This window comes from Hylobates moloch, unplaced genomic scaffold, assembly GCF_009828535.3.
Source record: "Hylobates moloch isolate HMO894 unplaced genomic scaffold, HMol_V3 SCAFFOLD_3, whole genome shotgun sequence".
In the NCBI taxonomy this organism is placed as follows: domain Eukaryota; kingdom Metazoa; phylum Chordata; class Mammalia; order Primates; family Hylobatidae; genus Hylobates; species Hylobates moloch.
Genome location: NW_026652278.1, coordinates 40,146,841 through 40,218,929, shown reverse-complemented (window position 1 = coordinate 40,218,929; position 72,089 = coordinate 40,146,841). Strand labels below are relative to the sequence as shown.

At 42.6% G+C, this 72,089-nt stretch overlaps 2 protein-coding genes across 3 annotated transcripts in view; one reads left to right on the top strand and one right to left on the bottom strand.

Annotated features, from left to right (window-relative positions):
- Window positions 1-13,273, bottom strand: part of MYOF (myoferlin) — a 173,677-nt gene extending 160,404 nt beyond the window's left edge. Inside the window, exon 1 of the mRNA XM_058437011.1 lies at window positions 13,104-13,273. Coding sequence (XP_058292994.1) covers window positions 13,104-13,191 — 88 coding nt within the window. The 5' untranslated portion in view covers window positions 13,192-13,273. The remainder of the gene's footprint in view (window positions 1-13,103) is intronic.
- Window positions 13,274-31,588: 18,315 nt separating this feature from the next.
- On the top strand, window positions 31,589-64,907 carry CEP55 (centrosomal protein 55). Of its 2 annotated transcripts, none has more exons than XM_032136620.2 (9): window positions 31,589-31,758; window positions 35,311-35,505; window positions 38,401-38,670; window positions 42,291-42,359; window positions 51,222-51,372; window positions 52,742-53,055; window positions 54,675-54,746; window positions 55,477-55,602; window positions 63,765-64,907. In XM_032136620.2, the coding sequence occupies exons 2-9, from the start codon at window positions 35,323-35,325 to the stop codon at window positions 63,966-63,968; spliced, it is 1,389 nt and encodes a 462-aa protein (XP_031992511.1). In that variant the 5' UTR covers window positions 31,589-31,758; window positions 35,311-35,322; the 3' UTR covers window positions 63,969-64,907. The 2 variants fall into 2 exon arrangements, with proteins under 2 accessions (XP_031992511.1, XP_031992507.1); XM_032136616.2 differs by having other exon boundaries at window positions 31,589-31,900.
- The last annotated feature ends 7,182 nt before the right edge of the window (window positions 64,908-72,089 follow it).

Sequence of the window (72,089 nt, the reverse complement as noted above, 5' to 3'; positions counted from 1 at the left end):
GCCATATATGAAGCAGTGGGAAAAGGCAAAGGACCAAGCATCCCAAGACCCAGCTTCTAGGCCTTCCCTGCCTCTTTCTGGCTACACAGCTTTAGCCTCCCTTGATATCTGAGTCTAAATATCTTCATCTGCACAATTGGTATGAATATCTGCCTTTGGCACCTCCTTGTGTTGTTGTGGAGAACAAATAAGATTATACCTATGAGCCAGGTATGGTGGCTCATGCCCGTAATCCCAGCATTTTGGGAGGCTGAGGCGGGTGGATCGCTAGAAGTCAGGAGTTCGAGGCCAGCCTGGCCAACTTGGTGAAACCCTGTCTCTATTAACAACACAAAAAATTAGGTGGGCATGGTGGTGCACTCCTGTAGTCCCATCTACTCGGGAGGCTGAGGCAGGAGAATCACTTGAGCCTGGGAGGCAGAGGTTGCAGTGAGCCAAGATCATGCCACTGAACTCCAGCCTGGGCGACAGAGCTAGACTGCATCTCTGAAGAAAAAAAAAAGATTACACCCCTGAAAAAGCTTTCTACACTGTCAGTACCCTGCAAGGCAGTTTCACACATGGAAGCCATCATAATGTGTCCAACACCCTAGGGCAAACAAGAGGGAATTTGGGGCCCCAGACAAGGCCTCTGAGACCAGAGATGTCCAGCTCAAAGGCACCAATGCCCCAGGCCCCAGCATGGTGTGACCAGATGCCCTCAGGGCTGGCTTTGTCCAGGGAGGTTACTGCCAAGGGTAAGCAGCAGAGCCCAGATTGCCAGCAATGTGGGCTGAGTTCATGTGCCTGACCACAGGATGGGCCAAATTTGGATGCGACCAAGACCAAGCACTCAGGGCTGCATAAGGGACAGCACAGGTGGTACAGCCTCGGCGGTGGGCGTTAGTGTTCCAGCTCCACCTAGACCCTGCTGTGAGACCCTGAGCGAGGCATTTCACCCACTCTACCCGAGACTCAGTTTGAAACTTTCAGCTTTTAAGTGAGGACTTCTTTCTTATTTTTATTTTTACTTTTTTGGTGAGAAAATAAAGGAGTAGGCCGGGCGCAGTGGCTCACGCCTGTAATCCCAGCACTTTGGGAGGCTGAGGCGGGCAGATCACATAAGGTCAGGAGTTCGAGACCAGCCTGGCCAACATGGTGAAACCCCGTCTCTACTGAAAAAACAAAAATTAGCTGAGCATGGTGGTGCGTACCTGAAATCCCAGCTACCCGGGAGGCTGAGGTAGGAGAATCGCTTGATCCCAGGAGGTGGAGGTTGCAGCGAGCTGAGATCACGCGACTATACTCCAGCCTGGGCAACAAAGCGAGACTCTGTCTCAAAAAAAAAAAAAAAAAAAAAAGAAAGAAAATAAAGGAGTACGTTAAAATTAAACAACTAAGTACATGTGAAGCATCTAGCACAGTGCTTAACAGCCAGTAAACCATCACCATCAATATAATCACCAATAATGATAATGTCTCCTTTCCAGAAGTTTTTTTTTTTTTTTTTGAGACAGAGTCACTCTGTCACCCAGGCTGGAGTGCAGTGGCACAATCTCATCTCACTGCAACCTCTGTCTCCCAGGTTCAAGCCATTCTCCTGCCTCAGCCTCCCGAGTAGCTGGGACTACAGGTGCCCGCCACCATGCCTGACTAATTTTTGTATTTTTAGCAGAGACAGGGTTTCATCATGTTGGCCAGGCTGGTCTCGAACTCCTGACCTCAAATGATCCGCCCGCCTCAGCCTCTCAAAGTGCTGGGATTACAGGTGTGAGCCATCACACCCAGCCTACACTCTTAATTCACTGAACACTGGCCCTATTTACAACCTAGACTATAAGCTGCATGTCTTATAACAAAACAAACAAACTTGCTTTGTTCCCCACCCTATACACAGAGCTAAGCACACTGCCTGGGAGGGTACCCTCTCAATCAATACTTGGATCAATACTTGTTGAATGGATTCATGCTTGGAATGAGGAAGGAGCTGCTAAACATAGAAGGGACAGAGACAGGGAGTGTCCTAGCAATGAATTCAGTCCGTTAGGAGGGGTAAGCAAAAACATAACGTTTTATTTATTGAAAGAAAGAGAGAGAAGGGCAAGGATTTTTTTTTTCAATTTATAAGCTGCACTATTGAGATGAAAAAGATGATGGTTATAAACTAACAAATGGAGGTGAAATGAAGTGGACCTCGCCCTGCCAGTCAAATACTAGATTTTTAATGCTTTACATTACAAGAAGTTACAATTCTAGTCTCCACTAATAAAATGGCTCAAACTTGACTATCAGCGGAACTGATTCACTGCTAAGCTATGTCACCTCCGAGCTTCTGAGTCACAGCATGTAATAAGGGCTTTCATTGCTGTGTTGCAAACTCACCCCAGGAGGGATGGGTTTCGTTTTTCTTTTTCTTTTTTTTTTTTAAGTTCTTTTGTTCTTGGTACACTTTCTTCCTTTTTCAGACTGGATCCTAATGACCCCAACCACTAAACAACTCAATCTGTTCAGAGAGAGAGGAACTGTTTATGCGAGTTGGTTGTGTAGTCAGAGGTTGTGAGTTGTTTCTTCATCCATGCTGAGCTCAGTGAAGACGCATGGACCATCTGGAATCCAGTTAAATCCTGACCTGTCTCTGCCTCAGCTCCCTCATAGGGAAAATGAAGATGACAATAATACCTACCTCCTAAAAACGAAATGAGGGCCGGGCATGGCGCCTCACGCCTGTAATCCCAGCCCTTTGGGAGGCCGAGGTGGGCAGATCACCTGAGGTCAGGAGATCGAGACCAGCCTGGCCAACATGGCAAAACCCCTTCTCTACTAAAAATACAGAAATTAGCCTGGCATGGTGGCATGCTCCTGTAATCCTAGCTACTCAGGAGGCTGAGGCAGGAGAATTGCTTGAACCTGGGAGGTGGAGGTTGCAATGAGCCAAGATTGCACCATTGCACTCCAGCCTGGGCAACAAGAGCGAAACACTGTCTCAAAAAAAAAAAGAAGGCTGGGTGCGGTGGCCAACTGGAAGACCTGGTATTGCAGAGGACCATGGCTCTGCTACGGTTCCCAGCACAACTCTGGCCACACGGACCTCAGAGCTGAGCTCCACTGGCCAAGAGGCCACCAGGCTCTTTCAGGCTGCTGCTGGGCTCTTGCCAGGCGGGCTTTCCATCACAGGAGTGCTGCCTTCCTGCTGACCACTGAGGACGAGGCCTGCACTGCAGCAATTCTTACTCTGAGCTAATGCAGCAACTGTGAGCTGAAAATCCAAGTCAGAGAGTTGCTAAGATCCTACTATGCCCACACCCATTAAGATGGCTATTATGAAATAAAGAAGAAAAAAAGAAGAAGTGTTGTCAAGGCTGTGGAGAAATTGAAACACTTGTGCAGTGCTGGTGGGAATGTAAAATGGTGCAGGCTCTATGGAGAACAGTAGGCCATTTCCTCAGGAAATTAGAAATAAAATCCCAGCACTTTGGGAGGCCGAGGTGGGCAGATCACTTGAGGTCAGGAGTTCAAGACCAGCCTGGCCAACATGGTGAAACCCCCTCCTCTACTAAAAATACAAAAATTAGCCGGGTATGGTGGCACGTGCCTGTAATCCCAGCTACTTGGGAGGCTGAGGCAGGAGAATCACTTGAACCCAGGAGGCAGAGGTTGCAGTGAGCCAAGATGGCACCATTGCACTCCAGCTTGGGTGACAGAGCAACACTCCGTCTCAAAACAAAAACAAAAACAAAAACAAAACTGTACACTTAAAATAGTTAAGATGGTAAATCTTACGTTATATGTGTTTTACCACAATTAAAAACAAAGAACCTACTTTGGCAATGCCTTCAAGCTGTTTGTGCAGCCACAGCTGACCAGCATCCTGTTTATTCTGAACAGCTAAGCCTGGGACACCCCTTGGAAATGTCCCCCAGGACTCTGTATGTCCCTGCAGCAATGGGGGAAGAAGTGGGGCATAAAAGCTGGAAGACACGAGCACTTGTCACACAACATTCCGTGTCAGCACTACGACAAGTTCTTTAGATATTTTATCACAATTGCTCCCGACAACCTCCCTGTGACGTACAGATTATTCTCCACGCTCTGTAGATGAGGAAATGAAGGCTCAGAAATATAGTTGCCCAAAGACACCCAGCTCCTAGGGATAAAACCAGGAGTGAAAATTAATTTTTCGAATCCAAAGGTCATCCCTTTCGAAGTATTGTGTTGATTACAGAAAGAAGGGGGTTCTTTAAGTGAGAGGTTATGTGAACCAACAGATTAAAGATGGAAAAGGAGATCTAATCCCTGGAAGGAGATGGGCTGGAGAGTTCATACTCTAGGCCCCCAGAAGGCTGCCCTGTGAGTAGACACATCTGGTCTACCCACTTCATCTTGGACTTCCTTGCCCCTTGGCCACAGTTGATTGGAGCAGGGCTGAACATCTGACCAAAACCAAGCCAACTGGTGTTTTTCTCTAGCTATCTCATGCATGAGATGCTGCCACCGTAGTTGGATGTAGTCAAGACCCAGTCACCTTGCGGCGACCCAAAGCCCATGCAAGAGGCCTCACTAAGGACAGCCAATTTGCAGAGAGCCAACAATTATAGACAATATGCAGAAAAGTAATGGCTGGCATGTGCAGGCAGAAACAGAACTGCACAGTTCCTGGGAGATGAGGAGAGGGGAGCTGACATGATTCTGGCTCCTGTAAGGTCTGTGATCTGGACTCCAGATTTCTCTCTAGCTTTAGAAAAACCAAGGTGTCCTTGAGCATGCTAAAGTGGGTATCTGCTCCTTGCAATGAAGCAATTCTGAACCATGACTCCCTATCCTTTCAGATAGTACAACAGGCTAGGGAGAGAAGGACCTTATGCAAATGAATCATGGCTCGGCTTGGTTAAGGCAGCGCTCCCCCCATTTGATCTTTGGGAAGACAGCAAAATTTTTCTTCAAAGATCACTTTGTATTTCTGTTTTTCTTCCATCTCCTGGTGGCCTCCCTGCCTGCTGCCTTAGGTGGCTACTGCCCTCATGCTGGCCTCTTGCCGAGCTACCCCAACCAGCCCTGCACTCACCCACAGGGTGCACACTCCAGCTGGAAGCAAGGCAGTCTGATGTTCCATTTCACAGTATAGTGTGAGGAAGGATGGCCAAATTTGCCTGTCCAGTGTGGCTTCCTGATTAATTTCATTCAATCAGGCTGCTTCCTCAGTGTCTTTCCTTATTAGTGACTTCCTTCTGATTCTAGACCTGGGATGAGCTCCATCTGTGCTGAGAAGCATTCGACTCAACTAGTAAGCCTTCTTACTAGTCTCCCTGACTAGTACTAACCTGCCGTTCACATTGCTGCCTAGCGGCTCCCCACTGGTTGATGAGTAAAGTTCAATCCCTTTTCATACCACGTTACTCCTCCTCATGGCTCCCTGATCCTCCTGTGCTGTTCCAAAGTCTGGAATGTCTTTTTTCCATTATTTCTGTCAAATTTTCACTCATCCTTTAAAACCAAGCCAAATGGCACTTTCTCCACAAGGTTTTTCACTCTTTCATCTACTCAGATTGTAACTTTTCATGTCTATTCTGGTTTGCATCTCATTCTTGTGCGCTAACTAGTCAGTCACCTAGGCCTGAAAGTCCAAGCCATCTTATGCATATTTTTCTAGCCTTAGTTCCAGAAATACTCTCTGGTGCACTGTAGCGCTCCATGAAACTGTTATCAAATAGGTAAGGAGATTTATAGACTGCCATGTGCAATGTCACATGTACATTAATTTAATCCTCAAACAGCCCTGCAAGGCAGGAGATATTATTAAGAACACTGAAGCTGGTTTTTTTTTTTTTTTTTTTTGAGATGAAGTTTCACTCTTGTTGCCCAGGCTGGAGTGTAATGGTGCCATCTCAACTCACTGCAACCTTCACCTCCCGAGTTCAAGCAATTCTCCTGCCTCAGCCTCCTGAGTAGCTTGGGACTACAGGTGCCTGCCACCACGCCTGGCTAATTTTTTTGTATTTTTAGTAGAGACAGGGATTCACCATAAGGCTGGTCTCGAACTCCTGACCTCAGGTGATCCACCCACCTCGGCTTCCCAAAGCGCTGGGATTACAGGCGTGAGCCACCATGCCCTGGCTTGAAGCTGCAGGTTTTATTTGCTCATGAGCAACTAGGGATGGCAACTGGAATTCTCGTTTAGGCATCCTTGGCCCCAGAGCTCAGGGGCTTTGTACCCTTGCGCCCAGTAAGAAGTTAACTGATAAGGCTTAAGGTATCAAATGTCCCATAACTTTTTCTGATTGAGAACTGTGCTCAGACCTGCTCAAAGCACACCCCAGTGCAACAGAACAGCTGTTCAATAGAAATTACACAGCGAGTCAGGTGACCACTGCCATATCATGGCATTCTATATACTACGTTTCATGTATGAAAGTTCAGCATAAAACTGGCAGCTTCATATTTTCCTTGCCAGGAACGAGAATGCAAAATGTCTAAGACACCAATTTGCCCCCAGAGAACAGGTGCTAGGAACTGGTTGTACTCAGGGTTCATGAATACTTGACATGGTTCTTTGCTAAGCCACATTCACAAACACCTGAGAGAATATTAAACGTAATTCAGCCGGAAAGAAGGGCAATTAATTGGATGACTTCCCAGGGTCTCTTTCAGGACTAAGCATCAAGGACTTTGTCACACTAAGGTGTCTCAAATCTCCTGCCAGGTCTTTGCTTACATGCTCAATATTTAAAATGTATATTCAACATCAGCGATGTGCCGGTGTTGCAGAGGATATAACAATCCCATGCCTTCTTGGCAGGGCCAAGTCCTACAGTAAAGGAGAAACACACGTGTGATTAGAAAGGAAAACCCATACCAGACAAATACCAGCACCCCTAAGCTGAGGGCATGCAGGCGAGATGTGTTGTGAAGGAGGAAAGAAAAACAAGGCACGTTAATTAATTTTTTAAGGGCAATTGTAGCTTTATAGATGACTGAGACCCTGCAGAATGTGCCTTTGGGGAGTGTACCTTTGAGAGTTCCCATGCTTCCATAGGGTGGGGCCACTTAGGCAGTGAGTCTCTAAGCCTTGTTCTTCAGGAAGAGATGGTAATGACTCAGTAGATTAAACATTTTTGCCTTCCTGATTGTTTTGTCAATACAATACAGTGGTTTTATGGGAATACCCGAGTAGTGTGATTATCAGTTTGAGCTGATAGGGATCTTCTTGATGAGTCCTATGGTGCTCGCTGGGTGAACCAAGGCTCTGTGTGGGCAACGCACCAAATGCCTGGACAAACCACAGTGAATAATATCCATGAGCTCTTTCTCACATCACTTCCCCACTCTTTTTTTTCTTTCTTTCTTTTTTTTTTTTTTTTCAGATGGAGTCTCGCTCTGTTGCCAGGCTGGAGTGCAGTGGCGTGATCTCAGCTCACTGCAACCCCCACCTCCCGGGTTCAAGCAATTCTCCTGTCTCAGCCTCCCAAGTAGCTGGGATTACAGGCACCCACCACCACGCCTGGCTAATTTTTCTATTTTTAGTAGAGATGGGGTTTCACCATGTTGGCCAGGGTGGTACTTCCCCATTCTTAAGTGGAATCTCATAGCTTTGGAGCTCGTTTAAAAAATGCCTTAAAAGATATATTCTTGGCGTTAATGTCCCCGACTGAAAAAAGAAAGTCAACTTTATAATTTCAAATAGCAAAACAGGTTTTTACTAAAAATACACATCTGTCTATTGGATACATCACAGCCTTTGGGATATCTAGAGATTAACTCCCTTTCAGATAAGCCATTACAGCCCCATTTTTCAAAAGAAAAAAAGATTCTTAGAGGTTAAGTGGTTCGCTCAAGACTACAAAGTTTGATATGCTAATTAGAGGGGGGATATCTAGAAATATCTAGGCTCACATTCCAAAAACAGGTCCAAGTAAAATAACAGGAATCTGGAAAAAACAAGTAATAACATGACAATTATCTGGTGGCCATCTGGACAGTAGCGGTAGCCATTCCACAAGGAAAAGATTTACACAAGACCAGAACGGAGAGAAAATTCTGGCTGATGGAATGGGGGATATTGTAAGGAGAGAATGCACCCAAGGAGATGGCTGTTTTATATGAATGTAATGTTGCCACATTGTAAAGGCACAATAATATAAAAGTATGCAAGAAAACCTCCGCTCAATCACCTTTTCAAGAGATTGGACACAGAAGCAAGGGATGGGTCAAAGGGAAAATGGAAGCCAATGGCAAGATCCAGCAAAAGCATCTTTAAAAGAAAAGAAAAGGCCAGATGCAGTGGCTCATGCCTGTAATCTCAGCACTTTGGGAGGCCAAGGCGGGTGGATCACCTGAGGTCAGGAGTTCAAGACCAGCCTGGCCAACATGGTGAAACCCTGTCTCTACCAAAAAAACACAAAAATTAGCCGGGTGTGGTGGCGCATACCGGTGATCCCAGCTACTCGGGAGACTTAGGCGGGAGAATCACTTAAACCCAGGAGGTGGAGGTTGCAGTGAGCTGAGATTATGCCATTGCACTCCAGCCTGGGCAACAAGAGTGAAACTCTGTCTAAAAAAAAAAAAAGGAAAAAGAAACACACACACACACACAAAGATAGAAGCTGTGCTTTTGAAATGTGCATATTCATGGCCGGGCGCGGTGGCTCACGCCTGTAATTCCAGCACTTTGGGAGGCCGAGGTGGGCGGATCATGAGGCCAGGGGTTCAAGACCAGCCTGACCAACATGGTGAAACCCTGTCTCTACTAAAAATACAAAAATTAGCTGGGCGTGGTGGCGGGCGCCTGTAATCCCAGCTACTCAGGAGGCTGAGGCAGGAGAATCTCTTGAACCCGGGAGGTGGAGGTTGCAGTGAGCCGAGATCACACCATTGCACTCCAGCCTGAGTGACAGAGCGAGACTCCATCTAAAAAAATAAATAAATAAATAAAAATGAAATGTGCATATTCACAAAGACATGCACCACAGGGACACCCACTGCAGTACTGTTGCTAACAGGCAGTAGTTGGGACAACTTATATGTCTAGAGCAAAAGATCAAGAAGGATTCAAATCAAATTGTTCAGCATGGTGACCCTGAAGGGTGACTAACAGTGGGAGAGAGAAAGAATAGAAGCGGTGTGGGGAGAATTTTCCCTTTTTAGTTGCATAATCCCTTCTGGGTTGTTAGTTTATTTTATGTCTACATGCATTTTTAATTTTAGAAATTAAAAATATTATATTATTTAAAATTAAAAAGTTTTTTAACAACCTGTTCTGTTTGGAGGAATCAAGCCTCAGAGTTGAAATTGGTCTCAGAGGTCTGTGTAGTCTAATCTCAGCTAGATTCAGCTTCACAGCCTGGCTGCCTGCATGGAACTTAGGGCAGAATGGCCACCCCTGGCTCACAGGCACTCGCTCCAGCCTCAATTCAGATCTGGCTCATGGAACCTGGTGTACTCCAAGGATGTGAAAAATTGCATAAGCGTTGTGGCTTTCATAATCTACACCTGCGCTGCTAAACATCAACAAAAACCATGCACCAGGACTACAGCAACCCCCAGATCCTCCTAGTTCCTACCAGGCCCTGAATAATTTGACAGCCTCAGAAGGGTCGCTCACGGTTGAACACAACTGGGTGCTCATACCTGTAATCCCAATACTTTGGGAGGCCAAGCCAGGAGGATTGCTTGAGCCCAAGAGTTCGAGGCCAGCTTCAGAAACAGAGTAAGGCCCTGTCTCTACAAAAAAAATTAAAAATTAGCTGGGCATGGTGGTGTGTGCCTATAGTTCAGCTACTCAGGAGGCTGAGGTGGGAGGATTGTTTGAGCCCAGGAGTTCGAGACCGTGATCCCACCACTGACTGCACCCTTCCCTCCTGGATGGCAGGGTCAAACAGTCTCAAAAAAAAAAAAAAAAAAAGAAGAAAGAAAGGGTTTGAACACGAAAAACTGAGGTCAACTGTAAACCAGTTGGTTGTCAGTACAGCACAATCCCAAGTACAGTGTAGCTATAGCCTAATAGGGCCTCACAGTGTCTATGCGAGCCTCACCATTAACAATCACTTCCTCTGGCCATTCTTCACCATCTTATAGTTTGAGAAGAGCTGCTTACTGCCCTGACTTTGCTTATTTACCCAAGAGGCAAAATGTTTACATATTTCAGTTAACACGGGGACTTTCTTTGATACCGCCTTGATCTGGTATGGCTTTTCCCTTTTTTTTTTTTTTTTTTTGAGATAGTGACTTGTTCTGTCTCCCAGGCTGGAGTGCAGTGGTGCGATCTCTGCTCACTGGAACCTCCACCTCCCAGGCTCAAGCGATTCTCCTGCCTCAGCCTCCTGAGTGCTGGGACTACAGGCATTGTAGGACTTTTTCCATTTTACCATACCGTGCCCCACTCCACACTATGAAGTGTGTCTGCCTTTGTTGCATGTTCCTCTGATGGACAGTATTTTGCTATAAGTATCCTCAGTTCCGTCAGAACTTAATGTTACTTAATTTTACACAGTGCTCAAAACTGGGGACACACCTGTAAAGGGTTTGCCGTCACCAGGATTTTAAACCACCGACATAGACTGAAAGCAAGAAGAGTGCTCTGTTCATTACTATATCCCCTCCAGCACCTAAGGCAATGCATTTCACATCTTGCTGAGAGCAGATAACTCAATATCTGGAACTAGAAAATTATAGAATCTAAAAGATGGAAGGCATCTAAAGACCAGTTCCCATCATGCCACAGCTGAGAAACTGGAGACCCGGGTGGTTAAATCAGATATTGAGTTAATGTCAGCTGGAATGCAGGTGTTCCTACTCTGAGTTGAGTGCCCTTTCCTCTGTCAGGTTGCTTGTTAGCTAAAGGAATGAATGACTTTACCACTTGATTTGTATGAACAAAGGAGGCCAGAAAAGAGACTCAAGTTAAATGTGTAATTGTTTGGATAGACTATATTTGCCAAGTTAACTGAAGCTTTCCACTTTCAATTGATTGTTTGCATTCATTGACTTAGATATATTTTTCATCATTTAAAATGTTTCAATGCATACAAACTCCAGACAAATAACAAGTCAGATTTCAATATATCGTTAACTCCAATTCCTCTATAATCTATAATACTTAAATAATTACATGATCGGACTGATCCAAATATATTTTAATGTCTTTATATGTCAATGGTGAAGGATGTAAAATCTTCATATTATGTCCCTATTATGTAACTGCTTCAAGAAAACAAAAAATTAATAAAACCTAACGCATGTAAATAAACTCTGACATGAGTCTATGATATTCACTAGCCAGATTTTCAAACCTCATTGTCCTTTAAGAGCCCAATTTTAAGCTGGGCGTGGTAGTTTACGCCTGTAATCCCAACACTTTGGGAAGCTGAGGTGGGAAGAAAGTTTGAGCAAGGGAATTATAACCAGCCTGGGCAACATAGCAAGACCCAGTCTTATTCTAAAAAAAATTTTAAATTTTTTTAATCCAATTTTTGCCCTTCAGATTTTTTTAAACCAACCAACAATTTGCCAGCTTTTTTGTTTGTTTGTTTGTGTGTTTGTTTGAGATGGAGTCTCACTCTGTTGCCCAGGTTGGAGTGCAGTAGCGCGATCTCGGCTCACTGCAACCTCCTCCTCCTGGGTTTAAGCAATCCTCCTGCCTCAGCCTCCCGAGTAGCTGGGATTATAGACATTTGCCACCATGCCCAGCTAATTTTTGTATTTTCAGTAGAGATGGGGTTTTGCCATGTTAGCCAGGCTGGTCTCGAACTCCTGCCCTCATGTGATCCACCCACCTCAGCCTCCCAAAGTTCTGGGATTACAGGCGTAAGTCACCACACCCAGCCAGCCAGCTTTGAGTTTCATTTCTTTCATTTTCTTGCTCATCCTCAGAGGGAGAGGCTTAAGAAGAGAAATAAAGGGGAAAAAGAAAGGCGAAAGGTATAGACGCCTCAGGAACTGACAGGGAGTAGCAGTCAGGCTCCTGGAAGAAACAAGAAATGTAGCAAGGCATGGTCAGGAAACACATGTCTATCCATGCTCCCACTCTCTCTGCCTTTCCCTCTCTCTCCCATCCCTCTTGCCAAGAAGTGAGCTGGCAATCTTACCAATGACAAAATAGATAAAGCCTCCACACTGAGATTTAGAAACCCCACTTTAGCCAAAACTAAGTCACTTACATCAAATTGTACCATGACACCAAGCATTCCTCTCCCCTCCCCTGCAATGGCAATCAAGTGTCATAGAAAAATAGCCTTTTAAAATTACCATGAGCCTTTTATTTTTATTTATTTTTACACCCAGGCTGGAGTGCAGTGGCGTGATCACGGCTCACTGTAGCCTCAAACTCCTGGGCTCAAGCAATCCTCCTGCCTTGGCCTCCCAAAGTTGGCTGAGGGTTGATGAGCCACTGTGCTTAGCCAACCATGAGGTTTTTAGAGATGATCTTGTCTAAACCCTTCTCGCCTGTTTTGCAGAAAAGAAAATTGAGATCCCAGAGAAATGAAGTAACTTGCCCAAGGTCATTCAGCAAGCAAGATAGAACTAAATCCCCAAACTGCAAACTAGCTGTCCAGAGTTCTTTCCTCAATGAGCAATTTAAAAGCTACAGAATGTACAAAAAAACACCCCAACAGTCTAGATATAAAAGCAATTACAAAGGCAGAAAAGGGCAGGAAAACTCAGTAAAACTATGAACTTCACCCACCCCACCTCCCAGAAACCCAGTGACAATCAAAGCAGTGTCAGGCTGGTTCAAGGAGTAATGGTGCCTCCAACAATTTAATTGCTCTTCTTCCTCCTTTACCCATTTCTCACAGGCAGAGAAAAAAGACTACTGAAACTTACTTTGAACCTATACAGACGTTTGTTGATACCTGAAATTTAGGGATTCGCAAATACGTTTTCTGCCAAGAGCTTACAGAAATCACACTCTTAGAGCTAAAACATCAGGTCATTCCATGAGTCTCAAGCCCTGGAGAAAATTAAATGCCTTTCCCAGAAACGGGTCCTCTCCCCTGTCCTGCGCAGGTAACAAACGCTGCTGGAGAGACTTGGCTTCATCAGCTGTCTAAATGCAGACTTTTCAAGAAGGTGACCCAAGAAACTAACATTCCAAAACAGAACTTCAGGAAAAGAAGAAAAGTTTTTCTTACCCTTAAAAATAACAGAAACAATAGGATCCGGCTTGCCAAATTTCGTTTTAGGGATATTGCTGGCAGATTCCACAATCACTCGCAGCATGGTTCTTAGCTGGCAGAAAGCAAGTTTCAGCAAACGAAGTGGAGACTCGGGCGCTGGAGCTCCGGGTCGCACCGCCCTGGGAGAGAAGTTCTCTCCCAGTGAAGGGAGGATTTCTCCCAGGGACGGGGCAAGGAAGGGGAAAAGGCAAAATGGGTGGACCTCTGGCGGATTTTACTGAAGGCAACGTGTAAACTGATAGCGAACTCCCCGCGTCTACGCAGTGCCGCAGGCACAGACTTATGAATTCGGGAAACGTGGAAGTGAAAAGGACAAACCCTGAACTAAAAATAATTCCGTGCAACAAATGAAACCAACATGAATTTGGAGCTAAGAAATACGGGTAGGTCAGGAAACCACTAAAATGTTGCTGCCTTTTAGCAATGGTTCGTGAAACTGAATTAATTGATTTTTCCATCACTGCTTTCATTCTTTTCTGAGTTTCATGGAGTTTTAAAACTTTAGTCATTTTTTTCTTTTGACTTTTCGCTGTTACTTCTCACGCTGTTGAACACACCCACTCAGTAACCCTATGTTCAGCTTTTTTAAAGCAGCTAAAGGGTGCCTCCTACTGGACGGCAAACGAATGACAGAGTTTATTTCAAGTAAACGCGATCCGGGCATGGGGAATATGGCTTTTCAGAACTGATGTACTGTGAGTCGATCCTTTGCTTTATATATATATATAGGACTTAACATAGAATCTCTTCAAAACCCCTTCAGAGGTGAGAGCTGGGCGCCTAAGTTTTCCTGGCTCATCAAATGCTGCCAATTGCCTTCAATGAAAATGGAGAAGTGACTCCCCACTGTTTCTGGACCTACAGCTGCCCATGGTGTCTTTCTGTCCCAGAGGGTGCATGAAGACAGTGCAGCCTGGTTGAGATCACAAGAGACGGCCAGGGGCTAGTCAGCCAGATCTGAGTGTGAGACTCTGCCTCACCACTCTGAGCTATGTCACCTTAGCAAGTTTCTTTTCTCTTTCTTTTCCTTCCTTCCTTCCTTCCTTCCTTCCTTCCTTCCTTCCTTCCTTCCTTCCTTCCTTCCTTCCTTCCTTCCTTTCTGTCGCCAGGCTGGAGTGCAGTGTAGCGATCTTGGCTCACTGCAACCTCTGCCTCCCGGGTTCAAGCGATTCTCCTGCCTCAGTCTCCCGAGTAGCTGGGATTACAGGCACGCGCCACCACACCCACCTAATTTTTTTTTTTTTCTGAGACCCGCCCTCACCTCTCAAATCTGGATTACAGGTTGACCACCTGTGGTGACAAATTCTTAACTCTCTTCTCACGCTGTTATAAGATAAAGGTCATAGCATAGGGATTGGCACAAAGCACACAGTACTTTGCACATGTAAGAAGTTCATGTTTATTTGTGATCTCATAGCGTTTCTGTTAATGCAGGTTGACTTTAAATCAGGATCTCATTATATTTCAGAAGAAAAGGCTAAAACTTGGGATGAAGAAACATTGGGCTTCTTTTTGCTTTAGAACACACAATCAAGCAGACCCACCTGTAAATAAACATTTCTAGTACATTGAATAAGCATGAGCTAACCTACAAGAATTCTTCTGTCTCCGTGAGTTTCTCAAAGGCTTAAAGCAAAGAACGAATTACCCAGTGCTGTGTTCATTATTGTATTTAGTGGACATGTCAGCAGTTTTAGTGGAATATAGAGATTATTACTTTTATTTTATCTGTCTGATATTTGTCATTTTTACTGTGAAATATATTCATAGAAAAATGCATACTACATAAATGTGACAGTTTAATGAGCATCCAGGTCAAGACAGAACATTGCCAGCCCTCCAGAAGCCCCTGGAATACCCCATATATCATATCCACCTCCTTCTCCCAGAGGTAACCACTCTCCTGATTTTTTTTTTTTTTTTTTTTGAGATGGAGTTTCACTCTTATTGCCCAGGCTGGATTGAAGTGGGGTGATCGGCTCACTGCAACCTCCACCTCCCGGGTTCAAGCAGTTCTCCTGTCTCAGCCTCCCGAGTAGCTGGGATTTCAGGCGTGCACTACCACACCTGGCTAATTTTGTATTTTTAGTAGAGACAGGGTTTCACCGTGTTGGCCAGGCTGGTCTCGAACTCCTGACCTCGTGATCCGCCCGTCTCGGCCTCCCAAAGTGCTAGGATTACAGGCGTGAGCCACCACGACTGGCCCACTCTCCTGATTTTTATGTAATGATTTCCTTGCTTTTCTTTGTAGTTTTTACCGAAACAACAACAACAACAAAAAACAGTTTAGATTTGCTTGGTCATGACCTTTCGTGATATAAATTCTTTTGTATATTATGAACTTTACATACATACACATATATATATAGATACACACATACATATGTTAATACTTCGTGAATTCTTTGCTGTATTATGACTTTATAGAAATGGAATCATACAGAATGGATTCTTTCACGTTTGACTTCTTTTTTCTCAGTATTATATTGTGAAATTCATTCATGTAGCTCTACTTACTTCACTCTTGTTGCTATATGGTATTTCATTGTATGAGTTTCCAACATTTTATTTATTTATTTATTTATTTATTTATTTATTTATTTATTTATTTATTTATTTTGAGATGTGACGGAGTCTTGCTCTGTCGCCCAGGCTGGAGTGCAGTGGTGTGATCTCGGCTCACTGCAACCTCTGCCTCCTAGGTTCAAGCAATTCTCCTGCCTCAGCCTCCTGAGTAGCTGGGATTACAGGTGCACACCACCATGCCCGGCTAATTTTTGTATCTTTAGTAGAGATAGGATTTCACCGTGTTGACCAGGATGATCTCGAACTCCTTAACTCGTGATCTGCCTGCCTCAGCCTCCCAAAGTGCTGGGATTACAGGCATGAGCCACCGCGCCTGGCCTCCAGATTTGATTAATTCGTTCTACTACTGCCAGACATTTGGATAGTTCAGGGAATGGGGCTATTACAAACAGTGCTGTTCTGAACAGTCCAAGACTGTTCTGGCACAAATGTGCATGAGTCTATTTAGAGTCTAATCTATGGGTGGAATTGCTTGCTGGGCCAGAGAGTGTATGCATGTCTTCACCTTTACAAGGTAATTCCAAATTATATTCCACAATAGTACTCTTGCCAGCAGTGTATGAGACTTCCTGTTGTTCTAAACTCTTGTCATACTTAACCAATGTTAGATTTTTTACATTTGCCCTTCTGGTGAGCATATAATAGCATCTCACTGGAGTTTTAATTTGCCTTTTACCTATTCATGTGGGAGAAAAAAGACAAATGACCTCCAACCTTACGTAATACATAATCAATTACAGGTGGAGTATAAATCTAAATAAGCAAGATAAGACATGTTTCAGCCCAGACGTGGTGGTTCATGCCTGTAATCTCAACAGTTTGGGGAGGCCGAGGCAAGTTTGAGACCAGCCTGGGCAACATAGTGAGACCCTCTCTCTACAAAAAAATTGTTAAAATTAATTGAATGTGGTGGCATGCACCTGTGGTCCCAGCTACTTGAAAGGCTGAGGTGGGACAACCACTTGAGCCTGGGAAGTCCTGGTGGCAGTGAGCCATGATTGTGCCACTGCACTCCAGCCTGGGTAACAGAGTGAGACCCTGTCTCTAAAAAAAAAAAAAAAAATCTAGCCAGGTGGTGGCAGCAGCTCACACCTGTAGTCCCAGCTACTTGGGAAGCTGAGGCAAGAGGATCACTTGAGGCCAGAAATTCAAATCCAGCCTATACAACATGGCAAGACCTCCTCTCTAAAACAAGTAAGTAAAGAAAAAAAATCAAACAACAAAAAAAGACGTAGAAGAATATCTATATCACCCCAGGATAGGAAAGGATTTCTTAATAGGAAAACATGTACAAATCATAAAGGAAATATTGATAAATTCAATTATATTAAAATCACAACCTACAAAGGACTAGTATTCAGAGTACATAAACAGCTCCAGCAAATTAGTAAGACAAACACATAGAACTCAATGGAAAAATAGGTAAAAGATTTGAATAGGCACTTCATAAATTAGGAAATGTAAATATGAAAAGGTACTCAACCTCACTGGTAATTAGAAAAGTGCAAATTAAAACTCCAATGAGTTATTATATACTCACCAGATGGGAAAATATGTAAAAATCTAACATTGCCAAGCTTGACAAGAATGTGGAACAACGGGAAGTCTCCTACACCGCTGGTGAGAGTGTAATCAGCAGTAAATTCTCATGGATTTTCTACCATTACAATTATAGAATCTGCAAATAACGCCTGGGGTGTTTCTTCCTTTTCAATCTTTGTGCTTACCTTATTTTCCCTTTTATTTCTATGTTGATTAGACCTTTCATGATAATATTGACTAGGGGTGGTAATAATAGACATCCTTATCTTTTTCTGTATTTCAAAGGGAAAGATTTCCATACTTCACCATAAAGTATGATGTTTGCTGTAGGTTTCTCATAATTAGCCCTTTTAAGATTAAAGGAGTTCTCTTTATTCCTAGGTTGCTAAAACTTTGAGGTTTTTTTTTTTTTTTTTGAGATGGAGTCTTGTTACATCCTTCTGGCTGGAATGCAGTGATTATTCACAGGCACAATCATAGTGCACTACAGCCTTGAACCCCTGGCCTCAAGCAATCCTCTTGCCTCCGCCTCCTAAGTAGCCAAGACTACAGGCAAGTGCTTAGCTACTTTTAAATGCCCAGTTTTAAGGCTTTTTATAAGATATAAAGTTGGATTTTATCAGATGGTTTCACTTTATTGAGATGATCATATGAATTTTATGTTTAATGTGGTGAATTACATTTATTTTATTTTATTTTGAGACAGAATCTCACTCTATTGCCCAGGTTGGAGTGCAGTGGCGTGATCTCAGCTCACTGCAAACTCCCCTTCCTGGGTTCAAGCAATTATCCTGCCTCAGCCTCCCAAAGTACCTGGGATTACAGGTGTGCACCACCACACCCAGTTAATTTTGTATTTTTAGTAAAGACAGGGTTTCACCATGTTGGCCAGGCTGGTCTCAAACTCCTGACCTCAAGTGATCCACCCATCTCGGCCTCCCAAAGTGCTGGGATTACAGGCGTGAGCCACCATGCCCTGCCAATTACATTTATTTTCTAATATTAAACTAACTTCGCATTCCTGAGATAAACTCAACTTGGTTGTCATATCTTATACTTTCCTATTGCTAAATTTAGATTGCAAATATGTTTATATACTATTTATGACATTTGCATCTATGTTTATGAATAAGACTGACTTGCAATTTCCCATCCTCATTTTGTCCTGGTCAGCTTTGGTGTGGAGATCACGCTAGCATCGTAAAATGAGGTGGGGTGTGCTGTTGCCTCTTTTTTAATTCTTTGGAAAAGCTTGTGAACTTGGAATTATTTCTTCTGATATGTTGTTCTTTCACAAAATTCATACCTGTATTTATTTTAAAGAATCAAGAAATCCTACCAGATGCTGGTGCAGTGGCTCACGACTGTAATCCCAGAATTTTGGGAGGCTGGGGTGGGAGGGTTGCTTGAGCCCAGGAATTTGAAACCAGCCTGGGCAACATGGCAAGACCCCATCTCTACTAAAAATCAAAAATTAGCTGGGTGTGGTGGCGTGTACCTGCAGTCCCAGCTACTTGGAAGGCTGCGGTGGGAAGATCACCTAGGCCTGGGAGGTCGAGGCTGCAGTGAGCTATAATTGTGCCACTGCACTCCAGTCTGGGAGACAGTGGGACCCTGTCTCAAAATAAATAAGTAAACTCTACCAGGCGTTGGGGGCCGGGCATGGTGGCTCACGCCTGTAATCCCAGCACTTTGGGAGGCCGAGACGGGCGGATCACGAGGTCAGGAGATCGAGACCATCCTGGCTAACCCGGTGAAACCCTGTCTCTACTAAAAATACAAAAAATTAGCCGGGCGCGGTGGCAGGCGCCTGTAGTCCCAGCTACTCGGGAGGCTGAGGCAGGAGAATGGCGTGAACCCGGGAGGCGGAGCTTGCAGTGAGCCGAGGTTGCGCCACTGCACTCCAGCCTGGGCGACAGAGCGAGACTCCGTCTCGAAAAAATAAAAATAAAATAAAAAATAAAAATAAAAAAATAAACTCTACCAGGTGTGTTATAAAATTAGCAGTTCACCTCTCCTTACCTCTAGCATTTCCTGACAGCATTTCCATTTCCAGAGGCCCCAACTTTCAGCTCTTTCCTCTGATTATTTTGGTGTTTATATCCATATCTCCAAGTAACATGCTTTCTTCTATTTTTCACTTTCCAGCATCAGGCATCATCTGTTTCCTAACAGGGAAAATGAGGACTTAGCTGTCTTCTGCCCCTCCTCAAATCCAAACACATATGTGCACACTTTCTGTATCCCATCCCCCACCACGATAGCTGTAACATAAATTTGCATAGATACATTATTGTGATTGTATAAACACTATTCACAAGCCACGAAGTATACTGCAATGTGCTTCATACATTTTGATCTTGTTTCAACTTGTTCTTTTCTTTCTTTCTTTTGGAGTTAATACCTTGTTGGTGGTGGTTTTTAGTGTTTGTTTATTTGTTTGTTTGTTTTCTGAGACAGGGTCTCTGTCACCCAGGCTAGTGTGTAGTGGTGTGATCTCAGCTCACTGCAGCCTCGACCTCCCCTGGCTCAGGTGATCCTCCCATTTCAGCCTCCCAAATAGCTGGGACTACAGGGACACACCACCACGCCTGGCTCCTTTTTGTATTTTTTGTAGAGTTGGGGTTTTGCCATGTTGCCCAGGCTGGTCTCGAACTCCTGGGCTCAAGCAATCTGCACACCTTGGCCTCCCAAAGTTCTGGGATTACAGGCATATACCACTGCACCTAGCCCCTTGTTTTTTGTACTTTAAACTCTTCCCAAATTGTGTAAATTTCCAACATGTTCAAACATATTGGAATTGTATCAATTTCATCTTGAACCCTCCCCTGGGGTCTTTCAAATGGCTCTGATCTGGAGGGTTCTGCTTGGGAGCTACGCATAGCTGCTATCCCTGAGCTGCCTTTCTCCACTTCTCTTTGCATCTGTCTTATTTTGGATTCCGTGTCTTCCTCTTTCTTGGTTTACTTTCTTGTATTGCTGAAGCATAGACCTTCCCTGTTTGAACAGCTTTATTCTACTCTCATATTTCATTGGCAGTATGGCTGGCACAGGATTCCAAGTTCAAAAGCATTTCCTCCCAATATTTGAAAGCAATGTTCCATTGTCTTCTGGTTTCCCATATAGGTCGCTCCCGCCATCTCTAGGAGAGTATCACATACCTGCACCTGTGCTGTGTGACTTGCAGTACTTTTCTATGCAAAGCATGTTGTCCTCTACCCCATTTGTGGCAGACATGGCCATGGGACTGGCTTTAATGGAATGTGGGAATGTGGCTGTTGCTACAATACACCACCCAGATTTCCCTCTGGGAATGAAGGATAAAATACCCCCAGCTGCTGGGAGAGCGGCCAGAAAACCTCCCTCAGCTGTTAGCCCTCTTCAGGGATTGCCTGCACTGAAGAAAATTGCCCTTCCCAAGATCACGTTTCCTTCCAGAAGCAGCCTACCTCCCAATGACTGATCAGCGCAGGGATATGAAGGCCTGGTCCCCTTGCCCCAAGTGGTGACAATCTACAGGGCCATTCCAGCCTCTGGGTTCCCCATGGGGTCAGCAGGAGCCGGTGTTGGACCCACCTTCCTTCTCCCCGCATCTGTGGTGTTGATCTCATGAATACTTCTTCAGAAATACTTGTATACTGATATCATTTCAGAAATTTTCCCTGGGGAATGCAACCTGTCACAGTTGGGTGCCAGGAGTGGTTCAAGAAAGCAGATCCTAAGATGGGATTTTGAGCTTAATCCTCCACCACCCAGATGGGAATGAAGACCCCTGATAATCTCATCAATGATTATCCCTGGCACAGTACAATTGTAAAATGGGTCACCAATGGAAGGGAACGCGTTAGCTGTGTGAAATGTCAAGCAGTTGAAATATGCAGGGAAAACAGTAACTAAGGATTTGGATTTAGGGGGCCATTGCCAAACTCAGTTGACGCTCTGGAAAAGTAACAAAAGGCTGAGAGTGATTAATCAGCAATAAATAGCTATGAATGAAAGCCAAGTGGCCTCCTCTCCTGCAGCAGGAGAACTGGGAAAGCTCAGGCCCAGCACCAGAACTTAGTCACAAAAGACAACAAGCTCCAAGGAAGATTGAACCCTCAACTGAGACAAGTCGACTCTGATAAGGTCAAGGCTCTGCTTGGGGAAGGACTGGGACCCTGATACATAGGATGGGGATATCTGGTTGATGTCCTTGAGAATCTTAAATCCCCAAATTTTTCTGAGCCCTCTGAGCCTGGGGGAGCTCAGATTAAAGACAAGCGCCCCTCCACCTTGCTTGGAGATGATGTGAAGGCCTCTCCTCTGCAAGACAACTTGTTCTTTTCTCAGGATCTGCGAAGGCCTCCCACCCCGGCCATTACCAATATCTACGGTTAAGTCCTAACAACATATTGCTGCCTGGGATGTGCTAGGCCTGCCTGCTGAAGACAGAAAGGGGACACCCCTTGAACAAACTGCAGGACACAACCAGTTGGACTGGCAGAAGCTGGAAGAGTTCACATGGGGCTGGATTCTAAGTGTGCTGTGTTGAGGGGCAGTGCAGAACACAAATTTGGATAAAAGAGAGTTGACCAGTATGGGTGTGCTCCCCCAGGATGCTGATTTCATATGCCGCAAGGCCCCCAGAGATGGTGCAAACACACTACTAAGGTGGCTCCTAGGAACATGAAAAAAGCAATGGCCCACCTTAAGTTAAGAAGAAATACCTGTACTGCCCTGACAGACAGTGGAAAGTAAGGATTGAAATGCTGTGGCATGATCAAGTGGATTTACAATGTAAGGCCAGAAAAGCCACTAGATGACGGTGTTCTACAGGGGCTTAGAGGACACATCATTTACCAAGGCAATGAAGAACACAGTGGTGGGGGGCCATCAGTTTCACTAAAGAGTTCAGTCCTCTGTAGGCCAGGACTGAGGCCAGAGATTCTGGTACAGAACCGGGCTGATGGTATCAAGGACTAGAAGACCCAGAACAATAGAGGCCGGGGAGTGGCATGTTATTGTCAGAAGCCAGGTGTGAGCAGTCACCATAATGAACATCCAGGTTGGAGTAGCAGCCAACCTAAGGTTCATAGAATTATGGAGATGATCAACAGAACACAGCATCCTGGGGCAAAATAGATGGGTGACAAACAAGGTCCCTGCTTGCGAATCAAAATAAATAAGATCAATACAATCAAAATAAATAAGAATGCTGAGGGCCGTTACCCCTGTACAAAGTCATCTTCTCCTGTGCAGTTTCCAGGCCTGGACCAGTCCCAGGACGTGAAGCCTACTGACGAAAGGAAAGGTCAGATCCTCAAGTGGAGGGACCCTCCAACCACAAGGTAAATGTGCATGATAATGATTTCCCTAGCTCATCCCCAAAGGGACCTGTGGCCCTTTACTCAGGTAACTGTTGAGTGGAGAAGGGGAATACCCAAGTGTTTTGAGGACTTTTAGATACAAGACTCAAGTTGATGTTGATACCTGGAGACCCGAAACACAACCATAACCCACCTTGTTAAGAGAGGAACACATGTAGCTGGGTGCGGTGGCTCTCGACTGTAGTCTCAGTGCTTTGGGAGGCCGAGGCAGGCGAATCACCTGAAGTCAGGGGTTCGAGACCAGCCTGGCCAATATGGTGAAACCCTGTCTCTGCTAAAAATACAAAAATTAGCCGGGCGTGGTGGCAGGTGCCTGTAATCCCAACTACTCTGGAGTCTGGGGCACGAGAATCGCTTGAACCCAGGAGGTGGAGGTTGCAGTGAGCCCTGACCACGCCACTGCACTCTAGCCTGGGTGGCAGAGTAAGACCCTGTCTCAAAAAAAAAAATGTATATATATGTTATATATATGTTATATGTGTGTGTGTTAGCTTAAAATAATTTAAAACTTTCAAAATGGAAATAATAATTGTTTAGTTAAAAATTGTGAAAATCACTAGGTGTGGTTGCTCGCACCTGTAATGCCAGTGACTTGGGAGGCTAAGGCTGGAGGATCACTTAAGTCCAGGAGTTTAAGGCTGAAGTGAGCTATGATTGTGCCACTGCACTCCAGCCTGGCACAGAGTCAGACCCTGTCTTTACAAAAACAAAACAAAAGAAAGAAAGCAGTAAAAGTAGCAACCTAAAGCCAAGAAGTGGGAAGATGATAGCTGAGGGTCATGGCCTGGAGTCACAGCTTCTCCCCCCGGGACCCCAGGGAGAACTCTGGAGGAATGGAGTGAGGGTTGACTCAGATTCCAGGAGGGCTATGAGCTGTGTTTCATTAAGAAGTAGCAGGATTGAGAGAGCTTTAAGGTATTAGAATGGTAGGAGATAGTAACAGGAACTAGGGCAGGTGGTATTTATTTATTTATTTCTTTAGAGATGGAGTCTTACTCTGTTGCCCAGGCTGGAGTGCAGTGGTACAATCTTGGCTCACTGCAACCTCCGTCTCCTGGCTTCAAGTGATTCTCCTGCCTCAGCCTCCCAAGTAGCTGGGATTACAGGCATGCACCACCACACCCGGCTAATTTTTGTATTTTTAGGAGAGACAGGATTTTGCCATGTTGGCCAGGCTGGTCTCAAACTCCTGACCTCAGGTGATCTACCCGCCTGAGCCTCCCAAAGTGCTAGGATTACAGGTGTGAGCCACCACTCCCAGCCTGGGCGGGTGGTATTTAGAGAAGAGAGAAGAGGCTCAGAGACTGCTGGTCAGTAGGCTCCAGTCTGACTTCACAACTGTGTGTGTGTGTGTGTGTGTGTGTGTGTGTGTGTGTGTGTGTTGGGTGTTAGGTGGGGACAATTCACTTCACTGGTAGGATATGAATGTGAATGTGCACTTTAGAGACAGCACAGCTTTACACAAAGACAGTGCCTGTGTTCTGCTGTCCATCACAACTGGCTTCCTCACCATCAGAGCTGCCACTACTCTCTCCGCCACCTCTGGCCCAATGGCAGCCTCCCAGGATCCTGTTCAGCAGGCTGCTCCTGCCTTAAGTGCTTCATCGGCAATAACTCCTTTTGTCCTACAAGAAATCCTATGAGGTAGGTAATAATCTCCACTATAAGTGAGGAAACTGAGGCACAGAACGATGAAGTAGGCTGCTAAAGGTTATAGCTAATATACAGCAGAGCTGAGATTCAAACCTAAGCAGATGGTTGGGAACTTTCCTGTGGCATCCACACACTCTGGAAACCATGGGGCCCAATTTTGATGTTGCTAAGATGCATATACTGGGTTGAATAATGTCCCTCAAAATTCATGCACAGCTGGTACCTATGAACGTGTCCTCATGGGAAATAGGGTCTTAGCAAATACAATCAAGTTAAGATGAGGTCATACTGGATTAGGGTGGGCCCTAAATCCAGTATGACCAGTGTCCCTACAAGAAGAAGGTCATTTGGACATAAAGCCAAAGACACACAGGGAAAATGCTATGTGGCAACAGAGGCAAAGATTGGAATGGTGTATGCAAGTCAGCGAATGGTAAGGATTGCTGGCAACCACTAAAAGCTGGGAAGACACAAGGAAGGATGCCCTGCTACCACCTTCAGAGAGATTGTGCCTTGACACATCAATTTCAGACTTCCAGGCTCCAGAACTGTGAGAGAATAAATTGCTGTTGTTTTAAGCCATCCAGTTTGTCGTAATTTGTCGTGGCAGCCAGAGGAAACTAACACAGTGTGGCATTGCCATTCCTGGACACCATCTGCTCTCAAGGTCTTTGTCCTCTGAGCTCCCCAGCTTCCTAGGGCCAAGAAGGTAAGAGTGACTGTCTCTGGTGAGCCTTGGAATTTTCCTTGTATCTTATGAGACTGGTGAGGTGCCAGTCACTCAGTTCTTCTATCCTGGTGTCCTCTCTATGGACTGTCCCTATTTTGGGGGGGGGGGGTCTGGACACACACTCGTTCGTGTTATAAATGGAGACAGATGGGGAGAAAGAAGGGATGGAAGATTTCTCTTTAGCTTTGTTCAAACCCAAAAAGCTAACAGGGCCTCTTTTTCTTATATGATCAACTTTTAGAACTCTACAAGATTCCAACGAACACCAGAAGGAAAACACTTAGGGAAAAAAAATTTTCTCTTGGAAAAAATCATGGAAGAGTAAATTTACAGAGTGACCATCGACCATTTATTCATCAATAATATGTTCATTTGCTCAATAAATATTCGAGCCGGATGGGGAGTTAGGTACCGGGGCCTCCACGGAGAATAAGCCAGGCAGAGTTCTGACCTGAGGGAGCTCCCCAGCTAGTGGGGCCCGCGTGCCAGTGCTGTCACATGTCTAATCATTGGATGTTGTCAACCACTCTGTGAGACAGGACTCCTGTGGTCATCTTTACAGCTGACAAAATGGAGGCACAGAAGTGACAAAAAACTTGAGCCAGGATTCAAACCTAGTGTCTTCTGAGTCAAACTCCCTTCCCAGCTTCACCTCAGCTGAGATCTCGTATTTCTGTTTCATTGTTTCTCACCTCTCTCAAGTAAACTCAAGCATTAATCTAGGTGAGTGGCCTTACACTTGCCCCGGAACAGTGAGACAAAAGAGATGGAGAAAGAGGAATGTGAGAGGAAGAGAAGGGAGACTCAGCAAAATATCTAGATGTGAAGAACAAAGTGCTGGGGTAGCAAAGAGGATTTAGTGGAAGAGAAATGAAGATAGATTCATAACATCTTATTCCAATTCCAGCTTTACAGAATCTTAGGTATTACCTAACAGCATTTTTCAAACTGGCATGCACAGAAGAGTCCATTGTTTCAGTTGATAACCAAATTACTTTTTAGAGCTAAAATATTATTTTTGGTGGCTTAATTACAGAGTTTCTCACAGTGGAAGACACTATCTTTAAATAACTTAATATATCGTATATTTGAATTTCATTCCTTTAAGAAAGTGCTTGGCAGCAACCGAGTCCATGTAGAGGGCAGGAGGAGATAGATTATTTTATAACATTTGGCACCATCATATTGTCATCATTCAACGCAACTGGGGGAGCTAAATATAAGATAGGAATTAATCTGACTTCTCTAAGAAGATATTAATATATTTTCTAAAATCAACCTAGAAAAAATAGAACAGGCAAAAGTGGAATAATTTTAAGCCTTGTGCTCACTTTTACAGAAACAATTCTTCATCAAAATGTTTGACAGACAAATGGCTCCCAGCTGTTCTTCTGGAAGAGCCCTCATTCATTCACGCACACATGCACTTATTCAGCTAATACTTATTGAACGCTACTTGGTGCCAGGCACAATGCTAACTACGAAAATGAATAGGACACATTTCTGCTCTGCAAGAAGCTCACAGATAATTGTAGCATCATGTGGTGAGGGCAATGATAGAAAGAGATAAACAGAAGAGATAGGTATCTGTAGGGCAGGGGAGGGCAAGCGTGGTAGGCTCCCTGGAGGAGGTGACAGCTGAAAACTGGACTGAATCTTAATGGTTGGATTGATATGTGTGTATGTGTGTGTGCCTGACTGTATGATCTGAAATAGAATTAAATACACATGGTGAACATTTGGAACCTCAAGACATTCCACACTGGTGGAACATCATGTATGACATAAAACAGTCAAGCACTGAGCCTAGGCAGGCAGGCAGTTACCAGCTCAGAGAGCCTTACTTGCTCAGTAACATCTACTGAGTACTCACTATGTGCCAAACACTATCGTAAGCATTTTATGTCATTGAAACCTTCCACCACCCTACCCTGCGAAGTCCGTGCTATGGTAGGATCCCCATTTTACAGACGAAAAAGCTGAGGCCTGGCTTGGCTAAGCACCTTGCCTAGGTTCTCACAGTAAGTAAAGCCAGGATCTGAATGCAGGCAGTCTTTTTCCGGAGCCTGTGCTCTTCATTCTTACACATACCTCATGGTGACAGGGACCTACTGGAGATGTATTTTTCAGCAGGGAAGTGGAGCGATTGGATTGCCTATTAACACCCTGGTAACAAATGAAATGTTTTAGTTACTATGCAGACTTAAATTTTAATAGGAGCTAAAATAGGCCAGGCTCAGTGGCTCATGCCTATAATCCCGGCACTTGGGGAGGCCAAGGTGGGAAGATTGCTTGAGGCCAGGCCAGGAGGATTGCTTGAAGAAGTTTGAGACCAGCCTGGGCAATATAGTGAGACCCCGTATCTACAAAAAAAAAAAAAAAAAAAAAAGGACCTAAAGCGGGCAGAGCAGTCAGGGCCTGCCCTCTCAAAATAGGATGCACCCCCAAATCAAGAACCAAGTCAGGAAGTATCACTGACTGCCTAAGAAGAATTCTCTCATATGAGATTAGCCGCCTGCCCCTGAAATGATTTTCAGATATGTTGCTTGCTGATAGAGCTGCAGTGATCGCAACTAAGTGCTGAGGGTATCTCCCTATTTGCCGATTTAAAATGCAGCCCTTCCTGGCTGAAGATAAACTTTAGGAAAGAGCAGGGGGTCTACCCCGAAAAGGTGCTGAGCCCTAAAAGCATGCTTTTGGTGCATTCTTTTAGGTAAGGTGCATCCTTTTAGGTAATTAAGGAATATTGATAACAGAAAGGAAAGAGAGTAAAGCATTTGTCTGTTTCTCCGTAATAGTTTAGATCAGATGAGACTTTGATCAATTCATCCTTGATCTAATTCGCTCAATCACTGTGGTTCTTCTAGGTGCTCAGGATATGGTGGTTGGCAAAATCAGATGTGGCCCCTACCTTCAAGGAGTTTGCAGCCTAGTGAGGGGAAAAGATACCAATCAAAGAATCACTCACAAATAAATATACAATTATAATTGTGGTGAATGCTTGGAGAAGTACAAGCTAAAGCGAGGACATCCCTGCAGCAGTGAGAACTAAGATCTCCCAGGGAAGTAGGAAAGGAGGTAACAGTGGAGCATTCCAGACAGGGTCTGTGAAAAAGCCCCGAAGGCAGGAAGGAGCCTGCCTGGTCAAGGAATGAAAGGTGTCAAGCGTGGCTGGTTTGGGACTTTGGTCTCCACTAGGCCCCAGAGGACAGATGGGGGATTTTTTTCCCTTATTTTAAGAACAATGGCAAATCAATCAAATGTTTTGTGTTTGCATTGGGAAATATGTGACAAGATTGCATTTGCATTATTTAAAACAAAAAATCCCTGCTAAGGAGAAATCAGATTGAAAGGAGACAAGAGTTTATTCATTTCTTCTTGTTCTGCGTTTAAAGAACATTTATTGTGTGCATTCCAGTGCTGTGCAATAGAAATATAGTATGAGCCACATTTATCATTTTGAATTTTGTAGTCACATCAAAAAAAGTAAAACACATTAGGTGAGATCAGTTTTAATATGTTTCATTTTACCCAATATATCAAAAATACTATGATTTTAACATGTAATAATATAAACAAGTATTAGCGCAATATTTTACATTCTGTTTTCATACTAAGTTTTTGAAATCTGCTGTGTATATTCACACACCTCAATTTGGACATAAAATCTTCCTCAGAAATACTTGATCTATATGTAGATTTCATAAAATTTACAATTGAAAAAACAGGTTTTTGTACCCAGGTTGTTCCAAACATACTTAAAAGTTTTCCAATAAAATAATAATAATAATAAAAAGAAAAAAATAAGAAAAACAAAAGTTTTTCAATAAATGAACTATTCGTTTTTAAATTAAGATTAAATAAAATTAAAAATTCAGTTTCTCAATAACAGTGGCCACATTTCAAGCACTCAGTAGCCATCTACGGCTAGTGCTACCATATTGGATAGATCAGGACGGACCTTTCCATCACTGCAGAAAGTTGTATTGGACAGTGCAGGTCTACATGCTGGTGAGGCCCTGTGTGTTCATTAGCATTGCCTTGGAAGATGTAACCTTCAAAGGTGATAGGCGCTCTAACCTACAACAGCCTCCCTATTTCCACTTAATATCTTTAAACCCATGCAGCAGCCTTTTGATCCTGTTTTGGTTTCCCAAGAACAGGTTCCTACTGGGAAGAAAATGAGCTCACCTGCTGAGATAAATAGCTAGTCTGCTTGGCTGTTACATTTCTCTTTACATGAATAAAGATGAGTTTCCCAATCTTCATCCTAGACTATCCCTGAGTGAACTATCAACATCAAAGTACTTGTGAGATCTCGTGGAAACTACCAGCTCTTCACAACCTCATGACTGGCAGCCCCTATCTGTAAAGAGCAAACATTCATTTTCAGGGCTAGCAATGGCAATTAGGGAATTTGACAAGCCCCCCAGGCCAATGAGCCTCTTGTTTTCTCCTGTTCCTCAAGGTCCCCACTCACAGGGTGACCTTTAGCCAGAAAAGAAGGTCCTGGAGGGCGGGTGTGGAATTGGAGTGTCTGGCACAGCAGGCCTGGGTGGTGGCTACCCAGGTGCCAGTCCGCCAGGTGCCACCACTCTCCAGGGTCCCTCCTCCCTCTCCCCCATTTTTTGCTCCCCATTTGGCTTGAAGGTGAACAGGGAAATGTTTTTCTCTATATCTCTTTAAGAATCTTTGTAAATCTCTGTGGAAATTAATTTTGCCCCTCAACTCTGAGCAATGAATAATGTTCACACGATAATTTATCTTTTGCCCTGATTTTTCCCACCCTAATCCCACCTGATACTTTAGTTCACCTTCCCATCAGAAGTGGGAGCTCCTTGGAAGCAGGTACCAAACGTCATCTTGCATTCTGTTTTGGTTTTTTTTCTCTGATTCTTTAAAATTCCCCACATGGTTTTCTCATCCATTCTATTCAGTAACATTTGAGTGTTGCCTTTTGTTTAACAATGGCTAACGTCAATTGAATATTTACTAAATGTTAAGCACTTTACATGAATTTCTTTCATTTAAAAAAAATTTTAAGGTTTTAAAATTAGAGACAGGGATGCGGGGGGTGAGGGTGGATCTCTCTGTGTTGCCCAGGCTGGTCTCCAACTCCTGACCTCAAGCAATCCTCGCTCCCCGTCCTCACTTAGTGGTGGGATTACAGGAATTAGCCATTCCACCTGGCCGGATTTCCTCATTTAATCCTTATAGCCGAGCTATGAAGTAAATATTATTATTTGCATCATTTTACACATCGGGAAACCGAGGCTCAAATAGGTTAAATAAATTTATCCAAGGAGACACATCTAGTCAGGGCAGTAAGGAATTAAATCTAGAAAGTCCTAATCTAGAGTTTATAACCTTTGTACAATATTGTGTACCTAGGATGTTTTGCTACAGTGTATCTACTGTTTTAAATCTCCAGCGAGTTTATGCTTGGTCTAGGAGAGAAAGGGAGGCCCTGCCAAACACTTCATATGCTTCTTCTCTCAGCAGTAACGTTCTCAAAGCGGCTAGTCAAGAGCTACAGTCGATCCATAGAGAGATACCAGGCTGGAGGGTAACAGTCTGGTCTGAAAGCCGGTCCGCTAGCATTCATAATCTCAGCGTTCAACCTGGGCGTGCCTCTCAGCTCTCCCGTTAACACTCCCTCCTGTGCTGCTGATTTTTGGCAATAATCCCAGCACTTTGGGAGGCTGAGGTGGAAGAATCACTTGAAGGCAGGAGTTCGTGACCAGAGTGGGAAACAAAGTGAGACACGCCCCCCCGCCCCACTCCGCTGTCTATAAAATTTTTTAATAAAAAATTAGCCGGGCGTGGTGGCATGCGCCTGTAGTCTTAGCTACCTGGCAGGCTGAGGCAGGAGGATCGCTTGAACCCGGGAGACTGAGGTTGCAGTGAGCTATGATTGCACCACTTCACTCCAGCCTGGGCGACAGAGTGAGACCCGAGGGAGTGACAAGGGGGCTGTGCTCCTTTGTGAAATCCCGCTGTCCCAGGGTAGGAAGGGCCGCACTTCACACAGAGATAACCTATGCTCAAGAGCGCAGAACTAGTTCGTCCCGGTCCATCGTCACTGGTTTTATCCCATTAAAAATAGTAATTCCAGCTACTCGGAGAGGCTGAGGCAGGAGAATGGCGTGAACCCAGGCGGCGGAGCTTGCAGTGAGCCGAGACTGCGCCACTGCACTCCAGCCTGGGCGACAGAGCAGGACTCCGTCTCAAAAAAAAAAAAATAGTAATTCACTTTCTCCTAAAAGCGTATAAACACAAAACCAGCCCCTGACTGCGAGACACTAAACTTGTTTAGGTCTAAGCCCGCAGAGAACCCCCGACCCCAGAATTAGCTGGCGGGCCGGGGAGGAAGTGTTCCCGCCCTCGGTCCCGCCCCGCGGCCCCCGCCACTCCTCGGCCCGCCCTCAGGTTTAATCTCCGCCCTTCAAAGGCGGCAGCCAATCGGGGAGCCACGTCCCCGCCGCGCGCGCGCTGCTCCTCCTTCTTGCGGGCCGCGCCCAGCCGGCAGTGACGTGCCCCGCCCTGCAGCCGCGGGATTCAAACTCCCGGAAGCGGCCTCCGCGCCTGATGGTGTGACTCGGCCGACGCGAGCGCAGCGCTTTGCTTCAGCTGCTAGCTGGCCCAAGGGAGGCGACCGCGGAGGGTGGCGAGGGGCGACCAGGACCCGCAGCCCCGGGGCCGGGCCGGTCCGGACCGCCAGGGAGGGCAGGTCAGTAGGCAGATCGCGTCCGCGGGATTCAATCTCTGCCCGCCCTGATAACAGTCCTTTTCCCTGGCGCTCACTTCGTGCCTGGCACCCGGCTGGGCGCCTCAAGACCGTTGTCTCTTCGATCGCTCCTTTGGACTTGGCGGTGGGTATCATCTCCTTACAGATAGACGCAGAGAGGCCAAGTGACTTGCCCAAGGTCTTTCGTTAGGACGGCTTTTTCCAATTGGCAAGCACTTTCGTTGTGTGTTCCTCAAACATCTTTATTTTAGAAGTGAGAAAACTAGTGCCTTTTTTTGCAGTTTCTCTTTTCCTGTCTGTCTCCTCAAGTGAGATTTTATGTGAGAATTTTTAAAGATTGGCGTCGTCTTGTAGAAGATGCGGCTTGTAATTGATGCCTTGTACCGTTTACTGGATGGAAGCGCTTGTTTGGTCACCTCCTGTCCAGCATGACTTAGGTCACTTCAGCGAATCAACCAATCATTTCTTTTCTTTTCTTTTTTTTTTTTTGAGATGGAGTCTCGCTCTGTCACCCAGGCTGGAGTGCAATGGCACGATCTTGGCTCACTGCAACCTCTGCCTCCTGGGCTCAAGCGATTCTCCTTCCTCAGCCTCCTGAGTAGCTGGGACTACAGGCTTGCGCCACCACGCCCGGTTAATTTTTGTATTTTTAGTAGAGACAGGGTTTCGCCATGTTGGGCAGGCTGGTCTCGAACTCCTGACCTCAGATGAGCCACCTGCCTCGGCCTCCCAGAGTGCTGGGATTACAGGCGTGAGCCACCGCGCCCGGCCCCAATCAACCAATCATTTCTGAGGGCTTGCTGTTAGGCTCTATGGGTAACAACAACAACAAAAAAATCAAAGTGCAGTCCTTGAAACAATAGTTGAACAATTGAAATAATAAAAGGTTAGCGGGGAGTGTAATTGGGTACCAGATTGTGTAGGGGTGGGGGTGGGGAAGCTATATCATTTGTTAAGAGTTCACAGAGGGGAGGCATGCTGAGGAAGGTTTGAACTGTGGGAACCCTGTGGATGACTGGAATAGAAAATACAGGGAAAGATGGCTGGGCACGGTGGTTCACACCTGTAATCCCAGCACTTTGGGAGGCCGAGGCGGGCAGATCACTTGAGATCAGGAGTTCGAGACTGGCCTGACCAATATGGTGAAACCTCATCTCTACTAATAGATACAAAAATTAGCCAGGCGTGGTGGCGCGCACCTGTAGTCCCAGCTACTCAGGAGGCTGAGGCAGGAGAATCCCTTGAACCCGGGAGGCGGAGGTTGCAGTGATCCGAGATCGTGCCACTGCACTCCAGCCTGGGCGACAGAGGGAGACTCTGCCACCCCTAACCCCCTGCCCCCACCAAAAAAAAGAAACAGAAAAAAGAAAATACATGGAAAGGAGGTTGGTGGGACTAGGTGGTGGGGGAGATCCAAACCGTCTGGGCCAGAGACTAGAAACGGTAGTCATTCATTCACTGCCAGAGTTTCTGCCCAAAGGTTAGGAAGCAGATGTTTGGAGGTTCTTTCACATTCTGCAAATCTGTATTTCCATCATTTTGTGTCTCAATGACTTGGTAGTAGTTTTCTGTCCTACTACCCACGATATCAAGTCAACAGTGTGTTATCAACAGAAACACATAGGAAAGAACTTCCTGTGGCAGCAGGTGACTGAGAGACGCCATAACCTTGCATTTCTTCAACTGATGGATGAGCTACCGCAATCTTTCACCTTATAATGGCAAAAATCCAGGACTAACCTTTTGATAGATGATTTCTTCTACTCAATCTCCACAGTTCTAATATGTTTAGATGTTCTGATTTCACACAGGACAATCTTAAAAGTCACTTCACTACCATTCTAAGGAGGTCTCTCCTGTTTTTACTGATATCATTTATCCCTGTACTTCTCCTGTGTAATATTTATTACAGTTTGAGAACTCATGAACCCTTGTTTGTTTCCTTGTTATTGCCTGCCTTTACTACACTGAAAGCCCCACGACATTAGGGAACATGTCTTTTTTTTTTTTTTTTTTAAACCGGTTTACACCCAGCATGTATTAGGATACCTGGTAAATAGTAGGCTCTATAGTAATTTTTGAATGCACTAATGGGCTCATACTCCTTTATATCCTTTAATCACACTGCCATTATTTTATCTTGGGATGCATGAAGTGGAAAAATGTTTTTTAACCTCCCTAATTAGCGTTACTTTTATATACTATTTATGTGCATCATATGCTTCACTAGATTTTTGCCTGCTAAAGTTTATATTATATACTTGTTTCTAAACTGTCATCTAGTACTGTTAGCAGATACTGAGTTTCTCCTTACTTAATTTGGCCCGTTATTCTTAGTTCCTTTCGTGCCGGACTCCCCTGAATGTTATACCTCTTTTCCTGTAAATGTCTTATTTTAGGTTCTCTTCACTTTTTCCCACTGTGCTCTCTCAAATGACTATTAAGATAGATCTGAACTAGGCTATCTTCTAAAACAGAGGACCTATGTCAAGTAATGACATTTCAGTGCCTATATACTCAGAATTACATTATTTACCAACAGCTTTTTATTTTGGGCCAAGATATGTCCTTGATTGTGACCTACTTCTTTCAGGCTTTATTTAATGGTTGGAGACCCCTTCATTGTTTTTTTTTTTTTTTTTTTTTTTTTTTTTTTTGAGACGGAGTCTCGCTCTGTCACCCAGGCTAGAGTGCAGTGGCGCGATCTCGGCTCACTGCAAGCTCCGCCTCCCGGGTTCACGCCATTCTCCTGCCTCAGCCTCTCCGAGTAGCTGGGACTACAGGCGCCCGCCACCACGCCCGGCTAATTTTTTGTATTTTTAGTAGAGACGGGGTTTCACCGTGGTCTCGATCTCCTGACCTCGTGATCCGCCCTCCTCGGCCTCCCAAAGTGCTGGGATTACAAGCGTGAGCCACCGCGCCTGGCCCCTTCATTGTTTTTTAAACAAAACTTTTCTACTAAAGAATTACACATATAGAACACTATACAAAATATAAATGTACAAGTTGACTTTTTTTTTTTTTTTTTGAGACAGAGTCTTGCTGTGTCACCCAGGCTGGAGTGCAATGGTGCGATCTCAGCTCACTGCAACCTCCACCTCCCGGGCTCAAGCGATTCTCTTGCCTCAGCCTCCCGAGCATCTGGGATTACAGGCACCTGCCACCACGCCTGGCTAATTTTTGTAGTTTTAGTAGAGATGGAGTTTCACCATGTTGGCCAGACTGGTCTTGAACTCCTGACCTCGTGATCCACCTATCTTGGCCTCCCAAAGTGCTGGGACTACCTACAGGCATGAGCCACCGTACCCAGCCCAAGTTGACATATTTTAGAAGGTGAATACTCCCATTTATCTACCACTGAGATTAAAAAAAAAAAAGTTACAATACCCCAGAAGCCTCCATCCATCTTTCTCCATACCCCACTGGTTTGGATATATCATTTCTATTTAGAGCAGATAGGTTATTAGACCTGTTTCAAACTTGAGATTTAAATTTTTAAACTCAGAATTATACAGTTGATTTTCATTTTTACAGACCATTTCAGAGATGTCTTCCAGAAGTACCAAAGATTTAATTAAAAGTAAGTGGGGATCGAAGCCTAGTAACTCCAAATCCGAAACTACATTAGAAAAATTAAAGGGAGAAATTGCACACTTAAAGACATCGGTGGATGAAATCACAAGTGGGAAAGGAAAGCTGACTGATAAAGAGAGACACAGACTTTTGGAGGTAAATGGTCTTCTGATCCTTTAAATTGTAAGCTCTCCAAGGAAGCGACGCATGAAGATTTCCTGCTGCTACCTGCTTACTCTTGCCACGTTCCCTGTCTTGTCCAGTTGATTAGTTTTGGAAAGCTGACCTCGGGTTTAGAATCTTAAATTCCTACTTTGACTTTGCCAAGTCTTAGATGTACTTTAGTCATTACTAACCTCTCACCTTTAAATGTAATTGAGTATGTGTTTTGAGGTTACCAGGTACTAAGTTTGTTTTGGAAATAAAGATACTGTGATTACTAGTTTTGCACCTTTAACATGGTCTGTTTCACCTTCAGTATGGTCTGTTTTTCAGTTATTTAAAACAAAGTAATAACCTAATTCATCATTCTTCCTATAGCTTCTTGGTAACTTAGCTTAACTATGTGAATATTCTTGATAACTTTTGTTATGCTGTATTTAAGATTGTGAAACATTCTGGCTATTTTCGCTATTTTTAAATTGATAGCATAACTTACAAGCATTTGATTTTTCATACTTTTTTTTTTTTTTGATACTGGATCTCAACTCTGTTGCCCAGGCTGGAGTACAGTGGCTTGATCATAGCTCACTGCAGCCTCAAACTCTGGGCCTCAGGCAATCCTCCTGCCTGGGCCTCCCAAAGTTCTGGAATTACAGGCATGAACCACTATGCCTGGCCATTCCATGCTTTTTTGGAGTACTATATTACTTGTTGATGTACTTTAAGGATACTGTGCTGGGCTTATATCTCTTTTTTACTGTGGGAGAGGAGAAAATATTTACCCAATAGTCATATAATCTGGTTTTCCTATTAGTTCCCTAAATGTAAAAAATCAAATCTGTCCATTTCAGAGTATTAAGTAGTGTTCAGATTTCCTTGTTTAAAACATGTTTTATCATGCATATTGGCTGCTTTCCAAGTAATTCTTGTTTTCAGGCTTTTGAAGGAAAAATTATTAGATGTGTTGGCATTTACACTCTGTTCAACTATATTTCAGATTCACTAATTTATAATTTGTTATGACATAGACAGTAAAGAAGTTAGGAAATTATTAGAACTAGAGGGACTTAAAAATGTAATCATAAATATAATCACAAATTTGGATTTAATTATTTTGCAAAAGTGCTTTTATTGTTTGTATTTAGAAAATAAATGGTTAAGGCCGGGCACGGTGGCTCACGCCTGTACTCCTAGCACTTTGTGAGGCTGAGGCAGGTGGATCACCCGAGGTCAGGAGTTCAAGACCAGCCCGGCCAATATGGTGAAACCCCGTGTCTACTAAAAATACAACAATTAGCTGGGTGTGGTGGTGTGTGCCTGTAATCCCAACTACTCGGGAGGCTGAGGCAAGAGAATCACTTGAACCTAGGAGGCAGAGGTTGCAGTGAGCCGAGATCGCACCACTACACTCCAGCCTGGGTGACAGAGCGAGACTCCATCTCAAAAAATAAATAAATAAAATAAAAATAAATGGTTAAACGGTATATCATTTGATTTCTTTAAATTCTCTAAACAGGCACATAATAAAACTGATTTATTTTTTGTAACAACATACATTGAGGTAAATGCTTTTTCAGGCATTGACAAAACAGTCATCACCAATCCACAGATATGAAGGTTATTTTGCAATCTGGTAAAGGAATCTTATTGCTTCCCTGAGAGATAGCTTTCCATTTCATTCCACTTTTTGAGAAGCACTGGGTACTTTGTTCCTTTAAAATCAATTGAAATTAAACTTCTATAACTTCTACCCATTTGTTCTAATTGTGCCTATTAAGGTTACACAGAACAAGTCTTATTTTTCCTATGCAAACTGACAATTTATTAGATATGTAAGGAAATTTTGCTTCCTTTTAACTTTTCTGCAGACAAAGCTCATATTCTTTAGATTTTCTGGCTTCTTATCATCTTGAACAGTTTTTAGTTTATTCATATCCCTCCTGAATTATGCACTTAGAATTGAACACAGTATCCTAAATATGTTCTGGCGAACACAGATTGAAATAGTAGTGTTACATCTACTTAGCTGGATACTGTACTCCATTAAAGCCTAAAATTGTATGGCTCTATTATCTGTCTCATACTACTGATTTGAGTTAAGCTTGTGGCCAGCTAAAATCCCCTCATTATTTTCAAATGAATAACCATCCCCCTAAACTTAAATTTTCCTCATTTTATATTTGAACAACTGCTGCTTTTTTCTTCCTAAATGCAAGTTTTAACTTCATGCTGTTTTGACCCTGTTCGCCTATAATTTTAATAATTATTTCTATTATCTTTTTATTTGACTTTTTCCTTTATGCCAGCAGCAGTTTAAAAAACATTACTTATGTATATCTTGTGAATCTTTGAAGATGTTAAGCATTCCTTTAGAGATTACCTTCTAGATTCAACACTGAATCATTTATCGAAAGTAAGCAGGTTAATGAATGCATCCCTCTCCTGCTGAAATATTCTGTAACTTTTAAGTTCCACTGATTCAAGTTCATTAAGGAGCATGTATATCTTGTGTGACCCACTTTTAGCTTTTAGTTTTTACAAGATCCAGTATTATGGAAGAATGATTACCAAATACTCATGGGAGAGCTAGCCCTTCTTTAGCTTTTTCTCACCACACTTGATAGAGGTGGTTTCTCCTTTCTTTGCGTCTGTGCCCATTTTTTAATCTGCCTTAACTACAGCACTTACAACGTTGCATTAATACATTGGCTTCTCTGTGAGCTATCTGAACATAAAACTTTGGCTTCCTCATCTTTTTTGGCCCTGATATTTAGCATAATGCTGACTTGGTAGATAATAAATGCTTCATAAATGCTTGTTGAAGTATATATTGTTTAGCTGGATGTTTGACCTGGCTTTGTTCTAAGATTCTTCTTAGTTTATATCTAGAAAATTCAAGTCCTTGAGGCTGAGAAGGAGAAGAATGCTTATCAACTCACAGAGAAGGACAAAGAAATACAGCGACTCAGAGACCAACTGAAGGCCAGATATAGTACTACCGCATTGCTTGAACAGCTGGAAGAGACAACGAAAGAAGGTGGAAGGAGGGAGCAGGTGTTGAAAGCCTTATCTGAAGAGAAAGATGTATTGAAACAACAGTTGTCTGCTGCAACCTCACGAATTGCTGAACTTGAAAGCAAAACACTCTGTTTATCACAGGTGCTAACCATTTCTTTAAACCCAGATTTTTTTTTCTTTCTGATACAGTTTGTAATTCTTAGGAAGAATGAGTTTGTGAAGACGTGCTTCCCAAATGATGAGACAAATGATTAGTATAGTATACTAACAGGTCACTTCACTTTTTTTAATAGCCCAGTCCCTTCTGTATAAGCAAAAATAGTTAATATGGTACCCTCCACTCCTTGTACCATTGATTTGCCTGGAGGAATATTCAGAAGACAAAAATCTACTGTGTATTTACAATTACCAAGATTTTTTTGAGCTCTTATTTCTATAGTTTGTATCATGAAAACAGTAGGCTTCATTTTTTTGGTTATTTTTCATATTTGAAACATACAATTATAATATCAAGTATACTTTTCCTAACTGCACTTGCATTTTCTCCCCCTTTGTTTGAGAGGCACTAGTGTCATAGAAAGAACAAGGATACAGAAGTAGACATGTGAGTTCAGATCTTGGTTTTGTACTTGCCAGCTCTGGGACTCTGAACAAATTTGTTAACCTTTATAGCCTTAGAGACAATACAAGACTTCTCCAGACCCCTGTCCTAAATCTTAGTTTCTTTTTTTTTTTTTTAAACATATAAGCTAAACCTGAGTTTCCATATCAGTAAAATAAGGATAGGAATACTGATAATTAAATGTAATTATGTATGTAAATTGCCTCACATAGTGCCTAGTATATAGTAGGTGTTCAGTAAATGGTTATTGATCAGACCTTTGATTCTTTTGGAGATTTGGACATTCGAATAATACTAACATTAGTAGCATCTATAGGCTGGGCATGGTGGCTCACGCCTATAATCCCAGCACTTCGGGAGGCCAAGGCAGGCGGATCACCTGGGGTCAGGAGTTTGAGACCAGCCTGGCCAACACAGTGAGACCCCATCTCTACTAAAAATACAAAAATTAGCCGAGTGTGATGGCACGCATCTGTAATCCCAGCTACTCGGGAGGCTGAGGCACTAGAATTGCTTGAACCTGAGAGGTGGAGGTTGCGTTGAGCTGAGATTGCGCCACTGTACTCCTGCCTGGGTGACAGAGTGAGCCTCTGTCTCAAAAAAAAAAAAAAAAAAAAAAATCATCTATAGAAGAAAATCTGTAGCTTTCAAATATATCTCAGTGCTGTTAAGGATCTTTTTCTGTACTTTATTTCCCATTTAGGGGAGATACTGATCAGACCTATACATTTATGTGTATTTTCATAGATGGGTGTTTGAGTGTTTCTGCAGATGAGTTCAAAAAGGTGAAGTTTTTCTAGAGAATTTCCACAGAGCTGAAACTCATAAAACGTTACAGTCAGATTCAAAGTAGCTGACTAAAATTTTTCTTTGAAGTTCAAGAGTTAGTTTCTCCACTTTTGGAATGTGAAATACAAACTTGGTAGAAATTATAATTTTTAAAATTTTTATTTATTTTTTATTTTTTGAAACAGAGTCTCATTTTGCCACCCAGGCTGGAGTGCAATGGTGCAATCTCAGCTCACTGCAACCTCCACCTGGGTTCAAGTAATTCTCCTGCCTCAGCCTCCTGAGTATTTGGGATTACAGGCACCTGCCACCACACCCTGCTGATTTTTGTATTATTAATAGAGACAGGGTTTCAACATGTTGGCCAGGCTGGTCTTGAACTCCTGACCTCAGGTGATCCACCTGCCTCGGCCTCCCAAAGTGCTGGGATTACAGGCATAAGCTACTGTATCTGGCCTGAAATTATAATTTTTAAAGATGTATTCTTATAATAATTTTGTGGGCTACTTGTATTGATTTCTGTATTAACTAGCATGTCTGACTTCTATAACAACTTCCAAATGTCAGTGTCTTATGCAACAAATGTTTATTTTTCTCTCATGCCAGTCTAGTCCAGATTGGAGTAGAGGAAGCTTTGCTCCACAGTCATTTGACTCCAGGTTCCTTCCTTCTAGTGACTCCACCTTCCTTTAGGGTGGGGTCCCCCACCAAGTCCTCTGTATGTAGCTGTGAGATGGAGCCTGTGGAGAACTGCCTAGGAGGGGTCTGGGGCCAGGCCTGTTATTGACATATCTCACCTCTGCTCACATTCCACTGGAACATGGCTCCACTAACCACAGGGAAGGCTGGAATCATAGTCTACAGTGTGCCCAGGGTAAAAGGAAAGGGGTTTAGAGAACTATCTTTGTCATAGTTTCCACCTCGAGGACTGAATTGAGAGAGAGAAAGGGCTACATATTAAAGTGAACGAATAGAGCATCTTTGGAGAAAAATAATTTTTTTGAGCTTCTTTGCCAGTATTCACAAGTCTCTTATAGCTATTTAAAGACTGAAATGCAGCTTTTTCTATGTTTGTTGGCCAGCCTGGCTACCTAGCCACCCACTTCTCCTTTATTCCTCTGAGAAAATGAAAAGAGGAGAGAAATAATTTTTGAGTTCCATATAATCTATATGAACTAATACTAATTAATAATTAATACTATTTTTTTTTTTTGAGATAGAGTCTTGCTCTGTCACCCAGGCTGGAGTAATTTTTGTATTATTAATAGAGATGGTGTTTCACCATGTTGGCCAGGCTGGTCTTGAACTCCTGACCTCAGGTGATCTGCCTGCCTTGGCCTCCCAAAGTGCTGAGATTACAGGCGTAAGCCTGATCTTGGCTCACTGCAACCTCCTCCTCCCGGGTTCTGCCTCAGCCCCCTGAGTAGCTGGGACTACAGGCGCGCTACCATGCCTGGCTAATTTTTGTATTTTTAGTAGAGACAGGGTTTCACCATATTGGCCAGGCTGGTCTCAAACTCCTGACCTTGTGATCCGCCCGCCTTGGCCTCCCAAAGTGCTGGGATTATAGGCACAAGCCACTGTGCCCTGCCTAATTAATACTATTAGTAATACAAAACATGATTCTAGAAAAAAATTTTTACCTTTTGTTTGACAATTTAATGTCTTCTAGATGTCATTTAAATAGCCTAGTTGTTTTGTATTTGTCTTTTTGGTAAAAATCACTGGGCTATTCATATGCACTGAGGGCTATTCTGGCAATCCTGGGGTCTAGAGGACCGCAGAAGTCAGATTAGATAGAAAATCTCAGGGTTTCCAGTCTGTTTGGGAAACTTCAGGGGATCTTAATTTTCAAAATGGTTATCTCTGGTAACTCTCACCTGGCTTGATGGTTTACCACCATCTACTAGGTATGGATTTTTTGTTTTTTTTTTTTTTTTTGAGACAGACAGAGTCTCACTCTATTGCCCAGGCTGGAGTGCAGTGGTGCAATCTCGGCTCACTGCAACCTCCGCCTCCTGGGTTCAAGTGATTCTCCTGCCTCAGCCTCCTGTGTAGCTGGGATTATAGGCACAGGCCACCAGGCTCAGCTAATTTTTCTTTTTGTATTTTTAGTAGAGATGGGTTTTTGCCGTGTTGGCCAGGCTGGTCTCAAACTCCTGACCTCAAGTGATCCACCCTCCTTAACCTCCCAGAGTGCTGGGTTTATAGGAGTGAGCCACCGTGCCCAGCCTAGATCTGGATTTCGGGATGCCCCTGTGAGGTATATTGTATTATTATGGAACTGAATATAATAAGGCAACTTCTATTGTGGAATGTCTGATGTTAACTAATGTTGGATTATTTACAGACTGTGGCTCCAAACTGCTTCAACTCATCAATAAATAATATTCATGAAATGGAAATACAGCTGAAAGATGTAAGTTCGTTTCCTTTTAAGTTATGGGTAAAGAGGGCTAATTCATTTATTCTTAAGTTTTATAGAAATTGGCAACATTAGTGCTGTGACAGAAAAACTGAATGGTTTGAGAGCTTCATTTAAGTCTCTTTCTATACATTCAAGAATCATCTCTTCTAAGCATAGTCTCTTTTTTTTTTTTTTCCCCTGAGGCAAAGTCTTGGTCTGTTGCCCAGGCTGGAGTGCAGTGGCATGATCTCGGTTCACTGCAACCTCTGTTACCTGGGTTCAAGAAGTTCTCCTACCTCAGCCTCCTGAGTAGCTAGGATTACAGGCACGAGCCACCACACTTCACTAAGTTTTTGTATTTTTAGTAGAGACGGGGGTTTCCCCGTGTTGGCCAGGCTGGTCTCAAACTCCTGACTTCAAGTGATCTGCCCACCTCGGCCTCCCCAAGTGCTGGGATTATAGCTGTGAGCCACCGTGCCCGGCATCATGGTCTCTGTAGGGTAGACAGCCCTAGAAATTATCACTGCCAACCAAATACGTCAATAACATCCCTTTTCCATCTAAATCTAATTTCCCTAATTTGCCCAATCATTTTATTGTTTCTTGTTTTTTCAGTATTTTTCTTTTTTTGAGAAGAAGTCTTGCTCTGTTGCCCAAGCTGGAATGGACTGGTGAGATCTCAGCTCACTGCAGCCTCCACCTCCCAGGTTCAAGTGACTCTTCTGCCTCAGCTTCCCGAGTACCTGGGCTTACAGGCACCCGCCACCATGCCGGGCTAATTTTTATTTTTAGTAGATATGGGGTTTCACCATGTTGGCCAGGCCGGTCTTGAACTCCTGACATCAGGTGATCTGCCCGCCTCGGCCTCCCAGAGTGCTGGGATTACGGGCATGCGCCACTGTGCCTGGCCTCCATTTTATTATTATAATGTAATTTAATTTGTAGTGTCTTCTCTTTTGGTTTATCCATGCAGGATGCTCTCTTTGGTTTCAATACTTCTCTTGAAACTAAGGTTTGCTTTCATAGGTTGAAAAGGAAACGTTCTTTGTACACTTAGTACTTCTTTTCTCTAGAATTTGGTATGAGGTTATTTTAGTTATACAGTAAAGCTGTGTTACTGCAAACCGATATCATAAATGGATTGGTGGGTTTTATTGGGAATGGAATAAATTGAGGACACAGGACTGCTACTTACAGTGTACTTTTTTCAAGTTTTAGAGATATGAAGTATAGAGTTTCTGACTTAAGTATTAGGTCAGTATGTTGGTATTTTGGTTCCAAAAATATTACTGTCATGTCTATCCTGATACAAGCATGTTCTTAAGATTTCTGTTTTACTTCATCTATCAAGTATCCTTTGAAGTCTTTTTGATCTTCAAAAGAAGAATTTAAATCTCCTGGATGTCTAGCCAGGTGCCAAGTACTCTTATCAGAGTACGTAATTTACCTAGAGGTAACTGGAATGAAAAGGAAAAATTCTGTGTCTTATTACACTGACGTTTGTTATTCTATGTATATCCATACCTATGCATTAGATGCGCATATCGAGAAATAACTTACACAACTCCTGCATTCCTCTTTATTTACTCCACCTCCACCACAATGGCTTTCCAGCTACTCCTTGAATAAACCACCTTTTCTCTTTCTGTTCCCTCTGCCTGGGACACTCTTCCCCAGATATCTTCATGATTTCCTCCCTACCTCATGCAGGTTTTTATTTAAATGCCACTTTCTTGAGGTCAGGGGGAGGACAGAATGGGGGCTCCCTGACCACTTTGTCTGAAATTATAGCTCCCAGACAATTCCTATTCCTTTCTCCTGCTTTTCCCTCCTCATCACATACTATGGCTAACTTTACAATCTCTTTAACTTCTCTTGTCTAATGTTCGACCTTTCCATCAGAATAGAAGTCATATGAAGGAAGGATTTTTGCATGTTTTGTACACTGCTATATCCTCAGTGTCTAGAACATTTGAAAGAATGACTGGATGGAATCTTGGGAAGTTTCTTGAATTTTACGGGTGTCTCTTCTAGAAAAGTACCTGAAAATAGATGCCATTATATTAAGCTTACATGTGTTTTTTAGGCATCTCAGTGCTAACTGCCTCAGATATCACCTGAGGGTATTTTTAGATAATGATGATTCTTTTTTATGAAATTCACTTTGAAATACTACATATGCAAGCCTAAGCTTTTTGTTCTATCTTCTCAGCTTATTTAAGGGTCACATCGTGCTTGTCTCCTCTGTCTTAGGCTTTTATACGAATGGGGTAAAATTTAACCCAACTCTTCTACAAATGGTGGTCTAGACTGAGCAAGATTCACAGGCTCTAATATGCTAGGTCTGGGGTAGTGCCTGAGTTTTTTGCATTTCCAGTAAACTCCCAGCTGCTGCTGCTGCTGGTCCTTGGACCACCCTTTGAGAACCGTTAACATTATTATTATTATTATTATTTTGAGATGGAGTCTCGCTCTGTCACCCAGGTTGGAGTGCAGTGGCGCGATCTTGGCTCATTGCAACCTCCGCCTCCTGGGTTCAAGTGATTCTTATGCCTCAGCCTCCTGAGTAACAGGGATTACAGGTACATGCCACCATGCCCAGCTAATTTTTGTATTTTTAGTAGAGACAGGGTTTCGCCATGTTGGCCAGGCTGGTCTCCAACTCCTGACCTCAGATGACCCACCTGCCTCAGCCTCCCAAAGTGCTGGGATTACAGGGGTGAGTCATTACGCCCAGCCAGAACTATTAACTTATATTTGAGGAGCAAGAAGTGGTTTAGCTCTGGTTTTCCCTTTGGAATTTCAGCAAATCTTTGAGACCAGGAGGAAAATTGTAGTTGGAGGACTTAGGGAACATGGAAAGAGACATGTCACTTCTTGCAGCACCGACCCTGGCACATTATTTGGCTTTTGTGAGCTCAGCAGTTCTAGTTCCATCACCCTCTCAAAGTTTGCAGAAACTCTGTAGAAGCTCACCCATGTATTTTCAGAATTAGTATTTGTTATATTTAAATAAGCCCTAAAAACCTATGTACACCTTCTTTAGGCCCAGTTGTATCATTGTTCAGTTACCATTTCGCTCTGGCCGACAGTTGAAATAATTACATAGAGTTAATGTCGTAAGCATTGTCAAATGTCAGTACTTTTAGTATTTATTTAAGAATATGTTAGTATAGGCCGGGCGCGGTGGCTCACGCTTGTAATCCCAGCACTTTGGGAGGCCGAGGCGGGCGGATCACGAGGTCAGCAGATTGAGACCATGGTGAAACCCCATCTCTACTAAAAATTACAAAAAATTTAGCCGGGCATGGTGGCGGGCGCCTGTAGTCCCAGCTACTCGGAGAGGCTGAGGCAGGAGAATGGCGTGAACCCGGGAGGCGGAGCTTGCAGTGAGCCGAGATTGTGCCACTGCACTCCAGCCTGGGCGACAGAGCAAGACTCCGTCTCAAAAAAAAAAAAAAAAAAAAAAAAGAATATGTTAGTATAAACTAGATCAAACCAAATAGCCAAAAGACAGTTTTAATAGGCGTTTCTTGCTCTTAAATTCAAAGATCCAAATTTTAAGCATAGAACTTAGGGAAGATAAATAATAATTGTTTTAAAAGTATTTTGTCTGCAAACATTCAAATTAACAGAAAAGTTACAAGAATGAGTATGACAACATATAATAACATATAATGCCCATATCCTCTTTACTAAAATTCAACCATTGTTAACATGTTACCCCATTTTGCACTCTCTTTTTCCTCTTTCAACCTTCACCTACACACATATACACGTAGTATTTTTTTCTGAACCATCTGAGAATGAATTGTACATATCCACAGCCGTTTAAACCCATATACTTTAATGTGTATTTGTTCTCCCATCCAAGTACTAACCAGGCTCAACCCTGCTTAGCTTCCAAGATCAGCCAAGATCAGGTGCGTTCAGGGTGGTATGGCCATAGACTTCAATGTGTATTTCTTAAGAACGAGGATACTCTCGCCCACAACTATAGCACAGATAGCAACTTTAATAAATTTAACATGGATACAATACTTCTATAATCTACCATTCCTACTGCAGTTTTGTCAATTGACCCACATTTTTTATTCCTCCAGTACAGGCTAATATTTTAATCTACATTGGTTGGAATTTTTGTCTACAGAATATTTAGTGGATTCTTGTCAAACCTGGGGGAAGACCTTTATAGTATTCCACAAGATCTTTTTTTTTTTTTCTTTTTTTTGAGACAGAGTCTCACTCTGTCGCTGAGGCTGTAGTGCAGTGGCGCGATCTCGGCTCACTGCAACCTCTGCCTCCCTGGTTCAAGCGATTCTCCTGCCTCAGCCTCCAGAGTAGCTGGGATTACAGCCACCTGCCATTGCGCCTGGCTAATTTTTTTTTATTTTTAGTAGAGACAGGGTTTCACCATGTTGGCCAGGCTGGTCTTGAACTCCTGACCTCGTGATCTGCCTGCCTCAGCCTCCCAAAGTGCTGGGATTATAAGCGTGAGCCACCGCGCCCGGCCTCCACAGGACATTTTATTTTGCCCACTTTTGTTCTACATTTTTATTGGTAACTTGGAGGAAATTGTTAAATGCATGCCTAACAAACGTATAGATGACAAAAAGCTGGAAGGCATATCCAATGCAATGATGTTTGACTCTAAAAATTCAAGACTAATACTATCAATATTTATGATAGCTATCAAATCCATGTATTGATACTGATAGAAAGCCGACGCACACAGTGAGAAGAGGTGGCATAAGGAAATGTTTATTGAGGGAACATCGCCATCATGTGGCCTTTTAGAATACTACCCCTTGAATCTTCAACTAACATGTATTTTTGTTTCTCAATACTTAAGTGATGTATGGTTCCTTTTTCTATAATTAATTAGTTTATTTTTTTGAGACGGAGTCTCGCTTCGTTGCCCAGGCTGGAGTGCAGTGGCACAATCTCAACTCACTGCAACCTCCGCCTCCTGGGCTCAAGTGATTCTCTTGCCTCAGCCTCCTGAGTAGCTGGGACCACTGGCGCCCGCCACCATGCGTGGCTAATTTTTTTGTATTTTTAGTAGAAACGGGGTTTCACCATATTGGCCAGGCTGGTCTCGAACTCCTGACCTTGTGATATGCCCACCTCGGCCTCCCAAAGTACTGGGATTACAGGCGTGAGCCACTGCGCCCAGGCGGTTCCTTTAAAAGAAAAGAAAAATAAAATAAATAAAATAAAATTGGCCTGGCGCAGTGGCTCACGTCTGTAATTCCAGCATTTTGGGAGGCCAAGAAGGGCAGATCACCTGAGATCAGGGGTTCGAGACCAACTGGGCCAACATGGTGATACCCCATCTCTAATAAAAATACAAAAAAGCTGGGCCTGGTGGTACACGCCTGTAATCCCAGCTACTTGGGAGGCTGAGGCAGGAGAATTGCTGGAACCCGGGAGGCAGAGTTTGCAGTGAGCTGAAATCGTGCCACTGTATTCCAGCCTGGGCCACAGAGCAAGACTCCGTCTCAAAAAAAAAAAAAAAAATTGGCTGGGCTCAGTGGCTCATGCCTGTAATCCCAGCACTTTGGGAGGCCAAGGCAGGCAGATCACCTGAGGTCAGGAGTTGAGAACAACATGGTGAAACCCCGTGTGTGGTGGCACATGCCTGTAACCCCAGCTACTCGGGAGGCTGAGGCAAGAGAATCGCTTGAACCCAGGAGGTGGAGGTTGCAGTGAGCCAAGATGGCACCATTGCACTCCAGTCATGCCTGTAATCCCGCACTTTGGGAGGCCAAGGCAGGCAGATCACCTGAGGTCAGGAGTTGAGAACAACATGGTGAAACCCCATGTGTGGTGGCACATGCCTGTAACCCCAGCTACTCGGGAGGCTGAGGCAAGAGAATCGCTTGAACCCAGGAGGTGGAGGTTGCAGTGAGCCAAGATGGCACCACTGCACTCCAGCCTGGGCAACAGAGTGAAACTCCATCTCAAAAAAAAAAAAAAAATTCATGACCATTTAATTTTGACTTAAATTATTTGTATCAAAATACTTCTTAAATGTGGACAAATGTAAAATTTAGTATAAAATTAGGTATCTTTAGTATCTAACACACTATAATTTATAGGTATTTGGATATACATGTGCATTGTGAGCCATACAGTGCTTCCTCTCATCAACTAAATTTAAATCTGATTCTGGGTTTCTCATGAGTCCTTTCTTTTGAAAGATGCATAGGTTCTGAGTAAGAACCTCACTGGGGATGGCAGTGGAGCTGAATAAGAGAGTGACTACTGCAGCCTGTTTTAAGATAGGCCAGGAATCCTAGCAATCTTCTCAACTGTACTAAGTTCACTGATTATTTTTCCCAACTTTTATGATTATTTTTCCCAACTTTTATTATGAAAAATATCAAACATACACAAAAGTTGAAAGTACATTGAACAATCATATATCTACCACAAAGTTTCAATAATAAGACAGACTCTTTAAATCAAAAATCAAATTACTACAGTGAAAACAGCCATCCACAGAGCTTTACATTATTGACGATATATAATACAAAATGGATATACAATATCTCCACTTGACAAATGGACTCTTAAGCCATATAAAGAGGACTACTGTTCCCTAACGGATGCAGAGAGAAAGTGTCTGGTAAAGTGGCTGAGGCTCGTGGGCTAAGTCTTTGATTTCAGAGACTGTGTCTTCCTAATTCTGACTCTGTTGATGTCAGAGACTGTTTCTGTCTTCCTAATTCATTTGCTAATTCTATAGCAAACAGACACTGAAAATCCTTTAAGTGCCATACCCAGGAGCTTTGCTCAAGAGTTTGTAGGGTGCTAGTAGAAAGAGCCTAACAAAGCTTAGAGAAACTCTCTAGACTTAATAAGAATTTCCATATATGTAGATCTTTCTAGATATGGGACTCAATGTCTTTAAAGGATGGAAATTCTTACCGGAAAGCAGTTGCCCTGATAGACCTTCAAGCTCCTTATGTCCTCTTCATTGTGGAACTAGAGGTCTGGAAAGAGTGGCTGCTATAAAAGGAAACACTATATTATATTGTCAGATTGAAATTAAATAGAAGAATTTTATCTATGCATAATAGATCATTTTAAGAGCTACTGTGTTGTTCTCCAAACAGTAATCAGAAATCTGTATTCCATTCTTCAAAAAATGAGCTTTGCTGATACTGTTATAGGTTCTTCGAAGTTCAGATTACTATGAGCTCTGGATTTATAGCAAGTCCTCTGGTGTAAAATGAACTGGTTACAATCCCTGCCATACAAAGCTTCTGTCTTCATATGGCCTCATTCTCTATGTATATCTGTGTGTCTGCTCCTTTTTATAAGGATACTAGTCATTGGATTTAGGGCTCACTCTACGCCAGTATGGCCTCATTTTAACTAATTGCATCTGCAAAGACCTGCCCCCCACCCCTTTTTTTTTTTTTGAGACAGGGTCTCACTCTGTTGTCTAGGCTGGAGTGCAGTGGTGCAATCTCGGCTCACTGCAACCTCCACCTCCCGCGTTCAAGTGATCTGCTACCTCAGCCTCCCAAGTAGCTAGGACTACAGGTGCGTGCCACCATGCCCGGCTAAAAAAATAGAGACAGGGTTTTGCCATGTTGGCCAGGCTGGTCTTGAACTCCTGGCCTCAAGTGATCCGCCCGCCTCGGCCTCCCAAAGTGCTGGGATTACAGGTGTGAGCCACTGTGCCTAGCCCACAGACCCCATTTCTGAATAAGGTCATATTCTGAGGTTTCAAGTGGACACGAATTTTGGGGGACATTATTCAACTCACTGTAAGTATGAACCCCCTATACAAACAGGTGAGTGACGGCAGCTTGGAGTTTTTAATTGGGTTATAAAAGATCATATAAAGGATGAAAGTTGGTGGTAAAGAGAGAAGGTAGCTGTTAAGTTTGATCCTCTAAAGAAGACACTGAGATGATTGTTAGGAGTGCAGACGGTTTATTGGGGAGCAAGATCTGTGCAAGGAAAAAGGAAGTAGTTATGCCAGGGAGACCATCAGACCATGATGAGAACCTAACAAAGTCTCTGTCACCCCATGGGGTGCTCCAGAGCAGAGAGTGCTGAAAAGCAGAGTCCTTGTTGGGCAGCAATAGTTAGGCACTTGTTCAGTTGTTGGCTGAGGCCAACCCAGCTCAGCTCAAAAGCTGACAGGGACTTGAAGGAATTAACAGATGGAGGCTGTCAGCTAATCAGCTAACCATTCACCATGCAGCTGGGCAGAGATCCTCTTTTTTGTTTGTTTTTTTGAGAGACACAGTTTCACTGGAGTTTCCAGGCTGAGTACAGTGGCGTGATCTCAGCTCACTACAACCTCCACCTCCCGGGTTCAAGTGATTCTCCTGCCTCAGCCTCCCGAGTAGTTAGGATTACAGGTGCACACTACCGTACCTGGCTAATTTTTGTATTTTTATTAGAGACAGGGTTTCACCATGTTGGCCAGGCTGGTCTTGAACTGCTGACCTCAGGTGATCCACCCGCCTCAGCCTCTCAAAGTGCTGGGATTACAGGCGAGAGCCACCGCACCCAGCCAACTGGGCAGGGCTCTTGAAGGGGGATTCTGAGCAGTTCATCTCCATGTCTGTCACAAAAGGTGTTTTAGTTTACAGAGAATGACATGTACGCACACACAAAGCAAGTTGTGTACTGAAAAAGGCAAACAAATGAACTTAATCCCACATAAACTACGATGGTGTCGTGTTGTTATGTATTCTGAAGGCATGTAACATAGAATGGTTGCCCAGAATTAGTCTATGAGCCATAGAGTTTTTGTTGGAAAAGACTACATCACTTGGACTCTCTTGCCCATTTTAAGATTTTGTTTTTTTTATTTTACTGTTGATTTTCTTTCACCTTCCCATTAAGGCTCTGGAGAAAAATCAGCAGTGGCTCGTGTATGATCAGCAGCGAGAAGTCTATGTGAAAGGACTTTTAGCAAAGATCTTTGAGTTGGAAAAGAAAACGGAAACAGCTGCTCATTCACTCCCACAGCAGACAAAAAAGCCTGAATCAGAAGGTACTGACTGGTATAAAAATGTTCTCTTGGGATAGGCCTGACATTTTCCAAAAGGAATGATTCATCAAATTTAGATTTTTATAGATATGTGTTAGAAAGTAAAATAAGAGCAAGTCTTATAGCCCTGAAGTAAAAAATACCATTTTTCAAGTTTTATTTCCTAACGTTTTCAGATCAAAAGAAAGTACCGACACAGGCTAACGGGTGATCTTTGGCAGTTCTGAAATCACATTCAGTTTTCTCTACCCATGAATGTCCTTCCCCTTCTTCAAAGTCCTTCTCCAGCTTTTACTTCCCCCAGAGTTGGCCTTGTCACAATTCTCTTTTCACTTTGCTTCCCTTCAGCTCTTATTCATATCAACCCCAGGAGAAAGAATGCCTTTTTTAGATGATCCTTAAATCATTTGAACTTAAGGTATAGGACTGAGATGAAATTTCTCATTCACGATGCTCTCTTTGCCAAGCGCTTTGCAGTTTCCCTTACATAGATCTCAGTGGAGTTTCAGAGCAACCCTAAGAGGCGCGGCAGGAAAGGTCAGTATTCTCATTTTCCAGATGAAGAAATAGGTTTAGCAATTCTAGATGACAAGCTAAGAAAAGAAAAATGAGAAACTCCATGCAAAGTTCTCCCTAAAAGACTGACAGTTTGGAGGGGACCAAAGCCTTGAATTTTATAGAGAAGTCTAAAGAAAGGGGAACAAGACTCATAAGACTGGAGAATCATATTTGAATACTTAAAACAAAGCTAATGCTAAAAAGAAACTATAAATGTCTCTGGAGGCACTTCAAAGCTGTCAGCCCTAATGGCACAAAGTTGCTTCTATAAAATATGTGTTTATGTAAAAGCAGGATTTTAGTTATGGGCTAAGTCTAATTTCTTTTCTTTGGTAATACAGTTCTCTCTGTCTCTTTCTCTGTGTGTCTGTTTTATCAAAGCAATATAAGCACTTGTTAGAATAATGTAATAGTTAAGAAGGACCTTGCCCTGTGTTTCCCATCGCAATCCCCATTTCTTCCTCCCATCAGGGCAACTGCTCTTAATATTTCTATTTTTAATTTTGATAGTTATCTCCACATATAAATAATGAGCTTGTATTCCTATTTGTTGATTGAACTTCTTTAGACTTTCCCTCCCAACAGAATAGATGTTACTGTTTTTAGTTCTTCTATTTGTGAGTTTCATAACTTCAAATAATATACCTGAACTTGTTTTTTATTTCATCAAATATCAACCATAGTCCCTATCTCTTGACTTTTCATGTTGTAAACTAAGGAAATAGTGTGATTCATTTAGATGTTTGATGTTTCACTTTTCAGGAATATTATTTATTTTATAAAGTGAGTTGTGCCATAATGTTGTTTGTCATAGGTTATCTTCAAGAAGAGAAGCAGAAATGTTACAACGATCTCTTGGCAAGTGCAGAAAAAGATCTTGAGGTTGAACGACAAACCATAACTCAGCTGAATTTTGAATTGAGTGAATTTCAAAGAAAATATGAAGAAACCCAAAAAGAAGTTCACAATTTAAATCAGCTGTTGTATTTGCAAAGAAAGGCAGATGTGCAACATCTGGAAGATGATAGACATAAAACAGAGAAGATACAAAGACTCAGGGAAGAGAATGATATTGCTAGGGGAAAACTTGAAGAAGAGAAGAAGAGATCTGAAGAGCTCTTATCTCAGGTAAACTTAACCAGATCCATAATTCAGAGTGTTCACCCAACACTTTCTAAGTGTCAGGGACTATTTGACCACTAGAGAATCGGCTAGGGACAAAACAAGTTCCTGCCCCTCATGGGAGTTATATTCCAGAACAGAAATAGACCATAAACAATAAATAAGGAAACTAAAGAAAATGCAACAGGGTGACATGACAAAGGGAAATTGGGGACCAGTGGAGTCCTCTCTGAGGAGATGGCATTTGGACAAAGACCTGATGACAAGGAGGACCCAGTGAGGTGGGTGACTTTTCCTCTCAACGGAGGAAATTGTACACACAAAGGCTCTGAGTGAGAAGGAGGTCAGTATATGTGAGAAGGCAAAAGAAGAAGTGAAGTAATGAGAGGAATCAAGGCTGATTCCTAGACTGGCATCTTAATGGTGATGATATGAGCTCAAGTGAATTCACATGGCATCTTCCATGCTCTTGTTATGCTCATAGCCTTATGCTATGGTATCGTAATAATGTTGGAGTTACTACATTAGGATTATTGGAATTGAACAGTACTTTGATGGAACTCTTTAATTTAGATTTTGCTTTGCAGCCTGGCATCATGGAAGGAACATTATTTGGAATCCATGCCTAGTCTCTAGTCCAGGATATATGGCCTTAGGCAAATCACCTAACTTCTCTGACTACTCACTGGTTATTCCCTTGTCAAATTAATAATAACCTCTGCTTGCCATATAGGGCTTTGGTGAGGGTCAGTTGAGAGAACGTAAAAGTGCTTTGTAAACTAAGCAAGGTAAATGCTAGTTATTGCTACTATTTTAATAATAATTTTTAACAGTCCTACAAAAGTTGAGGGTGCTGGTAATGGGACAGTAACAAGTCCATCTAAAACATTTGCCATCTTAGTCTTTTTTTTTTTTTTCTGAGACTGGGTCTTGCTCTGTCGCCCAGGCTGGAGTGCAATGGCGTAATCTCAGCTCACTGTAACCTCCACCGCCTGTCTTCAAGTGATTCTTGTGCCTTAGCCTCCTGAGTAGCTGGGATTACAGGTGCCCACCACCACGGCTGGCCAATATTTATATTTTTAGTAGAGATGGGGTTTCGCCATGTTGGCCAGGCTGGTCTCAAACTCCTGACCTCATGTGATCCACCTGCCTTGGCCTCCCAAAGTGCTGGGATTACAGGTGCAAGCCACCGTGCCCGGCCTGCCATCTTAGTCTTTACCACTCAAACTTCTTCTGTCTACAGGCATGAGCAGTGATATTAGGGAGAGATTAAGTGCGCTGATTAAATTTTGCTTCAATTCTGGCTAAGGGCCCAGCACTGCCACCCATGTTATCCTACTCAGAAATGTCAGAACCTCCAGGAAAGGGGGCATGGCTGCTGCAGAGTTCAGTGCTGTTTATCAGCATTCAGTCTGTGTGCCTCAGGGAACTCTCGGCAAGGGTGGTATACTGCTTAGCTGCTGGCATAGATAACCATCAGATGGCCAGCTGGAATGATTCACCCCTGACTAGCGGGTGTTGTCCTGGTTAGAGATGTGAGACTTGTGATGTGAGCTTTTCATGCATCCCAGGTCAAGCCGGAAAAGGTTGGATATGACAACATTGGTTCTCTTTATGTCCTACAGGTCCAGTTTCTTTACACATCTCTGCTAAAGCAGCAAGAAGAACAAACAAGGGTAGCTCTGTTGGAACAACAGGTACTCATTGGGGTTGCTTCTAAATTCAATTCTGCCTGTTAGAAAATGCAGTTTTTCCTCGTGTTTATGCTGTTCTATGGAAAACCGTTTGAAAGTTGTGAAAAGTGTCTTTAAAAGACTTCAGTAAAAGTCTTTTTTCTTCAATAAAAAAGATATTTCAAGAGACTCCGCTAGCCACTTACTCCTGTTGCAGTCCTTAGGCTAAATAGATTCTTGAGGTGTGATGGCAGTTTTCTTGACAGGTAGATGTTGGCGTTGGCAAATTTTGCTCTTTCCCAGTGGCTGTAGTTCCTAGCCTAACAATATCTCTTAATTAGGGCTACCTTATAACTTCAAGCAGAACTTGGAGAGACACTATTTAGTCTCAGAATGTATTATAAATGGTGTAAAGCAGAGATTTTTAGTATATTCCAAACCAGGGAATAGCTATCTCTTTCCCTTCTCCTTTCCCCTTAAAAAAGGTGGATAGGGAGGAGTAATTCTAATCAACAACTTCTTAAGCTGCTCTTCATTCACCTATACCTCAGCATTGGCTTTGCTCCTTGGATAAACCAAATCCTCAGCCATAAGCTGCCTCGTTTATCAACATTTCATGGTGCTTAGGTGAATTCTTGCTACGATGGTACAATAAATATTTTCTTCTTGTGCTAATAAAAAAATGTGAGCATCCAGTCAAGAGAACTAAACAGTCTATATCAGCTGTAATGGTCTTGTCCTGGGCCTTTTCCAGATACAGGCATGTACTTTAGACTTTGAAAATGAAAAACTCGACCGTCAACATATGCAGCATCAATTGCATATCATTCTTAAGGAGCTCCGAAAAGCAAGAAATCAAATAACACACTTGGAATCCTTGGTGAGTCTGGAATGATTAAACTAAAATTTGTCTTCATCTTCCATTTATATACCGAATCAGTTCCGAACTTAGGAGGATACAGCTTAATGCACAGCTAGCTGTATCTCAAATCAGTAGGTAGATCCCCTGCCTCATTTGAAGAAACTGCCCTTTGAGCATCAATTCAGAGGACCAGAAAGAGGGACATGATCACATCTGGAATGATTCCCCCAACTACCCCAGCTGCTGTGATGCTAGAGGCACTACATAGTGCCTGAGCTGGGGTCAAAAGGGTAGAATAGAGGGTAGTCATAGAATCCTGAACTGAAATTGTGTTTATCTATTAAAAAAGAAAGAAAGGGAAAGGCTGGGCACGATGGCTCATACCTTTAATCCCAGCGCTTTGGGAGGCCAAGGCGGGCGGATCACGAGGTCAGGAGTTGGAGACCAGCCTGACCAACATGGTGAAACCCTGTCTCTACTAAAAATACAAAAAATTAGCTGGGCGCCTGTAACCTCAGCTACTTGGGAGGCTGAGGCAGGAGAATCACTTGAATCCAGGACACAGAGGTTGCAGTGGGCTGAGACTGCACCACTGCACTCCAGCCTGGGCAGCAGAGCGAGACTCTGTCTCAAAAAAAAAAAAAAAAGGAAAGAAAAAAATGCTGTTTTTAGGGATAATGGACTATTACTGTTAATATGCTTCTTAGATGTATTATGAGGTTTGTGTGAGTCACTCTGAAAACAATCTTTTAAAACATGAACCTTTTAAATAATATTGTTTCTATGACGAAATGGTTTTTCACTTACTTATTCTCACCTTACTGATAAGCTTTTGGACCAAACTTGTTGGGGGTCTGCATTTGAATATATGTCTGTCCCACTAGTACATATTTTAAATTTTATTCTAGTACTATAGAATACTTGGAGATGGTGAAATGTTACAAATATGACTCCTCAGTTTTCAAAGGAGGAAAAAAAGCAATGATAAAAGTAAAAATCATTTGTAACTTCTGTATGAATAAAAGAAAGAAAATATATTTTTCGCTCTGTTCTTAAGTATATCATTGATTTTACCCATTTATAATATTTGAAATGAAAATTTATAATTCATTTTTGTTATTGACCATTCAAAGCATAGGGAGCAGAGGGTATGCAAAAGAATTTGTAATTTTGTGGGGGCGGTTCCAAGATGGCCGAATAGGAACAGCTCCAGTCTACAGCTCCCAGCGTGAGCAACGCAGAAGACGGATGATTTCTGCATTTCCAACTGAGGTATCGGGTTCATCTCACTGGGGACTGTCGGACAGTGGGTGCAGCGCACCGAGCGTGAGCCGAAGCAGGGTGAGGCATCGCCTCACCTGGGAAGCGCAAAGGGTCAGGGAATTCCCTTTTCTAGCCAAGGAAAGGGGTGACAGACGGCACCTGGAAAATCAGGTCATTCCCACCCTAATACTGTGCTTTTCCGATGGTCTTAGCAAATGGCACACCAGCAGATTATATCCCACACCTGGCTTGGAGGGTCCTATGCCCACAGAGCCTTGCTCATTGCTAGCACAGCAGTCTGAGATCAAACTGCAAGGTGGCAGTGAGGCTGGGGGAGGGGCACCCGCCATTGCTGAGGCTTGAGTAAGTAAACAAAGCGGCCGGGAAGCTCGAACTGGATGGAGCCCACCGCAGCTCAAGGAGGCCTGCCTGCCTCTGTAGACTCCAACTCTAAGGGCAGGGCATAGCCAAACAAAAGGCAGCAGAAACCTCTACAGACTTAATGTCTCTGTCTGACAGATTGGAAGACAGTAGTGGTTCTCCCAGCACGCAGCTTGAGATCTGAGAACGGACAGACTGCCTCCACAAGTGGGTCCCTGACCCCTGAGTAGCCTAACTGGGAGGCATCCCCCAGTAGGGGCAGACTGACACCTCACACGGCCGGGTACCCCTCTGAGACAAAACTTCCAGAGGAATGATCAGGCAGCAACATTTGCTGTTCACCAATATTCACTGTTCTGCAGCCTCCGCTGCTGATACCCAGGCAAACAGGTCTAGAGTGGACCTCTGGCAAACTCCAACAGACCTGCAGCTGAGGGTCCTGACTGTTAGAAGGAAAACTAACAAACAGAAAGGACATCCACACCAAAACCCCATCTGTACGTCACCATCATCAAAGACCAAAGGTAGATAAAATCACAAAGATGGGGAAAAAACAGAGCAGAAAAACTGAAAATTCTAAAAATCAGAGTGCCTCTCCTCCTCCAAAGGAACGCAGCTCCTCACCAGCAAGGGAACAAAGCTGGACAGAGAATGATGAGTTGAGAGAAGAAGGCTTTAGATGATCACACTTCTCCAAGCTAAAGGAGGAATTTCGAACCCGTGGCAAAGAAGTTGAAAACCTTGAAAAAAGATTAGACGAATGGCTAACTAGAATAACCAATGCAGAGAAGTCCTTAAAGGACCTGATGGAGCTGAAAATCATGGCATGAGAATTATGTGACGAATGCACAAGCCTCAGTAGCCGATTCGATCAATTGGAAGAATGGGTATCAATGATGGAAGATCAAATGAATGAAATGAAGCGAGAAGAGAAGTTTCAAGAAAAAAGAATAAAAAGAAACAAACAAAGCCTCCAAGAAATATGGGACTATGTGAAAAGACCAAATCTACATCTGATTGGTGTAACTGAAAGTGACGAGGAGAATGCAACCAAATTGGAAAATACTCTGCAGGATATTATCCAGGAGAACTTCCCCAGTCTAGCAAGGCAAGCCAACGTTCAAATTCAGGAAATACAGAGAACGCCACAACAATACTCCTCGAGAAGAGCAACTCCAAGACACAAAATTGTCAGATTCACCAAAGTTGAAATGAAGGAAAAAATGTTAAGGGCAGCCAGAGAGAAAGGTCGGGTTACCCACAAAGGGAAGCCCATCAGACTAACAGCTGATCTCTCAGCAGAAACTCTACAAGCCAGAAGAGAGTGGGGGTCAATATTCAACATTCTTAAAGAAAAGAATTTTCAACCCAGAATTTCATATCCAGCCTAACTAAGCTTCATAAATGAAGGAAAAATAAAATCCTTTATAGACAAGCAAATGCTGAGAGATTTTGTCACCACAAGGCCTGCCCTAAAAGAGCTCCTGAAGGAAGCACTAAACATGGAAAGGAACAACCACTACCAGCCACTGCAAAAACATGCCAAATTGTAAAGACCATCGAGGCTAGGAAAAAACTGCATCAAGTAAAGAGCAAAATAACCAGCTAACATCATAATGACAGGATCAAATTCACACATAACAATATTAACCTTAAATGTAAATGGGCTAAATGCTCCAATTAAAAGACACAGACTGGCAAATTGGATAAAGAGCCAAGACCCGTCAGTGTGCTGTATTCAGGAAACCCATCTCACATGCAGTGACACACAGGCTCAAAACAAAGGGATGGAGGAAGGTCTACCAAGCAAATAGAAAACAAAAAAAAGGCAGGGGTTGCAATCCTAATCTCTGATAAAACAGACTTTAAACCAACAAAGATCAAAAGAGACAAAGAAGGCCATTACATAATGGTAAAGGGATCAATTCAACAAGAGCTAACTATCCTAAATATATATGCACCTAATACAGGAGCAACCAGATTCATAAAGCAAGTCCTTAGAGACCTACAAAGAGACTTAGACTCCCACACGATAATAATGGGAGACTTTAACACCCCACTGTCAACATTAGACAGATCCATGAGACAGAAAGTTAACAAGGATATCCAGGAATTGAACTCAGCTCTGCACCAAGCGGACCTAATAGACATCTACAGAACTCTCCACCCCAAATCAACAGAATATACATTCTTCTCAGCACCACACCACACTTATTCCAAAATTGACCACATAGTTGGAAGTAAAACACTCCTCAGCAAATGTAAAAGAACAGAAATTATAACAAACTGTCTCTCAGACCACAGTGCAATCAAACTAGAACTCAGGATCAAGAAACTCACTCAAAACCACTCAACTACATGGAAACTGAACAACCTGCTCCTGAATGACTACTGGGCACATAACGAAATGAAGGCAGAAATAAAGATGTTCTTTGAAACCAATGAGAACAAAGATACAACATACCAGAATCTCTAGGACACATTTAAAGCAGTGTGTAGAGGGAAATTTATAGCACTAAATGCCCACAAGAGAAAGCAGGAAAGATCTAAAATTGACACCCTAACATCACAATTAAAAGAACTAGAGAAACAACAGCAAACACATTCAAAAGCTAGCAGAAGGCAAGAAATAACTAAGATCAGAGCAGAACTGAAGGAGATAGAAACACAAAAAACCCTTCAAAAAATCAATGAATCCAGGAGCTGGTTTTTTGAAAAGATCAACAAAATTGATAGACCGCTAGCAAGACTAGTAAAGAAGGAAAGAGAGAAGAATCAAACAGACACAATGAAAAATGATAAAGAGGATATCACGCCGATCCCACAGAAATACAAACTACCATCAGAGAATACTACAAACACCTCAAATAAACTAGAAAATCTAGAAGAAATGGATAAATTGCTTGACACATACACCCTCCCAAGACTAAACCAGGAAGAAGTTGAATCTCTGAATAGACCAATAACAGGCTCTGAAATTGAGGCAATAATTAATAGCTTACCAACCAAAAAAAGTCCAGGACCAGACGAATTCACAGCCAAATTCTACCAGAGGTACAAGGAGGAGCTGATACCATTCCTTCTGAAACTATTCCAATCAATAGAAAAAGAGGGAATCCTCCCTAACTCATTTTATGAGGCCAGCATCATCCTGATACCAAAGCCTGGCAGAGACGCAACAAAAAAAGAGAATTTTAGACCAATATCCCTGATGAACATCGATGCAAAAATCCTCAATAAAATACCGGCAAACCAAATCCAGCAACACATCAAAAAGCTTATCCACCATGATCAAGTGGGCATCATCCCTGGGATGCAAGGCTGGTTTAGCATATGCAGATCAATAAACGTAATCCAGCATATAAACAGAACCAATGACAAAAACCACATGATTATCTCAATAGATGCAGAAAAGGCCTTTGACAAAATTCAACAGCCCTTCATGCTAAAAACTCTCAATAAATTAGGTATTGATGGGACATATCTCAAAGTAATAAGAACTATTTATGTCAAACCCACAGCCAATATCATACTGAATGGGCAAAAACTGGAAGCATTCCCTTTGAAAACTGGCACAAGGCAGGGATGCCCTCTCTTACCACTCCTATTCAACATAGTGTTGGAAGTTCTGGCCAGGGCAATCAGGCAGGAGAAGGAAATAAAGGGTATTCAATTAAGAAAAGAGGAAGTCAAATTGTCCCTGTTTGCAGATGACATGATTGTATATCTAGAAAACCCCATCGTCTCAGCCCAAAATCTCCTTAAGCTGATAAGCAACTTCAGCAAAGTCTCAGGATAAAAAATCAATGTGCAAAAATCACAAGCATTCTTATACACCAATAACAGACAAACAGAGAGCCAAATCATGAGTGAACTCTCATTCACAATTGCTTCAAAGAGAATAAAATACCTAGAAATCCAACTTACAAGGGATGTGAAGGACCCCTTCAAGGAGAACTACAAACCACTGCTCAACGAAATAAAAGAGGATACAAACAAATGGAAGAACATTCCATGCTCATGGATAGGGAGAATCACTATCGTGAAAATGGCCATACTGCCCAAGGTAATTTATAGATTCAGTGCCATCCCCATCAAGCTACCAATGACTTTCTTCATGGGAATTGGAAAAAACTACTTTAAAGTTCATATGGAACCAAAAAACAGCCCGCATTGCCAAGTCAATCCTAAGCCAAAAGAACAAAGCTGGAGGCATCACGCTACCTGACTTCAAACTATACTACAAGGCCACAGTAACCAAAACAGCATGGTACTGGTACCAAAACAGAGATATAGACCAATGGAGCAGAACAGAGCCCTCAGAAATAATGCCACACATCTACAACTATCTGATCTTTGACAAACCTGACAACAACAAGAAATGGGGAAAGGATTCCCTCTTTAATAAATGGTGCTGGGAAAACTGGCTAGCCATATGTAGAAAGCTGAAACTGGATCCCTTCCTTACACCTTATACAAAAATTAATTCAAGATGGATTAAAGACTTACATGTTAGACCTAAAACCATAAAAACCCTAGAAGAAAACCTAGGCAATATCATTCAGGACATAGGCATGGGCAAGGACTTCATGTCTAAAACACCAAAAGCAATGGCAACAAAAGCCAAAATTGACAAATGGGATCTAATTAAACTAAAGAGCTTCTGCACAGCAAAAGAAACTACCATCAGAGTGAACAGGCAACCTACAGAATGGGAGAAAATTTTTGCAATCTACTCATCTGACAAAGGGCTAATATCCAGAATCTACAAAGAACTGAAACAAATTTACAAGAAAAAAACAACTCCATCAAAAAGTGGGCAAAAGATATGAATAGACACTTCTCAAATGAAGACATTTATGCAGCCAAAAGACACATGAAAAAACGCTCATCATCACTGGCCATCAGAGAAATGCAAATCAAAACCACAATGAGATACCATCTCACACTAGTTAGAATGGTAATCATTAAAAAGTCAGGAAACAATAGGTGCTGGAGAGGATGTGGAGAAATAGGAACACTTTTACACTGTTGGTGGGACTGTAAACTATTTCAACCATTGTGGAAGTCAGTGTGGCGATTCCTCAGGGATCTAGAACTAGAAATACCATTTGACCCAGCCATCCCATTACTGGGTATATACCCAAAGGAATATAAATCATGCTGCTATGAAGACACATGTACACGTATGTTTATTGTGGCATTATTCACAATAGCAAAGACTTGGAACCAACCCAAATGTCCAACAATGACAGACTGGATTAAGAAAATGTGGCACATATACACCATGGAATACTATGCAGCCATAAAAACTGATGAGTTCATGTCCTTTGTAGGGACACGGATGAAGCTGGAAACCATCATTCTCAGCAAACTATTGCAAGGACAAAAAACCAAACACCACATGTTCTCACTCATAGGTGGGATTTGAACAATGAGAACACTTGGACACAGGAAGGGGGACATCACACCCCAGGGCCTGTTGTGGGGTGGGGGGAGCAGGGAGGGATAGCTTTAGGAGATATACCCAATGTAAATGATGAGTTAATGGGTGCAGCACACCAACATGGCACATGTATACATATGTAACAAACCTGCACGTTGTGCACATGTATCCTAAAACTTAAAGTATAATAAAAAAAAGAATTTGTAATTTTCCTGTGCTTTGTTCCTGCTGTCCACCCTCTTCACTGTATTGTAAAATACTCATTTTTAACTACTCCAAGTTCTTAGAAAAAAAACACGAAAAAGGAAAGTCTCAAAGGTATGATACAATATCTTAGTCATTTCTGTATATAAGCTGTTTGAGCTGCTAAAATTCCTTGCTGCCTTTAATTTCCATGTAGTACTTTATTGCTGAGGTTGCCTCTGTTTTACAAAACTAGCAAATTAAACAGCCTTGCATATAGGCCTACCTAATATTCGACTCTGTGTCCTAATAAAACATATTCATATACACACCCAACTCCAGTATCTGGGTAATTTGGATAATTACAGTAATAATTTGGATAATTACAGATAATTTGGATAATTACAGAATTATCTGGATAAATTCACAACTACCTCATATATTACCCCCATAATACCGATGAGCTGAAATTCAAAAGAAAATCTGTCCACAGTGCTGAAGCAGCTATAATACTTATGGAACAGTTAAAATTTCTGAACAGGCTGGGTGCAGTGGTTCATGCCTGTAATCCTGACACTTTGGGAGGCTGAGGTGGGCAGATCACTTGAGCTTAGGAGTTTGAGACCAGCCTGGGCAACATAGAATTAATTTTTTATAGAATTTTCTATTTCTACAAAAAATAGAAATATTATCTGGACGTGGTGACATGTGCCTGTAGTCCCAGCTACTTAGGAGGCTGAGGTGGGAGGATTGCTTAAGCCTGGGAGGTCGAGGCTGCAGTGAGCCGTGTTTGTGCCACTACACTCCGGCCTGGGTGACAGAGTGAGACCGTCTCAAAAAAAGAAAAAAAAAAAGCTGAACAGTGGGCCTTATTTACAAATTCTATTATTTGAAACTTATTTTTCAGAAACAGCTTCATGAGTTTGCCATCACAGAGCCATTAGTCACTTTCCAAGGAGAGCCTGAAAACAGAGAAAAAGTTGCCGCCTCGCCAAAAAGTCCCACTGCTGCACTCAATGAAAGCTTGGTGGAATGTCCCAAGTGCAATATACAGTATCCAGCCACTGAACATCGCGATCTGCTTGTCCATGTGGAATACTGTTCAAAGTAGCAAAATAAGTATTTCCTTTGATATCAAAAGATTCAATACTGTATTTTCTGTTAGCTTGTGGGCATTTTGAATTATATTTTTCACATTTTGCATAAAACTGCCTATCTACCTTTGACACTCTGGCATGCTAGTGAATCATGTATATTTTAGGCTGCTGTGCATTTCTCTTGGCAGTGATACCTCCCTGACATGGTTCATCATCAGGCTGCAATGACAGAATGTGGTGAGCAGCGTCTACTGAGACTACTAACCTTTTGCACTGTTAAAATACTTGGTGAGGAAAAGATAGCTCAGGTTATTGCTAATGGGTTAATGCACCAGCAAGCAAAATATTTTATGTTTTGGGGGTTTTGAAAAATCAAAGATAATTAACCAAGGATCTTAACTGTGTTCACATTTTTTATCCAAGCACTTAAAAAACCTACAATCCCAATTTTGATGTCCATTGTTAAGAGGTGGTGATAGATACTATTTTTTTTTTCATATTGTAGAGCGGTTATTAGAAAAGTTGGGGATTTTCTTGATCTTTATTGCTGCTTACCATTGAAACTAAACCCAGCTGTGTTCCCCAACTCTGTTCTGCGCATGAAACAGGACCTGTTTGAGGCATAATCTTAAGTAGCCACACACAATGTTTTCTCTTATATTATGTGGCACTAACTGTAACTTGAATTACATTAGCACATGCTGCTTAGCTAAAATTGTTAAAATAAATTTTAATAAACCCATCTAGTCCTCTCATTTGATTTACGGTATTTTATTTATTTTTGGCATTCTTAAAGCTGGGCAATGTAATTATCAGATCTTTGTTTGTCTGAACAGGTATTTTTATACATGCTTTTTGTAAACCAAAAACTTTTAAATTTCTTCAGGTTTTCTAACATGCTTACCACTGGGCTACTGTAAATGAGAAAAGAATAAAATTATTTAACGTTTTAATATGTCTAGTATATTCGTGTATATATAGATATTCTAAGATTCTTTTTTAAAAAAACAAATGTATTGGACATAATCAAAATTCAAAATTTCCACAATAAAAAATTTAAGACTTATAATTCAAAGCACATTATCAAAAAAGTGAAAATACAACCAATAGAAAGAAAAAATATTTTCAAACCATGTATCTGATAAGGGTCGAGTATCCAGAATATATAAAGCACCATTACAACTCAATAAATAGATATTCTAAGATTCTTACCCCCAAGGACTTATCAGGGGTTATAGATTAACACTCAGTGTAAGATGATAAGGCAGTTAAGGATACATCAGAACCGAAAACTATGTGAAGTAGTTAGAAGGAGTAGATGCTTTCAGGCATCTTTCTTAAATAAATAACAACTCTATCAATTATGAATTTGTGTTATTTGTTACAGAGGCAAAACAATAAGCATGCCAAATTATATAGGGTTTTCTTTTTCTAACCATAGAAATTATACAGATCTGTTTATGGAAATAAAATTTTGCCATTACTGTTAATCCCAGGCTCACAAGATCTTCAACTACAGTTGAACAAAAGATATGGAAATATTCAGCCGCATAGTTCTTATTCTGATCCACAATGTTATAGCAAAGACCATAGTATTAAATCATAAATATATGCCATAGGGAAGTTGCTCCCCTTACAACTTTAAAGCAAGCCAGTATTACCTCTAGTTTGTAGATGTGGAACATGTCTTGGTCATCCAGTGAGCAGTGGAGTCAAGCAGAACCCAGGCCTTTGGTCCGTGCCTGTATGGAACAAGAGATGCGGTCTCATGGAATAACTGGCCAGGACATAAACCATAACAGAAGCGCCAGCCTGATGACCTCTGAAGTTTGATTCCCAGAGACACAGGGTGATCTGGAGTTTGTTTCAAGAGTCTTGTTGTACTTTCTGTGTTTCACTGGAGGGCTGTACTTAGCTTTCCCTGCTCACTTTAGCCACCTACATCTGGGCACCAATATCAAAAAAATACTTTGGAAAAATTGGGCAGGCCTCTTGTGGAGCTCTGCTACTGTAGAGGGGGAGCTTATATATTTCCGAATAGTAGATGATTTAGAGCAGGAAGGATTCTACTTTCCTGGAGCATGTCACCAAAGCAAGGGTCAATGAAAGGCATCTCCAAGACCTGAAAATCTGCAAGGTTCTCATAATTAAAGACTTTTTTTTTTTTCTCTCTTCACTGTCCACCTTTTTTCTTGGCAGATAACCACTTACCCTTAGGGCATGTTTTCTTCTGTGGGACGATAAACTACCAGAAACCATGCTAGATACTTTATCTACTTATACTCATTAGCTCTTCCTTGCAAATCTGTGAAGTAAAGGGTTAGCACCAGCACCATTTTTCAGATGAGAAAACTAAGGCTTGCAGAGAGTGAACAATTTGCCCAAGGTCACCACTAATAAGTAGTAAAGAAAGGATATAAACTCAGCTCATTGTGTCCCAGAGTTCATCTCTCTCCATTGTACAGTTACATTCCCACCCAACATGCTGGGGCTGCCGTGCCAGGATTACTCCACTCTGTTGCTTTTTATTAAAAAATTATTTTACATGTTTTATTAAACAATCATTTTACATATAATAAAATGTACAGATCAATGAGTTTTGACAGATGTATGTATATATCATCGTAATCATCAGCCAAATAAAGTTATAGACTCTACCAACATTTCTGAAAGTTTCTTTAATTATTTCTAGTCCAGAATCCCCTCCTCCCAGAGGCAATCTAATTTATTTTTATTTTTATTTATGTATTTAGTTTTAGAGACAAAGTCCCCTCTGTCACCCAGGCTGGAGTGCAGTGGTTTAGTCATAGCTCACTGCAGTCTTAAACTCCTGGGCTCAAGTGATCCTCCTGCCTCAGCCTCCCAAGTACCTAGGACTGCAAGCACATGCCACCACGCCCTGCTAATATTTTTAATTTTTTGTAGAGACATGGTCTCATTGTGTTGCCCAGTCTGGTCTCAAACTCCTGGGCAAATGCAATTCTCCTGCCTTGGCCTCCCAAATTGTTGGGATTACAGGTGTGAGTCACTGCACCTGGCCCTATTTATCTTAACACATACTAAATTAATAACTACACTAATTAAATTACTAAATGCCACAATAAATTAACAAAATTAACAAGACTAATGCTGGAGCGTTATTGTGTCTTGAAATCAGCGTAAGTCCCCCAACTTTATTCTTCAAGGATGTCTTGACTAACATAGGACATTTCCATTTTCATACACATTTTAAAATCAGCTTGTCAATTTTTACAAAAGTTTCCTGGAATTTCCATTGGGATGGTATATATCTATAGATCAATTTCTCAAAAATTGACATCTGCACAATCCAGGAACATGGATTTAGTTTATTTATTTAGTTTTTTTTTAACTGCTCTCAGCAATGTTTTACAGCTTTCAGTGCATAGAGCTTAGCCTTTTATTAAATTTATTCTTAGCAATCTGAGTTTTATGCTATTATAAATGGCCTTTTAAAAATTTATTTTCCGGCCAGGTGCAGTGGCTCAGGCCTGTAATCCCAGCAGTTTGGGAGGCTGAGGTGGGTGAATCTCTTGAGGTCAGGAGTTCGAGACCGGCCTGGCCAACATGGTGAAAACCCGTCTTTACTGAAAATACAAAAATTAGCCAGGAATGGCGGCGTGCACCTATAATTCTAGCTACTGGAAAGACTGAGGCACAAGAATCATGTGAACCCAGAAAGTAGAGGTTGCAGTGAGCCAAGATCATGCCACTGCACTCCAGCCTGGGCAACAGAGTGAGACTCTCAAAAAAAAAAAAAAAATTATTTTCTAATTGTTTGTTGCTAGGGTTAGAAATACAACTGATTTTTGTATATTGACCCAGTAGCATCCTGGAATCTTATTAATTTATTAATTAATTTTAGTATTTTCACCTCTCTGAATTCAAATATTGTATTTTACAGTTCTAGAACAGTGCTGTCTAATGGAAATATGCAAGCCTCAGGTAATTTTGCTTTTCAGTAGTCACATTAAAAAATACTAAAATAGGCAAGGCATGGTGGCTCACTCCTGTAATCCCAGTACTTTGGGAGGCCAAAGCAGACAGATCACTTGAGCCCAGGAGTTTGAGACCAGCCTGGGAAACATGGCGAAACTGTTTGTACCAAAAAAAAAAAGAAAAAAGAAATTAACTGGGACTGGTGGTGCATGCCTGTAGTCCCAGCTACTCAGGAGGCTAAGGTGAGAGGATCACTTGAGCCCAGGGGCTGGAAATTGCAGTGAGTCAAGATCACACCACTGCACTCCAGCCTGAGTGACAGAGTGACACCCTGTCTCAAAAAAAAAAAAAGAAAAAAGTAAAACAACAAAAGTAGTAAAATAGCCAGGTGCAGTGGCTCATACCTGTAATCCCAGCACTTTGGGAGGCCAAGGGAGGAGGATCACTTGAAGCTAGGAGTTCAAGACTGGCCTGGGCAGCAAGGAGACCCCTCCATCTCTACAAAAAATAAAAGAAGTAAAATAATTGGTGTAGTTTATTTTAATAATATGTTTCATTTAACTATACATATCCCAAATATTATCACTTAACATATAATCAATATAAAAACTATCAATGAGCTATTTTATGCTAAATCTTTGAAATTTAGTATTTCAAAATTACTGCACATCTCAATTTGGACTAACCACATTTGAAATGCTCAATTAGCCACATTGTGGCTGTCGTGGCTAAGGGCTACCATGTTGGATAGCATGGATCTAGGATCTCTATTCTTTTACTAGAGTTCTCATTTCTCTTCTGAGTTCTCTATTCACCCATTCTGTCAATTTTTTCCTGTAAATTCTTTAGCATATTCATAGCAGCTTAAAACAGTTATCATAGATGCTAATTCCAACATCTAGGTCATCTATGTGTCTATTTTTATTGGCTAATTTTTCTCATTATGGGTCACATTTTTGTGTTTCTATACATGTCTATTAAATTTTTTACTATAGGAGTGACATTGTAGATGACACATTACAGAAGTTCTGGATTATTTTCCTTTTGAGAACATACAGTTGTGTTCTTGGAGACCGAAATTGCCACATTTGTTTAGGTTGTATTTCACCATGCACTGTGAGGACTAAATAATACTCGTGGGGGAAAGCCAGCTAAATATAAAACTCACTTTGCTTCCCTTCTTTCAAGAGCCATGGCCATTCCAGTGTCTGCCTGCCTTTGGTTGCTCTTCATTGCCATCAACAGTTGTTTTTTATATTTTGTCCAGAGTTTATAATTGTTATTGAATAGTGGGTTAGTCTGATAAAAGCTACACTGTCATTACCAGAACTGGAACCATCTACTGGTTTTGGTATTTTTTGTTGTTGTTTTGTTTTCCTTTTCTATTTTATTTTATTTTTTTTCTTAAGTCTGTTGTAGTTGAGCAGGAGTTTATGCTAGGAGCCATATTCTGTGTGTGCATGTCCAGCCTCCAAAAAACCCACAAATTGGTGATTCCTTGGTGACTTCAATATCAGCAAACGTAACTCTCATCCCCAGACAGAAGGCCGACGAGGTAAATGGAGAAGGGAGGGAAGGATGGATGGGTTACAGGATCCATTGCTTTCACCAAGAGCTTAATGTTTTAAAGGCAGGGGCTACATGATAGAAAAATACATTCAAAGAAGAGAACTTCATGGGAAAAACTAAAACCTCTGAGGTTCCCACTATGTGCTAAATTTGTGGTTATGTGTTACTTCATCAAGGGCTACAGCTAGCCACTTGGATTTTTTGGTTTTTTGTGTTTGTTTTTTTTTTTTTTGAGACGGAGTTTCACTCTTGTTGTCCAGGCTGGAGTGCAATGGCGTGATCTTGGCTCACCGCAACCTCCACCTCCCGGGTTCAAGCGAGTCTCCTGTCTCAGTCTCCTGAGTAGCTGGGATTACAGGCATGTGCCGCCACGACTGGCTAATTTTGTATTTTTATTAGAGACGGGATTTCTTCATGTTGGTCAGGCTAGTCTCAAACTCCTGACCTCAGGTGATCCGCCCGCCTTGGCCTCCCAAAGCGCTGGGGTTACAGGTGTGAGCCACCGCACCCGGCCCAGCTAGCCACTTTGACAGCCAAGAAAACTCAAGCAAAACCCCCACTAACATTTAAAAAACAACAACAAAAAGACATTCCTGGGTTTCCAACCCAAGTCCATGGCCAAAGCCCATCTTCTTTCCACCATGCCAGAAAACCCCTTACATATTCTCCAAACTCAGTAACCTTAAGTGAAATGTGTAAAGTGAAATAACCTTAAATGAGCCTTAACAAAACCTTAACTAGAATTATGGAATTTTTCTTAGGTTAGAGAGAAAAACCGAAAACACCAACTGGTCTCTTGCACCCCTCCGATCTGAGAAGAAGGCCTGCCTTGTTCAACCCCTCCGTCTGTTACCTGGATTCCCACTATGCCAGTTCTCTAACATCTTTACTTTCATTCTTCAAACATTTATTAAATGCAAAGCTCTGGGCTCAGTATTAGCAATAAGCGATAATAAAATGCAGCTTGATCTTCACAGTCTAGCGGAAGAGACCAATATCTAAACAGGTAAGTACAATACATTGTAGAAAGTGCTATAATCAAGGTATATGTAGGGTAGAGGAGTTTATTTAAACTCTGGTTTATTCTAACAAAGATCAAAGATCTGACTCTTCAAAGATACAAATCTTAGACTAACGTAGAATAAATAAGTAGGAAAAATACACATGTAAGAAAGGAAAATAGAGCCACTCACAAGGGTAGCTCCCCAGGCAGGCCATGGAGCATTTCCAAGACAGCCATGAGTTTGGTGCTGAGCTTTGCAGATGGTGGCACAAAGAAACCATCCTGGTCGCTTCCAAGATGGCCAAATAGGAATAGCTCTGGTCTATAGCTCCCAGTGAGATCGACGCAGAAGACAGGTGATTTCTGCATTTCTAACTGAGGTACCTGGTTCATCTCACTGGGACTGGTCAGACAGTGGTTGCAGCCCATGGAGGGCAAGCCGAAGCAGGGTGGGGCATTGCCTCACCTGGAAAGTGCAAGGGGTTGGGGGATTTCCCTTTCCTAGCCAAGGGAAGCCATGAGTGACTGGACCTGGAGAAGCAGTACACTCCAGCCCAAATACTGTGCTTTTCCCACAGTCTTTACAACCGGCAGACCAGGAGATCCCCTCCCATGCCTGGCTCAGTGGGTCCCATGCCCATGGAGCCTTACTCACTGCTAGCGCAACAGTCTAAGATCGACCTGGGACCCTGGAGCTTGGTGTGGGGAGGGGCATCTGCCATTGCTGATGCTTGAGTAGGCAGTTCTATGCTCAAAGTGTAAGCAAAGGGCAGGGGAGCTCAAACTGGGTGGAGCCCCCCGCAGCTCAGCAAGGCCTATTGCCTCTCTAGATTCCACCTCTGGGGGCAGGGCGTATCTGAACAAAAGGCAGCAGACAGCTTCTCCAGACTTAAAAGTCCCTGCCTGACAGCTCTGAAGAGAGCAGTGGCTCTCCCAGCACAGCGTTCGAGCTCTGATAACAGACAGACTGCCTCCTCAAGTGGGTTCCTGACCCCCGGGTAGCCTGACGGAGACACCTCCCAGTAGGGGCCAACAGACACCTCATGCAGGTGGGTGCCCCTCTGGGACCAAGCTTCCAGAGGAAGGATCAGGCCAATATTTGCTGTTCTGCAGCCTCTGCTGGTGATACCCAGGAAAACAGGGTCTGGAGTGGACCTCCAGCAAACTCCAACAAACCTGCAGCTGAGGGGCCTGTCTGTTAGAAGGAAAACTAACAAACAGAAAGGAATAGCATCAACACCAACAAAAAGGACATGCACACCAAAACCCCATCCATAGGTAACCAACATCAAAGACCAAAGGTAGATAAAACCACAAAGATGGGGAGAAACCAGAGCAGAAAGGCTGAAAATTCCAAAAAACCAGAACACCTCTTCTCCTCCAAAGAAACGCAACTCCTCACCAGCAAGGGAACAAAGCTGGATAGAGAATGAGTTTGACAAGTTGACAGAAGTAGGCTTCAGAAGGTCGGTAATAACAAACTTCTCCGAGCTAAAGGAGCATGTTCTAAACCATTGCAAGGAAGCTAAAAACCTTGAAAAAAGGTTAAACAAATGGCTAACTAGAATAAACAGTGTAGAGAAGAGCTTAAATGACCTGATGGGGC

Bases quoted from the DNA above. Each gene is read 5' to 3' on its own strand.
- CEP55 (XM_032136620.2), top strand. From the start codon at position 35,323: ATGTCTTCCAGAAGTACCAAAGATTTAATTAAAAGTAAGTGGGGATCG. The intron at 38,671-42,290 runs GTGCTAACCATT...GATTATTTACAG, and splicing joins AAACACTCTGTTTATCACAG to ACTGTGGCTCCAAACTGCTT. The intron at 53,056-54,674 runs GTAAACTTAACC...TATGTCCTACAG, and splicing joins CTGAAGAGCTCTTATCTCAG to GTCCAGTTTCTTTACACATC.